The sequence below is a fragment of the Nycticebus coucang genome, chromosome 3, assembly GCF_027406575.1.
Source record: "Nycticebus coucang isolate mNycCou1 chromosome 3, mNycCou1.pri, whole genome shotgun sequence".
NCBI lineage: Eukaryota > Metazoa > Chordata > Mammalia > Primates > Lorisidae > Nycticebus > Nycticebus coucang.
The window spans coordinates 146,993,126-147,065,214 of NC_069782.1; the positions used below are offsets into that span (position 1 = coordinate 146,993,126).

The following is a 72,089-nucleotide window of genomic DNA, read 5'->3' on the forward strand; positions in this document are numbered from 1 at the left end:
GTATACCTTACACAAACAGGTAATATTCCTGTTCACACTCAGGCTGTATAAATACTATGCTTTGGGCCATCTGCAAAGCTGACCAGAGCCAGAGCCCCACTTTACCACCTCTGACAGAGAAACTTAAGACAAGGTCTAGCTCCGGATGGGTCATAGCGGAGAACCAAGAAAATTATTCAAACTGGATCAATGTAAAGACCCTGGGCCTCAAGTCTTACAGCGTTCTGACATTGTTATGTCTTCACTGTTTTATTTTGGGCAGTAGGAAACATGGGGCAAGTGATGTAATGTTTCGGGAAGAGGTTTCAGTCAACTGTCACTACCTTCAACTATCTACTACCTTCAGTCAACTGTCACTACCTTCAACTATCTATCTACTCAAGAGTGATCTAACCTTTGCAAAGCCTTCACTGATTTGGGAACTTCAAATACATTTTCATTGTTAGGTCACACTGGTAATTCTCTGTTGCATTACCTTTCCTGTTTAAAAAAATAAAACAATCTAAGAAGGCAGATAATGTTTAATGGAAAAGGGCAGCGATGGGCTAATAGTTGCCTAGCAACCACTGGACACTGTTTGGCTGCTTCAGTCTAGAGAAGCCAAAATGGCGGCTGTAATCCTTCTACAGCCCCCTGGACAGTGTTATGTGTGAGTGACAGTTCCCTCTGGGCCCCAGTCATTTTCTTCTTTGTCTTGGGAAGCAGATCATTTCTTTTTCAGCTTCCAAATGGGGAAACACTCTGACTAATTCTTGAATAGCTAATGCCTACACTTTCATCTTCTCAGGAAATCTATAGCTGAACTTCCCAGGTTCATCCTCTGGGCACTGCCACTTACGTTTTCACACATTCCCCATATCCCTCTTTGAGTTCTCCTTCCTGTCAATTAATTACCAACTCAGTTAAGTATTTTTTGAGGTCAAGTAAGGCACTTGATAGGATTAAGTTTTGGAAAACCTCCTCATGTCTTATCCTCCTGTTTCCAGAGTCTTGACTGCCCAGTCCCCTAGGGCCAAGGATGTTTGATAATCCTTTGACAATTTTTTTTCTCATAACTAGAAAATGGAGGGAAGAAATACGGTTGCAAAAAGTATATGTAGAATTTTCAGGATTAGAGGGATGACCTGTAAGACTGAATGAACCTGTTTTTTACAAATAACTTTACCATTAGCTTATCTTAAAAACCACAATTCTACTATAAAGAAGTCCCCCGTACCTGAATTACTTTTAACCCTTTACTACCCCCAAATCACAAGTAGGTTGGAAATGGATCTTGCATGGCCTTTACTCAAAGACCAAAATAGCAACTGTGTGGCAGATTGTCCAGGATCTTGCTGATCTGGGACACAAACATGTATGTGTTTTCATGGCTAGACATCAATGGGAGTCTTTAGACAGGTCCTCTAGATGGGAACATTATAGGTCTGTGAACCACTGAAAAATTGTGTTTATGTCTACATGTCCATCTTGCTAGAGAAGAGGGTCTACAAGGCCAGCTTCCAACAGCTTAAAAATCCAATTTCAGTTGGCAGAAAGGGAGGTGAGGAAATGAGAAGCACTGTGAAGGATCTTTGCTTTCAGAAAAATATATTCTGCTTTAGTGCAGAAATATTTCCAAAGAAAAGATTAAAGAAGAATTCATTAACTTTTTCATTCATTCAGATCAAGTCAGTCAACAAATATTCATCAAGCATTTTTCATTCATTCAGATGAAGTCAGTCAACAAATATTTATCAAACACCTATCATGTCTGAGTCACTGAGAATGGTCCTCGGGATACAGTCATGAAAACTGAATGGTCCATCTAATCATGGGATTCCAGCCTAGACACTGATTTAACGCTGGTTGAACAGTTGTGGGGCTAGGACTTCCATGCACATTAATAAAATATTCACCAGTAACCATAGAAACTTTAAATTATATTCTCTTAAACCTCAAAGTACATATGAACTAAAAGCTGTCTGACTCCAAAACCAGTCCTTTAGCATCCACAGGAGCTTAGATTTGGGAAATTCTTTGGGTAGAATCCAGGAATATACTGAGTTGGTATTGGTGGTGCAAAGGAAAGAGGCTTCTGCCTGGAATGCAGTACAGTATAGGGGACTTACTTCCTAAATACCCAGAGAGAGGACAGAAAATGCTCTGGCCATATCCTAAGCACGGTTGGAATTCAGCAATACCAATAATGGTAACTGAGTAATTACCACATGCTAGGCCGCTAAAACCTTCCACATGCATTATTAACATTCACAAATTCACAAAGTAAGCATTATTAGTAACAGCACTTTCCAAGTAAAATATGGAGCCTCAGAGATTTTCATGGCTGGTGAGCATCGACAGCCTAGATTCAAAGTCAAGTTTTATTCCAAAGCCCATGCTTTCCTATTGTTCTGTCTTTTGAGTCACCTTTCTGTAGATATTTAACCACCTTGGCTCATTTGGGAACTCTCTGAAGACTAAAGCCTTCACTAGCAGACCCTTACACACCTACACAGTATCAAGAGGATGAAGGGACTGAGATTTTACCCTACTTGTAAGATAGCCAGTCAGTCTGCCACTGTTTCATAGATGCTGCTAGAATACACTTGGCCCCTGAGTTAGAGACAAAAGACAGTTATTCAAAATAATATTAGTAGCCATCAGCATTTTTGCAGTGATTTCTACAGTATGACACTAGGAAGGCCAAATGACACCTGCATACTTGGTGATTTTCATTAAGAAGAGTAGTAAGGCACCATCTCAATCTCCCAATGCTGTTTATATGCAAATATCCTTGCAAAGAGAGTTTGGATCAAAAGAGTACTCAGTGCCCTACTCCCAAGATGTACAGAAATACAAGAATTGTCTCCTAACAATTTTTAGTTTGCCGTGTGTCAGGAACTATGCTAAACACTTTCAGATTCACTAGTTAACCCTCACACTCCTATCAGATAGGCACCATTATTATCTCTACTTCTCAGGAGAACCCAAGGTACAGAGAGATTCAACAACCTGCCTATGGTTACACACCTGGTAAATGGCAGATGTCTGAATCTGGGCTGCTCCGTTGGCCTGTATACAGCAACTTACTGCATGCTAGGCCTCATGCTAAACCTTCCACGTGCATTACATTTTAACATTTGCTGGTGTCAACAACCTACCCTCTGGGCCCTCCCTTTCTCCATCGCTTATCACCACCCTAGAGTTGGGCGGCTCTCAGTAAGTGTGTGCTGGACGCTTTCTCGGTCTGGCCTGAGCCCAAGCACTTGATTTCCATCTCTTGGGTACTGCTGATCTGGCCCTTGCTTTGGAGACCACTGTAATGTCAGAGTTTACTATCTGTCTTCTCTAGAACACGAGCTCAATGAAAGTCAGGATTTCTGTTTTGCTCTGTGCAGCATCCTCAGTGTGTGTAAGAGTGAGGCCACATCACAGCCCTCAACACATAGAAAGAATAAAGAAAGGAAATGGTGGGGGCGGGGGGGGGATCCATTTTGTCCTGATTCTCTTATCTGACCTAAACTTTAGAAAACTCTCTAGTGCCATCCGGTGGTTAAAGACCTTGAGCAGTCCTCATTGCCACGGGCTAGAGGTAAAGGTTCCAGGACACAAATCATGAAAAGGAAGCCTGCTCCTGATGAAGCTACATAATTCATGTTTTTGACCATGAAGTTGTTGGAGCCACTTCTAGTAATACACGAATTTCATAAAAATGCTTTCCAAGATGCATAGAAACATCAGAGGACTTTAATTAAGTCCTCCACCGTCGGGAGTGGAACTTTCATGTACATAGACCGTGGATTTTTCTTTTTGAGCACTGCTGGCAAAGAAGCAAGTAAGAAGTGAGGATTTCAATTTTCTTTGACACAGAACCTTCCTTTTCCATTCTTTCTTTTTTTAAAATAGAAGTGCTATGCTGTGTAAAGGCAACCTGTCTGGGAACATGAGCATTTGTATTAACGGCATTACTCAGAATTTATACTACACAGTATAGGTTCCCACCCTGTGGTTTGTGATAAGACATGTGCAAGTTTCATCAGCCTGTTTTTTCCTATATTCCACCCAGATTCCCAGTGTAGGAAGGCTGTGCTACTCCAAGACGAGTCTTTGTTAACATGCATTAATCACAGAGCAGCTTTTAAAATGTAGAATCCCAGGGTCTGCTTCCAAAGAGGAACCCTGGAATTTACATTTTCACAAGTGCTGTGGGCAGGTGGGTCTGGATCACACTCTGAGAATCACTGGGATGGGGGAAGAGGCCAAAATCACTGGCCTGGGTTCTATTGCCAGCCCTTTTACACTAGATGGACAGCTGCAGAGTTCTCCCTTAAGCATTTGGGCACCTCTGTTTTCTCTTCTATAAAACAACCATAATGCATGTGTAGATTCCTCAGAGGGATGGTACAGACCACTGCGTGCAAACAGCAACAAAAGTTTTAGCTTTCTGATCTGCCAGATATTTATACCCACATAGAACTAAAATGTCTCTTTAAGACAAGGGGCATATATAAAAATAAATTCCCAGGGTTTAAAAAAGTCCACAGAACAGTAACAGTAGTTCCAAGGCTATTTTCTCAATCAGTAGTGAATATTTATTAAGGTCATCAAGACAAAACTTCAAACGTTTTAACTGAAGGGACCAGGTATGGATGTATATAGCCACCCACCCATCCATCCATTCATTCATCCATCCTTTCATCTCATATAAAAGCTGGTCTGCACCCCAGACACTGACATGAGGCTATACAGGCCAGCTCTACTGCTGCAAGTGTTCACAGAGTCCTCTCCCTGTGCATCGGGCCAAGGCTTTATCGACCCTGTTCAACCATCTCACTTCACCTCTGGCTTTGCTTTCTCCCTTGCAGGCATTTCCTAAAGCAGATCTTTATAAATCATCTTCACAAGAGACCTAAGGCATCACTGACTGTGATTCTGGCTTGGATGTTTCATTTGGCCAAGATCTTTAGCACCAACTGGTGCCACCTCTAACACCACCTCTCTACATTACTTTGCTTGACAACTCAGTGGAATCTGTTGCTGTTGGCACGCCACCTTTTAAAACTTTTCCCCGGGCGGCGCCTGTGGCTCAGTGAGTAGGGCGCCCGCCCCATATGCTGAGGGTGGTGGGTTCAAACCCAGCCCCTGCCAAACTGCAACAAAAAAATAGCCAGGCGTTGTGGCAGGCGCCTGTAGTCCCAGCTGCTTGGGAGGCTGAGGCAAGAGAATAGTGTAAGCCCAAGAGTTAGAGGTTGCTGTGAGCCGTGTGACGTCATGGCACTCTACCCGAGGGCGGTACAGGTAGACTCTGTCTCTACAAAAAAAAAAAAAAAACTTTTTCCTCAATCTGTTTTCTGCAACAATCCTCCTGACCTCCAGATCTCTGCATAAACTGTCCATTTGACATTTCCACAGGTACTCTGATACAGCAAGTCTAGATATGAACTACATTACTCAAAAGAGTGCCAGCCACATCACAGCCCTCAACACATTTATGCCAGTGTGACTAAATGTCTAATCTGATGACTAAACTATACTGACATTACTCTTAATCAAAAGCCTGCTCTCTCCTACATTCCTTTTCCCATCTTACCACCCTAGGTACCCAACCCTCCCCACACAAGTGCAAACTCCCTAGCCTGTCTTCCCAAGCTGTGAGAGCAGGTTCCAGTCAACTCTGCTCAGTGTCATCTCTCTACCACCCACTTCCTTGTTTTCAGTCCCCACCACACAGTCCTTAAAGTCCTTGCTGTGCCTGCCTGTGCCTCACTGCTCCTTCTGTCCGGAACGCATTTGCTTCGATTCATCTACCTGGTAAAGTCCCAACAGTTCCTTGTGACTTGTCCCGAGCGCCGCCTCTGCTTCACTGACTGAGCACACATTACTTCAGCAAGCACCACATTTTGGTATCACGCACACCACATGGTTACATGCCTGGCTATTTTTGACTCAGTTCCGTCAACAAATCCCAGTAAAAAAAATAACTACATCAAATCCCAAATAGGAGTCTGTGCCATTTCACATCGGCAGAACTTAGTCATCACTTCAAGGTCCTATGTGAACTTTAGGCAGAGTGGCAGATACTACAAGCTATTTACATTTTGGTAAATATACTAAAATGTAAAATTTATTTTATTTTCTTCCTAGGAAAAAGCCAGTCTATATTTCCCAGCTTGCCTTGTAGCTAGGTGAGGTGAACTAATGAAATTCTAGCCAGTGCAGTGAGAACTAATGTGTTCTACTTCTGGGTCAGGCACTTAACTTCCCATCTTCCCTTCCAGCAGACTGAGATGGTGACACCAGGATTTCTAGGGAAAGAAGGTAGAGAGTCGCTGTAACCTTGGGTCTCTAAGTAGCAGAGCCTCTGGTGATAGTGACATCCTCACTTGTTCCATGAGCCAGAGCTTGAGCCATTACATTTTGGGGGGCATATTTGTTTCAGAAGCTAACATGACCCCTAACATGTGCAGGAGCTGTGACATGGCCATTCTAACAGAGAGCATGTTGATACAATCTAAGAAAATTTTAAGCTTAAAATTACTGAGTAATGTGCAGAACAGATTATTTATTGCATTCATCCCTGAGTCATATCCTTAAAAAGATGAAGACATAAGGTGACAGGGTACCATTCCCACCCACTCTGATGTAAGTACGTGTGGATCCGTCACTAAGTTAGTGAGTAACGACAGCTAATTGCCCAGCCAGAAAATGCAACATCATGTAATTTATTATGTGTAAATTCTTTCATTTTATTTGGCAAAAAAAAGTCACTGATTTTTCTAGTAGCTGACCTAAATATCTAGTTGTAAAAATATGGCATATATGTATTTCCCATTGTGCTGATCCATCTTTGAATCTGCAAGATAATTTAGAGTAATGTAGTAGGCATTCAGTAAATGTTCCTCAGATATCATGTAGAAATTCAAAGAAAGCTTTGGCCAGGCATAGTGGTACAAGCCTTGTACAAGTGATACAAATTAGGCCTATAAACCTAACACTTTGGGAGGCTGAGGCAGGAGTATCACTTGAGGATAGAAGTTTGAGACCAGCTCTGGCAACAGAGTGAGACCTTGTCTCTACAAAAAAATAGAAAAATCAGCTGGGCGTGGTGGTGTATACCTGTTGCACTAGCTACTTGGGAGGCTGAGGAAGGAGGCTCCCTTGAGCTTAGGAGTTTGAGGCTACAGTGAGCTATGATGATGCCACTGCATTCTAGTCCAGGCTACAGAAAGAGACCACATCTCACAAAGAAAAACAAAGCTTCACTGTACACTATACCCTGTGACATTCGTAATTACTTCTAGCAGCACCCACCTTATAAATGAAAACATTTTATTCTGGGTAGTCATAATTGTAACTATCCATCAAACAATAAAACCTTTATAGCTGAAGCATTCAACCCAAAGATGAAGTGATATATTAAGTTCTTGATCAAATGCCAGAACTCACAGATGAATATGAAACAAACATCAGTAATTACAGCTTGTACTATAGCTGTTACTTTCTAAAGCTTTAGGTTCAGTAAGCAAGTAATAACTGGACAGACACACCCTTCAGGAATTAGAAGTGGAAAAAGATTACCTCATTCCATACCTGTCACACAGCAGGCCCCCTGCAGCAACTGAGCGGGAGGCAGCCCATGGGCCCAAGAAGAGGTGTGGGCTGGAGCTGCCAGCAAGCAGGGACAGCGAGCAGGGGACACATGGCAGAGGAAAACTTAGGCGCCGAGGCTTCACTCAGGCACTACCCTCCCTTCCTTTGTATTGTGTGTTTCCTTAAGAAACCTGGTCTGGATATAAAAGGTGCATACTTAAGCTCAGTTTCTTAAAAATCCCATCTGGCTTGGAAAACTTTTATGCTTTTTCTTTCTTGAATCTAAAAACAAGTTACTAATACTAACAAAAAGATAATTATCCCTCAGCTACTTTTTGATTTTACAAGCACATCTGAAAACACAGCGTACTGCCTGGCATTTAACAAATTGTACCCCCAGCAGCCTATAATTGTGTTTCAGGGATTAAGATCACAAAAGCCAATGTGGCAGGAAGCTACTCTGACAGCAACACTATTTGAAGAAATCCCAGCAAAGAGAAGGCGTACCTCCAGAGTATGCACAAGTGCATAGGAGACCCTGCTGAGAGGAGACGCACTTCATTTTAATACTAGAGCAAAACAGTTCAACTCCTAAGTTTCCTCCAGGCAATCTTCCTCAGTCACATGCTGCCACGTCCCTTACTAAAGGCAAGAATCCCCTCCCAGGAAGCCTCTGTGCTGATAACAGCTGCAACACTCAGAAATGTGTATGGGTTTTCTTTTTTTTTTTTCTTTTAAGATGAGTAGTGGAAAGAGAATAAAATAATAAAGACTGCAGAATGACATTCTATTCATTTTATCAAAATCTAGAGTAACCCAACCTCAAAAATGAAAAGTTGACCTTATTGTCTCAGTATGCCACGAAGGTCAGGAACAAACGGACACTGATAAAAATATCTTTTTTTTTTTTTTTTTGTAAAGACAGAGTCTCACTGTACCGCCCTTGGGTAGAGTGCCGTGGCGTCACACGGCTCACAGCAACCTCTAACTCTTGGGCTTACGCGATTCTCTTGCCTCAGCCTCCCGAGCAGCTGGGACTACAGGCGCCCGCCACAACGCCCGGCTATTTTTTGGTTGCAGTTTGGCCGGGGCTGGGTTTGAACCCGCCACCCTCGGCATATGGGGCCGGCGCCCTACTCACTGAGCCACAGGCGCCGCCCTTTTTTTTTTTTTTTTCTTTTTGAGACAAGAGTCTCACTCTGTTGCCCATGCTAGAGTGCCATGGTATCAACCTAGCTCACTGCAACCTCAAACTCCCGGGTTTAACTGCCTCAAACTCCGAAGTATCTGGGACTACAGGTGCCCTCTAAAATGCCTGGCTAATTTTTCTATTTTTAAGAAAGACAGGGTCTCACTCTTGCTCAGGCTGGTCTTGAACTCCTGAGCTCAAGGGATCCTCCGGCCTTGGCCTCCCAGAGGGCTAGCATTATAGGCAGGAGCCACCAAGCTCATTAGTTCTTAACAGTTCATGGTAGCTTACTCTAGCACCTATTGTACTGTCTACCATAAAGACTCCTATTCATTTAAATTGAAAATCTAGAAAGATGTTCTGATTACTTTATAATAAAAGCTAATTATCCAAATGCAGCGCCATGGGTGTACAATGCCTTAGACTTTTCAAAGCACTTTGAGACTATTACCATGTTAGAAGGCACTAACTACATTTGGCTTTGGAAAAAGATTTTAATGTACATATTTTGTCCAAATATTACTATTTGTTTCATGAAAGTCAGAGCTAAGACTTTAGCAGAGTGTAAATTTTAAGCCAATGAATAAACAGTTGGCTTGAAAAAATGTTAAACTGACATGCAAGGCATTTGTTGCTCTGCCAAATACTAAAAATAAAAGTGATTCTGTCAACATGGAGAAAACTGAATGCAGTAGGTTTGGAATTTGACTACCATGTTTCCCTAAGTTAACTTCCTAAAATGGGATCTGACATTAACACCAGCTTGCTTCTCCTAATATCCTCCTAAAAAAAAAAAAAAACACATAACTGCATTTTATTTAAACATCAAGCTCATCAGTAAATTTTATAATTGGCAATATACTTTACCTAATAACTAAAACTTTGGACATTTTGCAAATTCTATCTTCATATTTTCAAAATTAAAATGAATCTTATTAAAGTCACTGCAAGCTATTAAAACATTTAAAAGATAATATTTTAGATAAAAGTTATAAAGAAAAAATCAGATTTTTAATGTGTGGTTCTAAGCTGTTACCTGAAGTTCAGATAACATTTTATTCTTGTCCTTGGCATGCTCCTCCTCCCTTATCTGTCTGCCTAAAAACTTAAGCGTGTTTAAAATATGGAGTGTAAGATTTACGATCAGTTGTAGAAACCTGTTTAAGTACTGATTTATAGTCTTGGCCGAGGTATTTAACTCTGTCATCAAAACTAATTATAGCAAACCTAAGACTATTATATATTCAAACTTTCCTTTTGGTGAAAGAAATAGAATGTTTTGCTGAAAATCAGAAACATCCTGAGGGCTCCCAAACAAGAATGCATTGCCAACTCCTCCAAACCAGTGCAGTAAAGCTCAAAATTACTGTTCTTTAGTAAGCTGTTTTAGCCTGAAGTACTTAAACAGTAAATCGTAGTTACATTAATGCCATACTGATGGCCTGAAACATATTAATCTCAGTTAACAATAACTGAAGTGTACATCACTAATCTCATTCAGGCGTTCTGTAGTAGTAATGCACATGTTGAAACTTTAGAAACTCAAGTTATTACTGATCCAGAAAGAAGCTTTATTTTGCCATGACCAAAATGGCAAGGACAAATGACTATACCTTAAGGTAACACGGGTACTCTAGGAATAATGTTCCCATTTTATTGCTTTAATGAGTAAAATGTCTAATACGTACTAAAGCTGATCAAATAAAACTAGTCTCAAATGACATGCCAGCAGTGCCAACCCAAGACGACCTGTCCCTTCTTCTCCCGCAAATCCTTTGCTCCTACCCCTTCTTCTCCTACACTATGTTTTAGACCTTTCCTCAATCCATGCCCCTAAAAAGTGAAGAACTTAGGAGATATGGTTTCCCTTACCAAATGAGCTCCTTGCTACATGGAATTCCAGCCCACTCCCTTCCACTCAGTTAAAATGCTCCCTCTATGTGAGAACCCTTGGTAAGGTGCTAAGGAAGCAATCACTGGCACAGCAGTGGGATGAAGAAGGGCTTCTGTGGCTGGACAGGCTCCCCATCCAGACCATACAGGAGGCGACTCTGGCAACGTAGGCTACTCAGTCTGAGCAGTGAAACGTGCCTCAGGAGTCACTCAGCACACTCTGGCATGGATATGGGGGCGGAGGGGGGGCGGGGGGGAATCTAGCAGAGGCCAAAGGGAAATGCCCATCTTCGGGCCACATGTGTGAGAATTTCTATACCACTCACTTGCTCAAAAGTAGTATTTTTTTTTTTATTTCAGATTAATATAAGCATATAGATAATTAGGTTACAATGTCAGTGTTTGTTAAGTAAGGTTCCTGTAGTAGCTGTGCCCCTCACCTGGGTGGTGTGCCCAATAGGTGAGAGCATACCAAAAACACCACTTTCAACATTTCTGGCAAAATCACTGGACAGTGTGTAGTAGATGCTTCCCAATAAGGGATTTTTAGATGGAAGTTTTCTGTATATTTATATTTACCTACTGGCAGTTCAAAATGGATACTGTAAGTAAGCTGTACACAATTATATGTATAAAATGGAACTGGGAATATTCAGTCATAAAATATACGATTTTCCAAGCTTATCTTTAAGGTCTGGATACCTTTTCATAATACACTGGTATGATACACAATCTCTTAAAAGTTGGCTTTCTCTAGGCTGGCTTTCTCAATTAAATGGAAACAAGATGTGATTTTTGGACTCTTAAATAGTGACTGTATTCACTTATTCCAGGACACAAAAGAAAACATTACACGTGTCACTATTTGATAAGACTTTGTTACTATTTTAAGTCTAAAAATAACAAAAATATAATTATGCTCATGGCTCATTTTATATGTTCCTAAATTTGTATTATCAACTCAGAGAAAGTTTGTATCAGACAGCTATAAAACTTCTAACAAAAGATGAGGAAAGGAGGCAATGAAAACAAGGTCGGCGGTTCTTTACCTCTTTACGCACTGAGTAGAGAGGTGCTGAAACATCCAGCTGTGGTCTTCTCCACCAGCTTGTCAATCACTCCTCAAAGCCCCTTCCCAGGAAGACCAAGAAACACACACATCTAACGAAAACCACTTCCCCCACAGTGCCAATCCTCTTTCTCCTCATTAATTCATTCGATCTTTTGGAGTAGTGGGAAAAAAGAATGAAAACAAATAAACCAGTTCTTAGAAGGTTCAAAGTTATATTGAGTTATAATTGTCTGTTTAATACAACTGTACCATTTTCTCTTCTAAGAACCATCTCATAAATTAAAGAATGAGACAGCCAAGAAAGAGATTTAAGAAGTTATTTCTAGATAAAACTCAATTTAAATCATATTTCAAACACTATACTGTCCCGTTTTATTGTAATAATTTCACCCACACAAAAATGAATTAGTTGCTTTTACTGTGTAATTTTGGAATACCAACTCTATGCCTCCAACAGAAAATCAATAATTATTTTTATAACATTAATTAGTTTTTTCTATAGACAGTATCAACTGAGACTTTTTTGCACTTATGACTAATCCATTACAAACATTTGCCGATCTTAAAAACACAATTCCCATAAAAGTGCAGTTACACCAAGTACAGACAGGAAAGTATAAGGAGCTCACTGGCTTTGCTATACCAAATGGATAAAAAGGGAAACTGAATTTATACTGTAAGTATATACAAATAAATAAAATAAAATCCTACCCTTTCTTTCTGTATTTTTCTTAGATCTCTTTATACAAATAACAGAATGCTTCATTTTATTCAATAGGATGAATTCCTTAGAGAAAAACCAGAAAGAGCTGATAAATCAACACCCAAATTTTTGGCTGATTTTTTTTTCTACTTCTATCAATTTCCTGACACGATTTAACATAAGCAGGAAAATCTTTTCAGTAAACTGAGGACTTGAGTTTACAGATGTCTTGAAGAACTTTGACAAGTTACATATATCCCATGTTGCTTTTGGTTTCCCATCTCTTCTTTGCTTCAAACCTAAAATGAACAAAAAAAATCCTCATTTTTTAAAAAATACTTTGCTAAAGTAACATATTTACTAGGAGACCAAAGTAAAACAAACATGAAAATTTTCATATTCCAATGATTACAAAATAAACACTGAATAGGATGAAGAAATGCTCTCATATTTGTAATCTGATAAACATTCAACGAAGATACAGAGCAAAGTGAGTAACAATTACATACAAACTGTACACACGAAATGCATTAGCAGGATGTCTGCAATTACTATGAAGTCAATAGAATTAACAATAAAACCCTTAAGTAAACTTACCCCCATGCAAGTTTCTTCTTTTTTCGAGCAGCCTGTGAATTTTCAGCCTCCTTTTTGGCTTTTACGAAGTTGTGGCAAGCCACTGCTTTGGCAATTTTTACACCTAGCTAAGAATTACAAAGAAGAAAAAAGTGAAACTAAAATATCCAGCTAATACAACAACTACTACAACACAAATGATTCAGAACCTGTAGATAAGAAAGCCATGTCTAGAAATTAGAAATTCTATGCTTAGGCCCCTGAAACAAAGTATAACAAATACATAGATAAGGCCCATATTTCCCTTAATTCCCAAAAGACCCTAAATTTACACTAGTTATACCAGTCTCCTGGATGGAACTCTTTCCCAAACTCAGGCTCCCCAAGGGTCCACAAAGGTAGTAATGAGGATCTTCAAGCTATTTCAGCCTTGCAGTAGGCTGAACAGGAATTTGCGCCCGATAAGGCTGCAGAGACTGACAGAGACATCAAGTTTCTTTGCTCTGGGCTAGAATTACAGCAACTCAGTATGATCACACCAGTTATCTCACGCTGATCAGAAGCTCTGATTGTCAATCATAGATGTGATTAATAAAACATGGAAAAGCTAATTACTACTTCATAATGTACTGGTATGATGGGCAACAGCTTTTAATTCACTGAGAGAGAAGAATATGGGGTGCTTAGAGGCAAAAGGCTGGGCACCGGGACCTGAGTACACAGGTGCCCCCTGTGCAGAGCCTTCTGTGTGTGACCCCCTCACACCCATCTGCCAGTTCTACAAAGTCCATTCGAGATGAAATCCTCCCATCCCAGAAGTGTTCTCTAACTCAACCTAAAAGAGTCCCTGTTTCTGTATTTCCCCAGCCCTTCAGCTTCTATGCTACAACCTCACAGTTACACACTCTGCTCTACGCTGCTTTCTGGCTGCACAGCTGTCTGCGGCAAGCATCTCCAAGATGGGTATGCTGACACTGTCTTGTTTCAGTGTATCCATTAAGAACTCAGGTTAAACAACAAAGGCTAAACATCTGTTTCTGGTGTTTCTTATCTTTTCTACCAGGACTCAACGTAGTTCATATTAGTAGACAAACAGACTTACAGAAGAGAAGAAGTGACTTGGAAACCACTGTACGGAGCTAAGTTTTAGGGATCTGCTTGCCAACAGTAAGGCAGGGCAGGAGGTTAACAGCACACAGGTCAGGAAAAAAGCCAATCTAGGGATGAGAGATTTGGCATGCTTGACATGTCTTTCAGCTCATTCTGGAGAACTGTTTCCTTCAGGGTGAAATAGACAAGCAGTAATCAAGCACTGGCTGGAGTTTATATAATATTGAGAGCAAAAGTACATCTAATTTTTCAGTCCCAGAAAGAATATAAGCAAATGGAAGAAAGATGACAATCAATCAAATGAAGATGCCAAGCTGGTCAACCCCAACACCCAACAGGACAGCCACGGCCACTGAAGCAAGAATGATTACCTGTAAAACAGACTAACCTCAGTGTTTTCTCAAAACTCAAACCATTATTAAGTAGCCACACTATGGTCTTCATCCTTTTTTCAGGATAACATCCATTCATCAGATTTTACAGAGGACAATTGCTTTCGCTAGGTACTGTTCTAGGTGCTGGAGATACAGCGTTGAGCAAAATAGGAACTGTTTTCAAATTGCAGGGCCAGGAGGAAGGGGTTGTTGGTTACATCTGACTGCTTATGTACTGGCTTTGTTCTTTTGGTTCTCTTTCCAATTCTAGTTCTTTATCATAGAAAAGTTCACATAAGTGAAACAAACAAACAAAAAGAAGGCTAAGACTCACAGGGCTGTAGCATAATCATCCCAGGTGAAAGAAACTCCAGAAGGAGAGTACGATGTAATTTATCATGAAGATGGAATTCCTATCCACTGAAAAGCTATCCCACTCATCATACATTTAAAACATCAACTTAGTACCTGACAACTAGTTAGGATAGTCAACATTACAATATAAACAAATACTCAAATCTCACTGGCTGAACTTTGTTTCTTGTCTCACTGAAAGTAGGTGGGCAGAGCTGTTCCCCACCTCGTGGGGTCAGCTACTGAACACATGGCTTTCAGATTCACCAGGGCAGAGTAAGAGCTGGAGGGCCTCCCACTGGCTCTTAAATGCTTTAGTCCAAAAGTGACATGTTTCTGCTGACCGCCACTGGAAAGAACTATTCACATGGCTCCACCTAAACCCAAGGGGGCTGGGAAAGGTGGAGGTACAACGGGATATTAGATGAGCAGTAAATGGACCTAATCAATGGTCTTCTGCTGTAAAACGTCTTCCTATCTGTGTTTAAGATACCATAGGCCTCTTCACATTCATGTGGATGATTCAGTCTCTTTCCCATCCCCCATCCCCCAAAAGTAAACATATAAAACTTAGTATTCCACTGGCACCATTATGTATTATGTATCAAAATTTAGCATATAAAATAATAGTTTTGCCAAACTCACCCACCAAAAAAAGATCCACTCAGCTAGTTTATCTTACATTTAAATTGAGCTGGGAGCGGTGGCTCACACCTGTAATCCCAGCACTTTGGGAGGCTGAGGAGATTGAATTGCTTGAGCTCAGGAGTTTGAGACTCGCCTGAGCGACAGTGAGACCCCGACTCATGAAAAAAATGGAAAAACCGGGCGGCGCCTGTGGCTCAGTGAGTAGGGCGCCGGCCCCATATGCCGAGGGTGGCGGGTTCAAACCCAGCCCCGGCCAAACTGCAACAAAAAAATAGCCGGGCGTTGTGGCGGGCGCCTGTAGTCCCAGCTGCTCGGGAGGCTGAGGCAAGAGAATCGCGTAAGCCCAAGAGTTAGAGGTTGCTGTGAGCCGTGTGACGCCACGGCTCTCTACCCCAGGGCGGTACAGTGAGACTCTGTCTCTACAAAAAAAAAAAAAAAAAAAAAATGGAAAAACCCAGCCGGGCGCCGCAGCAAGCAACTGTAATCCCAGCAAGCACCTGTAACCCCAGCAACTTCCGGAGGCTGAGGCAGCAGGGGGCCCGCAGCCCTAGTCTGAGGTTGCGGTGAGCTACCATACCCACTGCACTCTGCTCAGGGGCATAGGGTGGGATCCTGTCTCAACAACAACAAAAAGTAAAGAAATAAATTGAGCCTATACTTTGAGTAAGAAACAAAAATGACCTGATCCAGGCAGCGCCTGTGGCTCAAGGAGTAGGGCGCCAGTCCTATATGCCGGAGGTGGTGGGTTCAAACCCAGCCCCGGTCAAAAAAAAAAAAATAAAAATGATCTGATCCATACTTGCCATACCATTAACTATGAGAAAAAATTATTTTCTAAAACTGTTGGAAATTAAGATAGAGCTTACATTCTCCCAATATGAGTGTCCTGGATTTAGAATAGACAAAATAAAGAGCATTTCAGGGTCCTGGACATGCACTCATTTGACTTCAATGGATTCTTCACCTTGACACTGTCATGTACTCTAAGGATATAAAAGCTTTTAGTGTTCCAGCAATGCCAAGGCCAAATCCAGCACAACTGGCATCACAATAAAGAGAGAATATGTTCCCTAATATAACAGTGTAAACTTGTTAGAAATAATTAATTAGAACATATTAAACAACTACTCACATGACAGGGCTCCAACATTTTGTGAAATAAACATAATAAATGACTAGGTGCATGGGCAACACTTGCAGATAGACCTGCCTGTTCTAAAGTTAAATATTCTCCAACCGTATTTTACCTTAGGTTATGTTAAATGAAATGTTCAACTGATAAACATCGAACAAACCTGGTCTATATATTTAAAAAAAAAAAAACAATCTTTTAGCTTGTAATGATGATAAAAGGCATGGCCTTTTGTGTCCTACACATGCTTAAAATAAATATGTTACACTTATTTCTGCGGAGAAAGAAAAAAGGACAAAAATACCTGAAAGTATAAAAGGATAGTAAGACCGTCTATGGAAGAGATGCTTGAGAAGAAATGTGGTTTCCCACTCAGGATGACTAACCCAAGGTCCAGAGTATTAAAAAATATCGTGCTGTCTTTCAGTATTACAAACAAACAAAATAGGCCGACAAGAATCCCCCTTTCGCTTCTATAAAAAGAAAAATGCATCTTCATGCCCAATGTAAACATCACAAAAGCTTGGTCAATGGTTTTTGTATTTAAAAAACGGTTTCAGGTCATCAGATAACTACAGCAACACAATGTGGGAAGAAATATTTTTAAACGAATAAAAATACATACAAAATTTCTTGTATGTGTACCCAAAGTATCAGCATTTTCCATATAGAACATCCAATATTTTGCTGCATTTTAATTAAGGTGTCTAAACATTATCACAAAGAACTGCAAATTGGTCAGAGCATGCAGTAAGGAAAATTAAGCTCTAAAGGCTTTTTATCACCATATTTCAGGAACCAAGGGTGTAAAATGTTCTAATTTGGGATATATTAAAAGCCATAAAAGGTCTTTCAAAAAGATTAATGGTACTTTGCTTGGATTTAAGATAAGGGCTTTAGCTGGTTGGAAAAGCAGGGCCCTAGCTGGACCCTTGAGGCATTCATCTTTACAGCCACTTGGAAGATTTGTAAAAGCGTCTGCATAACCTCAAGCAAGTGCACGGCGACATTTTTTTTAATTCCTTTCAATTTTACAGGTTTAGCCTGTGTAAATCATATTGGGCTGTAAAATAGATATAATGGCACATCCTTGTAACTCAGTACAGATTTTTAAAAGACAAACTTTAAAATAAAGTTAGCTTTACCTGAAAAATCCTGTCATTATGAAGTTTGCTGATAATCATTTGAAGCATCTGATTCCAACAGCTTAATCTAGCGTAACTGTAAATTTCTTATTCATTTCGTAAAATATTTTACTCCTCACAAAATTACTGGCTTGTAACAGATTTATAAAGTTTTCCTCCCTTTTGAACACTTTCAAGGCACTTATTTAAAAATACCAATTATCATACTTTAACTTTTTATAGAATAATAGGTCTCTATGAAAAATATTTATGCCATTCTCTTTTGTTCTTTAATTAAATGAAAACAGATGTTTTCTGAAGTAAAGCGGAACCATTACTGGAGTACTTAAAGTGTTAAGGTCTTTAATTTTTATATCAGTTTGGTCGACAATTCCTGATTGTCTTTACTCAAGCTCAACATTAATGTCAAGCAAGTTACCTAGGAGACGAAAGAGATCAAAGAGACAAAAACCCCTCCAATGTCTGATTAATCAAGCCTGCAAACAGCTTATTTCTTTTAGCCTGCATGCAAGTATGAAAATGAGATTCTGGGAGCTGAACATTGTGCAGATTTGTTCATTCTTATCAGAACAAAGCCAGCGGCAGCTTATTTCATGGATCATTGGCACTGTCATCAGTGCTACACAGAACGGGTGACAGCTCCTCATTTTGAGGCTTGAACAAAATTAGCAAAAAGTCGGCACAAATTAGCCTCTCATCTTTTTAGTAATATGACATTATTCATTTACTTTTTATCCAATTTTTAATTTTTTCCTTGTCAGCTATCCCTTTCTAGTGTCTCTTGCATGGCATCATAAAATGCCTTCCAAAAAACAAGCAAAGAAATAGCAAAAGTTGAAATAACATGCAAAGTTCAAGAAGCAAATAAAGAAAAAGCACGTCCAGTGACTAATAATGCCATGGGTTTTTTTTTTTTTTGTAACTTTCAACTTTGCACTAATACTGATAAAAATAAAAAAACAGCTCAGAATGCCAGTTAAGGAATTTTATGAAATTGATGGCATATTTCAAAAAAAAATACGGCTAATGTGTTTCACTCAAACCATGATTTATTGCAGTACGTGCTATATAGTAAATTGGTTTGGTACCTGTCCCTCCATGGTCACACCTGAGATGCCAAAGCTTTGATGACAGCTGGTAAGGTAGGCCATATCCAGTCATTTAACTCTGACTTCTGACTTTAAATCAAATCATTTTCTTTAGAAAACCTAATTTCATTGTCATCTTAAAATGTACACACATGTTTGCACATATATCTGTGTATACAACCGTACACACATCTATTATTTAGTTTTATATCTACGACTTCATATCACTTTATTTCAAAGCATAACCCAACAAATCCTGTTTTTAAAATATATCAAGAAGATACACATACACACACACATATACATCCATACACATATCTTCCATTGTGTGTCTATGGACATATGGTATGACATGTACTCAACTTCCATTTCATAGTGAAATAGTTTACATAACACCTGTTTTAATGATGACTATTAAGGCTTCAAATTATACATAGATTGCAGTGTTCCAGAGGAGAGAGAAAAGATGTTATACTGTTGAAATTAGTCCTAGATATAGACATTCATGTTCAAGAAACTTATTCCATTCATAAAGGGAAAACGGCATTAAAAAATTAACCATAAGCTGCTAGATGCTTTCCACAGCCCCCATCAGAAAGACAGTTTTTTTTTTTTTAAAGAACTGTAGTACTGTTTTCAGCAATTTCTTTATCTCTGTTCTTCTAAGTAAGAAAGCCTATTAACAAGCTTTGAACTTAAAATCACATTTACAATAATGTGCCATCAACAGTTTTATAAGCTAATTAGAAAAAGATTAATTAATGACTGGCTGCTAATAAAATGGCAATCATGAAGAAAGAAACCAAGGGTGCTAAGCTTCAACTACCACCAATTAAGAGCTAATTACAAACAAATTATATATGTGTTTTGCTGTGGGCTTTAATTTACTAAAATGGTTTTAATTAAAAGAGAAAACATGCTGATTAATTGAACTGCAGAAAAAATCTACAGTATAAACTGTGCTTTGTCTGTCTCTTTAATTAGACTTGTAACATCTGAAATCTTTTTTTAAGGTTAGTTAAAAGCACAGATAAACATAATTAAAAGAAAGCATAAGGAACACCATTTGAGGTGATCACCTAATCATACCCCAAAGGTTAAAAGAAAACATCCTTAATGCAATAAGATCTGCAATGAGTAAGCACATCTAAAATTCTGAGAGGAAAAAAATCATCACTGAGCACCAATCTTATTTTTCTGATGTTAAAAATGCTCCGACATCAGCACTGTACGCAATTTTTATGGGAACAAATATTTCTTCAAACCAGATTGTAAAGAAATTCATCCAGGCCTTCCCTTACTTGGACAGACATAGCTTATTTTGATGCACTGTGCTAACTGTCCATCTATGTGTAATAACTGAATTACTTATAAGAACTAAGGAGAACAAGGCTTCCAAGAATTAAAATAACCATTTAAAAGCCTCCCAGACTATTTACAGACTACCAGATGATACATGGAGGAACTTTTAAATTAGAAAGCACTGAGAGATGACCAAAGTTAATGAAAGGGAGTCAGTTCTAGATGAACCTTAACCGAAACATATCCCCCTCCCAAAGGCAGAGTTCCCACCTTTCCTAGGTGGCTGATTAAGCTGCTGACCAGCAAAAGCCTATTCAATGGGTTTTCCCTCCTCAGAGTCCGATTGCTAACTGGTGAAAAAATAGCAAAAAGAAAATGGTTCTAAATTCTACTGTCTAATTGGAAAGAGAAAATAATTTTTTTGAAAAAGGAACTGAAGACAGAGTAACAAAATTTGAAAAACATAAAACATATTTTATAAGAGAGTTTGCACATATTATACTCTGTATGAAAAACTTAAGAAATTTTAGAAATTTAAGAAAACAAAACAACATTTGCTTTTTGAGCAAAACCTACAGTTAAAATGTATTCATCACACACACCCCGGTACTATTAACAAAATAATCTCTTTTCCATAAAATAAAATGTTGAAATGGAGATATAAAATTTAGACTCTTGATATAGACATAAATAAAATCTAATGCACTGTTATTGCGTTTACTCAATCTTCTCCAAGTAGAAATCACAATAATTTAAGACAACAGACAGGACCTGCTACCCTTTAACAAGCTAGCTAACAGGTTCCAGTGATAAATTTTTATAATAGTTAATTGGAATATACTGTTCAACTATCTGAGCAAAGTGTTTTACCTTAGAAACATGGTTGTCAAGATATTTCTCCTGCCCAAAGAAAATATTTTCAAAAATGGAAAGAAAACGACTTTCTTCTCTGGATTACAGAATAAAGAGTTTAGAATCGAAAGATCTCCTTCACTGTTTATTATATGTCTTTCAATTCAGCTTCTTGTTTTTGTTTTTGATGCAAACATAATAGCACAAATGATAAGTAATTATAGACATCTGTAGTTCAAATACTTAAACATTTAATTTTCAACTCTAAATGTAAATAACATTCCAGGCATTTGGGAAGTTAAATCTGCCAAAACCATGTTATTTGGGAAGAATTTTTTCTCGGTGGGGGGGACGTCAAGCCCCTATTCCATCAAAGCAACACTTACATCTACATAAAACTAATAACTGAAATGAAAAGAGTGAACTGTGGTCAAACCCTGTCACAGAAACCAAAGCCTAGTTGGAAAAATTCTGAATGCTAGAACAAGTGCTACGGTATCCACAGCATTTCTGAGAAAGGACTACTTTTTAGATGTTAACATAAAATACAGAACCTGTCTCAAGTGTACACATATATAGCCCTCTTAGATAACAATAACTCCAAATTTTCTAGGAAATCACCCTGAAAATAGAGCTTAGGCTATAAATTAAGGGTCTGCACAAACAGCATTTGGTTCACTTAAACTATGAAAGAATACAACTCAAGTAATTCAAACCTAATTTTTTTTTAGACGACCATTCCCATCTTCTTTAAGAATGAAAAAACATTAATATTTCAACATTATTAACTGTAGGTATACTTGGAATCCAAAAATTTAGGCAGTTTACTCCATTTATAATGAATTAAAATTTAATTAAAATTAAATTCTTTGTTTAATTCATTTTGCCAACATAGTATTTATTTATGTCTACACAGAGAATACTATTAAAATGAGAGATGTAAAATTTTCTTATCTTTTAAAAAGATCATTGCTACCTGTGATACCTTGGTTAAGTTCTAAATAACTATTAAACTCAACAACACTAAAAGCTGATGTCATTGCTTCAGGTCCTCAATGGTAAGTCTTAGAAAATGAGCTCTGAAATATGAAACATTTTATCATATCATTATTATAAACTGAAGGGTTTTTTAATCTTAGCAAAGATGGAAATAGATTATAGCCACGGTATCTCAAATGTGAATATTAACACTACAAATCATCAAAAAACAGTATGACTATATCTTGGTTACACACAATTGTTGTAATGTTACAACATGAAATACTGGCATTTTTTTTTTTTTAAGGAGTCAAGTTTATCTGGTGCTGTCAAACACCATCCTATTTCAGTTCCTTATAGAAAAAGCTTAATCCTTAAGAGTATAAAAATGCTCAAACAAAATTCAGACAACCTTTCTTCCTCACTCATTTCTGCCATCACATTGTATAGGCATAACTAAAATCAATCTGAACAATACACCTAGTTAATGTAAACATGACTCATTGGAATTTGATGCTAGAAACTCACTGATTTGCTGCCAGAGTGGGTTTTTATGTACAGCAGGCTGACATGAAGAAGCCTAAAGAGAAAATCTCTTTACCAAATGTGAGATTCAACCTATCTGGTGCTATTAATCAAACTAAGCTTTGGTCCTTACTTTTAAAATACTTGTTTCTACCGATTTCTATAAATTGGGATGATCTAGACCGCAGCAAAGACAACACACAGGTAAGACAATACCAAAGGATGCCATTTTCAAGCATCACTTCCGAGTCTGAGCCACAAATATGCCCAGATACTTGTACATGTGTAATGTACATACCAATGTTTTCAAATTAGAACAGTTTTGTCAATATAACACAAACTCAAATAAGTTTTTACTTTATCCTCTAAGACTGTTAACAAAGAAGTATTTAACCAACAGGAGGGATGGTCTCAAAACAACATCATCACTACAACACAAAACCAATAAATGATAAAAAGCACAATCTTGACTGAGTCATCCCCCCCCAGATTACATTCATCCTTAATATCATCATTAATTGAAGGGACTATGATTCTGGAAATCCATGTGCTTGCTGTGCCACAACAGCACTCTGACAGCCTTATCTTGGCATAATATTTTTTTGATGAACTGTTTTCAAGCCCTATTTTCAGACATGGTTGTACTTTTGGCTTCATTTTTCTCAAAACTGATACTACCCTATTGGTTTCACAGGCTTATAAATGTTAAACACCAAAAATTAGTTTCACTTATTATGGATGGAAAAGGCTTTAAGAACTCTGGAATCTATGCCTCTGAGCAAAGGCTTTATCAGCAGGTCCCAGTCATTGCTGCTTGAAAAAAGAAACGGTAGTGATTAAAAACCAATATACCTGATTTCCAAAAGGACACCTTCCACGCATGTATATACTCAATTTCATACAGGGCTACTGCCTCCAAACTCACACTTACTTCTCAAAATCTCATCCACATCTATCTGTAGTGATTGGCATCAAGGGGATAAATATGAAATATTAAATCACAAACTAATCTATTCATTCAAGAATCCCATCTTGATTAGTTATTTTTCCCTGGTGATTAATGAACATGACATGAGTATCTTTGCAAAGTCTGTGCCTGAACAGCAAACATTTTCCAGATGTTTTCCCACTTATGCAGGGAAAAGAACAGGACTCAAGGTACTGTTCTTTCTTTTAATTAGAATTCTATAATTCTACACCAAATAAATTTACTTAACCATAATAAAGCATTATATTTACACAGAAGTAAAAATGACACTGAGAAAAATGTTTACTATCTTTACAAGTGCTGAAAATATCATGTTTTTCTAAAGCAATCACATTTGCCATAAACTGTGATAGGAAATAGCCCTTAAAATGGAAAATACCTAGTCAGTACTATACAATTTCCATTCTAAAATAGGAGTATGACAAACACCAAAATAGAAACTTAATCTCCTGAAAGAAAACACACATTTTTGAAGCCTCTAAGGCACTATTTCTGTATGTTGTGACAAGCAGCTTCAAATTACACTCAGAAAGGCAGGCTCACCAGTGAATCCTAGTGAGGCAGACAAGGGCGGAGTTACTAGCAGGAGCTGGTAGGCAGAATGTCCTATGGCAACCCCATTCCTGCCCAGTGCGTCATTTAGCAATACTGTACTCAATTCTTGATTGTCCAGACATACTGAGAAATTTAACATTTAAATTTAACATTCTATTATCCAATATCTCACTTAAGCCAAATTTTAGATTTAGTTTGCCTGGTAAAGATGAAAAGTACAACTTAATCACATTTTAAAGATCTAAAGTCATTTGGCAATCACCATAATAATAACTGCCCCAAGCAAGAAAAGAATCAGCAATGGAAGTTGAAACTGAGTAAAAGTATAATTGTAAAGAGAATATTTACAGGTTCAAATCATCTCCCAACTGCTCATGAGATACTTACTTATTACAAGGGGAAAAATAGTAACTTCACAGTAGAGAAATCCAGAGATACCACCCTAACCAAATAATCAAAGTAGCACTATCTATAAAGGAGACAACAGAACCATGTGCCTCCGGATAGCTTATATTGAGAAGGACACAGCATCACTCCTATGATTTTCCTGCTAAAAATGCATGACCTGAAATTCATCATAAGGAAACATTACACAAACCAGAATTAAGGGACATGTTACAAAATAACTGGCCTCTGCTCTTCAGAAATGTTAAGGGCTTAAGAACAAAGACTGAGGAACTAGTCCAAATTAAAGACGACTAAAGAAACATGACAACAAAAAGCATTGTTATAGACCAGGAAAGAGAAAATGTTTTTTGCCATAAAGAAAATTACTGAAATGATTGGCAAATTTAAATAAAGTGCATACACTAGAGAAAAATGAAAGCAAATGCTGTAAAATGTTAATATTTCAGGTATGTGAGTAAAGGATAAATAGGAAATCTTTTTACAATTTTCACAACTTTTGTCTAAAATAATTTCAAAAATAGGTTTTCTAAAAAAAATTAAATGTGTTTATCTCAAAATTTCAGCATTACTAACTATATTAAAAGAAGCATAGACGCTGCAGTAAAATAAATGCTTCTCTGTGAATTCCCCTGGTGGGTACTAATACATAGAAAAAGATAAGAAGAAAAACAGTCGTAGAGCCCATATTTTAACATTGCAGACTCGGCTTTGCTGTACCCTTTCTTACTTCAGCAAGGTGGATATTTGAGGAAACTAACCAACCTGAGGGACCCTGCTGTTTAGTCACCTTGTTGCCTGGAAGAGACAACAAAGTATGTAACTCTGGAGTCTTCCAAAAGGAAGGCTGGTCAAGCAATGGTAATGAAACACAATTTTGCTGAGTCCCATGATCCTGAAGAGACTGGTAAAGAGAGAAATCCTTAGCATTTCTATTATAAAAAGAAAAGGGCGGCCTGGGCGGCGCCTATGGCTCAGTCGGTAAGGCGCCGGCCCCATATACCGAGGGTGGCGGGTTCAAACCCGGCCCCGGCCAAACTGCAACCAAAAAATAGCCGGGCATTGTGGCGGGTGCCTGTAGTCCCAGCTGCTCGGGAGGCTGAGGCAAGAGAATCACCTAAGCCCAGGAGTTGGAGGTTGCTGTGAGCTGTGTGAGGCCACGGCACTCTACCTGAGGGCGGTACAGTGAGACTCTGTCTCTACAAAAAAAATAAAAAATAAAATAAAAACAATTAAAAAAAAAAAAAAAGAAAGAAAAGGGCGGCCATACTTATACCATATAGCTCTGCTGGCTTTTCTTATGTGCCCACCTTAAGCTTTAATCTAGCAGACCCGAGACCAGGCAGCATCTGATAGCAACCAGTAACATATTCCCAGAATTTGTAAATGGATTAAGCAGCACTTATTCACCATGCGGCACAACATGGAGTACTTCATCAACATAACACAGTTAAGCACCACTTCTCTAAAAGGCTTTGTTCATGATCCAAATGAGGAAGATATTCAGGCCACTTTCCATACCGCCATGGTTGGTTACTGTGCCTCATATGCTTTTTAGTCCTTCTTAGATCTTGAGCCACTCTTCACTATCCTCATCATCTCACTATACTCCCCCACCCTTACAGCCATGATAAGTATCCACCCACTGAAGTCTCTGGCAACCCCACAAGCACCAGCCCTCCCCATTATTCCCTGACATTTTCATGGCCAACTCCAAAATCTGGAGATTAGATATACTACTGGTATAATTTTGCTATGCTTTCAAGTTGAAAGTAACTACTCTTTGAAGCTGGCCAAGAAACAAAGCCACTATTTCTAACAGAACTTCTATAGAAACGTAAGTTGCAATGCCAAAATAGTCTACTTACCAACAAATAATAGATGCCATGTTTGTTGAATAGAATTTCAAAGATGATTTTTGGCATATAGCTCATACAGATAGGAATAAGGACCCCTATCTTATTCATACTGAAACCACCACTGTAATAACCAACAATTAATACTGAAATCTCCAGAGCTTGCGTCACCATTCAACATGCTTTAAAATTTACTTTATAAAAATGAAGTATTTCTATTCTTTCTATTCTAAAAGTCATAAAATGCTATAATAAACAATGAAAGCCATACTCAATGAACCAAAATAGGACTACTTTAGAGATGAAATAGTGTAACTGTCAAACTGCAAGCACAAGAAATACTGTAAGAAGGGAAAGGGAAAATGATATAAAGTAAACATTAAAAACACTTTATGATCTAGCAATTCCCCTTCTGGTTATACGCTTAAAAGAACTGAAAGCAGAAATTCAAACAGATGGACACCCAGGTTCCCAGCAGCACTATCACAGCAGTCAAAAGATGGAGGCAACCTCCAGTGTCCACTGAAGGATGAATGCACAGACAGAACGCAACAAATACAGCCAAGGACACGATGCTAAGTGAATATGCCAGACGTAAAAGGACTAAATAGCATGTAATTCCACTTATATGGGGTACCTACGATAGTCAAATTCATAGAGACAGAGTGGTGGATGTCAAGGGCTCCGTAAAGAGGAGAATGAGAAGTTACTGTAAAGAGTTTCAGTTCCGCAAGATAAAAGGAGTTCTGAAAATGGATGGTGGTGATGGCTACATAACAATGTAAATGTGCTTAATACCACTTAACTGTACACTTAAAAGTAGTTAAAATGGTAAATTTTATGTTATACATATTTTATCACAATAAAAAACACTTCATACAAAATGTCAGTTTATTGTTTGAAAGGCCACATAACTGACCTTTACAAGCTACTTCTCGCTTATGCCCTTAACTGAAGCCCACACAGTTATAATTTCCTTTAGATTAGCCATTAACACACTCTCTCACACACATACACACACGCACACATTCACACATTATACACAAAAGTGAGATTTGGGTTTTCTTTTTCATTTCTTTTTTTTTTTTTTTAAGAGACAGAGTCTCACTCTGTTGTCAGGCTGGAGTAACAGAGCACAATCATAGCTCATTACAGTCTCAAACTCCTGGGCTCAAGAGATCCTCCTTTCTCAGTTCCCACGTACCTGGGACTACAGGTAAGCACCACCATGCCTGGCTACTTTTTTTTAAAGAAATGGGGGTCTTGCTATGTTGCCCAGTGTGGTCTCAAACTTCTAGCCTCAAGCAATCCTCCCACTTCAGCCTCCCTCAGTGCCAGTCCTCAAAAGTATTTAATGTGACAAATGATTTTCTTTTTTTTTTTTTTTTTTTTTGTAGAGACAGAGTCTCACTGTACCACCCTCGGGTAGAGTGCCGTGGCGTCACAGCTCACAGCAACCTCTAACTCTTGGGCCTACGCGATTCTCTTGCCTCAGCCTCCCAAGGAGCTGGGACTACAGGCACCCGCCACAACGCCCGGCTATTTTTTTGTTGCAATTCGGCCGGGGCTGGGTTTGAACCCGCCACCCTCGGCATATGGGGCCGGCGCCCTACTCACTGAGCCACAGGCGCCGCCCGACAAATGATTTTCAAGGGCTTAAAGAAAAAATAGTTTCTGAATTCCTTTTTGGAACTTGTTTTTCTATATAAAAATGTAAAATCCACAAGATAAGTGGTGAAAAAGAAAAACACAAAAATCACAACAATCAGCAATTAGTAGTAGACTTTTTTACATCTAATGATGCAAGAATACAAAAAAAATTGACTGCAATCATAAGCTTATCTCTCGTCTCAGTTTAAGAAAAAAGTTCAAGTGCAAGTCAGTTACAATAGTCAGTATGGCCAGCAGTTTACACAGATAACCCATTACACTACATATGCTCTCTACATAACTGAACACCATAAAGAAGTGAGAGGCTAAGGAAGTAAGGATCCAGGCACTGAAAATAAAGCTATAGAAAAGACAAAAGCTATCACAAAACAAAAAGAACGACAAGAAAATGCAAGCCAACACGAGCTCTTAATCTCTATGTGATATTTACTCTTAACTAGCAGAATACTACCCCCTGCACCAGGGATTTAAGTCAGAATCTTCTTGTGGTCTTCTTGGAAAAACAATATTCAACATATCTACTAGTTTTATATTATAGAAAAAAAGCATGAAAATTCTTTAGGGCCAAGGGAGATATGCCAAATATAATAAAGCAAGCATTTTAGTAGGGGTTAAAAAAGGTTGAAGGATGTGATTTTAAAATATATAGCTGCTTTAGGGAGAATTAAGCTGAGTGAAACATGCAAATGGAAAAAGAAAGCTAGCCTTTTAATCATACCTGAAAAAACCTCTCTGATCTAGGTAAAATCTAAAGTTGAATATCAATCATGGATTATTTCTAACATAAATTTTAAACCAGAATAATTTAAAAACATTAAAGACAAAAATAAATCCTAGCATTTCAAAGCAAATGATGGAGTTAAGAGGGAAGAAAATGGATAAAGATGAAAATCTGAGATCAAATATTTTAATACCGAACTTATTAATGATCATAAGAAGAAGGCACATTTATTTTATAATGCAGAAAATGTATAATCAGTAAGACTCACCTCTCGGGTAGCTAGCTGGTTGCTGAGTTCTTCGGCCTTCTCAATATTCCACTCTTCCACAGCTCGGTCTATCCTCTTTTCAAGGCCTGACTAGAAAAAAAAAAGAAATCTGAACATTAAGGGCAGGAAGGTAAGGCAAACATGAGCTAACCAAAATTATGTTACAGGACTACAGCAAATGCCTTATATAAATAGACCATTTATTCCCAGAATAACCCCACAAGATAGTTAATAGTTGCCCCTTGGTACCAGAAATCTCAGAGACGTTAAATGGCTTCCTCTAGGTCATGGAACTTCCTGAACTAATAAAAAGGAGATGCAAATCCAGACTTTTGTAACTCCAAAGCCTATGTTTTCCCTTAGTTATAACAATAATGTTAATTTAATAATAATAGCTAAAATTTATGAAGTGCCTATTAGGTGGCTGATCCTGGGCTTAGTACTGTAAGGGCTTAGTACTTATAACAACCCCATGGAATAATAATGTTACCTTGTTCTAAAGATGAAGAAATAGAGCCTTAGACCCCCCTAACTAGGCCAAACGCAAAGTCTGTTAGTAAGGCCATCACATGAACCCAGGCTTGCTCAGAGCCCACATTCTCAACCATGATTCTGTCCTACCTCTTTTCTACACTGCCTATTTCTATAGCTCAAAACTTTTATTTAATAGCCCCTCATAGTCTTTGACTATAAACATTAGGCTGACTATTTAACATGGAAGGAAAATTACACATACCCCAGGAAATCATAATTAAAATTTTCATGGGATTACCAAACAGACTAGGGTATAACTTATATATTTATGAAAAGATACTCAGACTTAAATAATTTGAATTGTGAAAATAGTTGTATAGATAATAAAAGTTTTCAAATATAGTCTGATACTTGATTCTTATGAGAAAATTTTAGTCTATTAACGGCTTATCTAGTATATTGTTTAGCTTCCTCATTTTCAGTTAATATTGTATCTACTGAAGACTTCTTCCTCCTTATCTAACAATGGAAGTCCTAAGAATATATTTTCTTTCAGTACACTGCTTAATTATGCTAGTTAACTAAGAGAAATTGTGTTCTTCTTTGTTGAGACTTTAAAAATAACTCCAGCATAATTTGCCTAAAAAGATCATGGAAACAAAGACCAATGAGGTCATCACTAATGAGCACTGTTAAGGGAAGACTGTTCCTTCTCACAATCCCTTCTTCTCATCATGCCCACCTGTATACATAGGAGGCCAACAGGCACTTCTTCCTCCCCACTGCAGCTGCACATTCACTCAATAGCCCTCCCTGAAGTCTTTGACCCTATACCATGTGGCTCTAATGCCCTCTTCCCATTCTTGCCCCATAACGATCTGTTAGTTTCCAGAAATTTCCCTTTCTGGTATTTCTGCATAACTCTTCTCCTGATGGTCCAAACAATACCCTGGAATCACTTTTCCAATATCTTTCCTCTTCAAAGACTTCTAATTCTACCCACCTCCAAAGTTTATACTCTAGGCCAGTGCCTGTGTTCCAGTTCTGGTCAAGACAGTGCCAATCCATGGCAAAAACAACCAGTTTGTTCCAGAATGCAAATCAGCTTCATGACTAAGCAGTTTTGTCTAGGTGACTTTGGGGCAGGGAGGGTAACAAGACTTTCTCAATGAGGAATGTAGCACACTGAGTTATTCTCATATAGGTTCCTTATCACTCCATAGACCAGTACTTTGAGGAATGCTACAGGTCATGTTATAGATATCATATGAAAGTTCTACCTCCAAAACTTCACCATCTAGAATTCTGCTCCCTGAATATAATTCTTCCACTTATCTAAGTCCTCCTACCCAATAAGCCTGCTTTGTCTTCATCTGGAACCTGAAACCTAGGTATCCTCATATTCGTTCTCACAGTTCTTCAGTCCCTTCCTGGATTCTTTCATCCTCCCTCTCTAATTTGCAGCCCATGATTAACCTTATCAAACTAGAATCTAAGCCAGTGGTTCTCAAAGTTTAAATTCTGGACCAGTGGTACAATAATACCTAGAAACTTGCTAGAAATACAAATTCTCTCAATCAGAAACTCTGGGCTGGGGCCCAGCAATCTACATGGTTCTGAAAAAGACTAAAATTTATGTCAACTATACCCTCATTCTTATAACTATACCTTCTCTTATAACCCCTAATCTTAATAGTTTTCAAGGTTCTGTGATTAGACTCCTCTCCTTTTAGATTATTCTCCAGTAATCTACTCAAGCCTGGGACTTCATTTACTTCTTATAATTTATATCTTTAAATAATTCAAAACATCTGACATCTCCCTTTACCAAAATCTACATCTCCAGCTGCTTGCTAGTCCTTGTTATATTGAAGGCCTTGCAAAGGTGGTCTTCCATTTTATTATTTCTGTAACAAACTCACCTCTTCCTGCCCTGCTTCTCCCCCTGCTAGGTCATCCTTGACTGAATCCTCAGTTACCTCCAATGGCTCCAACCCTCCTCCCATCTGAGCTCTATTCTGAGTTCTATTCTTGCACAGTCACTCATTTTATCCTCCTGTGCTTCTTCAGAGCCTCACCATCCCCTATTTAGGATATTAGAACCATCTCCAAACTCGTCTTTTCTGTTCTCCTCTGTTGTTGCTGTACCTTGTGTCCCTACAGCACTACTGGTCTGACACACTACGCTGAGTTATGCCTCTGTCTCTTCCTTGGGTTCCATGCTCAATAAGAACTAGTAAGAACAGATTGTTGTGTTATTGGCTAGTCCCAGAATCCTGCCTGGTTCCTTCCACATAGAAAGCACTCACTCTTTCTATGCTATCAAGCTAATATTCACAGTACAGTATTAGTACTGAAAGGACCCCTTCCCAACTGGGAACATTTATTTCATATCCACTGCTTTGAGAAGTTCCCAAGAGAATTCTACAACCGTTAATACTGACATAATAATGCCCACATGATTTAAAAAAGGGTCACATAGACCTTTATTTATATAAAAATCTATCTCACTATTAGAATATATATTTCTTGAAATAACATTTTCTCTATTTTGGGTTCCTAGAGCTTTCTACAATACCTGTACCTAGAACTTTATTTATTTTTTTTTTTTTGCAGTTTTCGGCCGGGGCTGGGTTTGAACCCACCACCTCTGGCATACAGGGCTGGCGCCCTACTCCATTGAGCCACAGGCGCCACCCTCGAACTTTATTTTTTAATTAATATTGGAAATAAAGTTCTTTTTTAAAAAATATAAATTCAATATTCTTTCCTTTGTATGCAAAATATTAGGTATCTCTTCAAATGCTACTGAGACATATTAAATGATTCCTTGCACCATAAATTCCAGGGTAAGCCTGATACCTCAACCTAGACCTTATCCACTCTCACCTTACTGACCCATCAACCCAGACCTGCTCAGCTCAGCAACCTGGTCATTAATGGCACCATTCTTAAGCCTGCCCTGTATGTTCCACACTGCAGCTCTGCTCCCCTTTTGATTGGCCAGGCTTTCTGAAGTTATTTAAGATGTGGGTATTGTATTCCTTTACACCAGGACTTAAAATGAGCACAGATCAATGAGTAACAAGGTATCCACTCTACTTTTCCAGCCAACGCCCACAAATAAAACGATGGTCTGCTTACAGAATCATTTTGCCAGATCAACTTGCTAATTTTCCCTTGGTTACCATGGAGCCACAGTTAACGTCACAAATGGAGAAAGCAAGAACACTCCCCTTTTTAAGAAAATCATATGAACACTAAGCTTATTTAGCTTATAAAGGTATTAACTTTCACTTAAAAGTAAATCAGCTAAAATTACAAATCTATCTGTTCACCATCAACCAACTGCCATTTTCTCTCTCATTCAGAGCAACATTTAACAGTAGAGAGGGAACTGGGCTAAAAAGCCAAGCAATGTAGTCAAAGCTCTGGGTAAATGAGGTACTTGACTCATAAGCTTCAGTTTCCTTACAGATAATAAGAAGATTGGCTTGAATGATCAAAATTTTCTCCTAGAAATAAAAATCTCTGAATAAAAACTCAACTTCATTTCTAGCCCTTTCAATGAATAATATTTTGTCTAGTTTTTAAAATTCCAACAAAGTTTCACTAGGTACTACTGCTTTTCTTTTTCTCTTCTTTTTTTCAGAGAATTTATTTAACAGTACCTTAAAGCTCTGAAAAATTTCTGATTCCAGGTGTACACCCAAACTTTGGTATCTATTAAGAACGTATTAACATTACAAGTACAAAGTGATTATATTAGTAAAAAATTCTTCTATAAAATCTTTCCATCTCCTTAAGACCGTAAGTTCCTAGAAGGTTACAAAAAGAACAGTTGGCAAGATCTGACCTGGTGGTTCAAATACCAGCTACTCTACTTATGAACTAAGCAACCCTGAGTGAGTCTCTAAACCTCTGAGGGTTATAGTCATCTCGCATGTAGTAAAAGGAAAATAAAACCATGTCCTGTATGGAGTTAGAGTAAGGGTAAAAGAAAATATATTAATATGCCAAATACCTAGCCAAAGTTCAGAATATAGTAATCATCCAGTAACTACTAGGCTGCTTCTACGATTACAATCTAAATATCAACACACCATTACTACAAAGAGAAGGCTTACGTATGGCTAGATACTTCATTACAGGTCTTCAAGGGCTCAAATCCAAACACAAAACCCAAGAAGTTAACTCTGAATCCGTAAGCAGTCTCATGAAACAGAAGTTGAACATGAAGGTTTTTTTGGTAAGTTTTAAGTTTTAAGTCCAAGCGACGACTTTATTTGCCTTATCTACAACATCTTCCGTAAGATAGCAATGGCCAACAGAGAGGGTGATAGCCTGCAATGCTTCTGTGTACTTCTACGTTGCTTTTAGACCAGAATCAAAATATAGCTTATGATCCATCTCAACACAGACAAAGCAACCCAGGGAATGGCAATTTGGCCACAGGTAGAAAATTCTTCAAAGGGCAGTATCTAACAGGTTCCCACAAGGCAACAACTAACCTTTAATTAATAAAGTTTTGCTGCAGATATCAAAAACACATGACTACAAATGCCTTGGTAATTAATGGGTACTAGGTTTAACATTATGGACTAATATCCATATGCATATATATGGGTTAAAGCTCTTAAAATCAAACTGTGCCGCATTATATTTCTATAATATAATTTAGAATTTGGATATTGTATTTAATTTTAAAGCTTAATACATACTGAAGTCTGCTTGACTGGACCTCAATAATCGAAAAAAACAATTAGGTAATTTCTCCATAAAGGCAGCAGAGAAGGGAAGTGCTACCCATACATATATATATATGGCGGACATAAAGTTTGTATGCAAATTTAAATAGTTTAACGTAGAAAATTGCACGTGAACTTTATGGACACACTATATAAGTCATGATTTATCTATGACTGTTACCTTTCTATATAAATCATACCTACTCAAATCAGTTGATTTAAGTTAGCAAAAACTAAGTTCAAGTGTTATTTCAGAAAAAATATAGATTTAGAACCAAATGATTTGGGTGTAAAGTCTCATTTCACTGACCAGCTCTGTTTGTTTCCCTAAAAAATTATGCTAAACTTTAGTTTCGTCATCTGTATTATGAGATTTGTATTAGTCCTACCTACTCACCCCACAGGGATAAATAACATAGGGATCAATAGAGAATGTTTTTTAACTGATACTGGGAGAGTACTGATACCACAACACCCTTACCCTCTCCCCCATTCACTCAGGCAATAAGTCTTTTAACTGATCTATGTATTGGAGTACCAAGTAAATGTCAGATTAGAAAAGGCATTCTGCTAAAAAAAAAAAAGGTTTGAAAAAGCTATACTGTAGCAGTTTCCTCTATAAACAACTTTTAAAAATCATCAAAGACATTGTACAATCACTCCAAAATTACCTCTGGCTTTTCATGCCAAAAGTATCCATTAGGTATACATAAAACTAACTTTAGTAATGACTGCTGACTAATCAAATTGGTTCAACCAAAGAATACTTGAGACATTTATAGTGAAATTAATGAGTAAAATTTATTCTAAAGAAATTCCCGCAGATTCCAAATAATTATGTTATGATTACAGAATTATTATTATAAGTCCCAGAACTGCTGCCAGAAACACAATTATAGCTGTAGTTAATACAAAGAACATTTTAAAACAGCTTTGGATATTAGGAAGATTACATTTAAAAACTACAAGCCTCTGCATTGTCTGGGAAGCAGGTGACAGCAGTGCTGTAAATAGACATTCTTGGTTGAGCAACAGTTTCAGCTTGGCAGTATTCCAAAACAGAAAAATAAGAGAAAAAAGAAAAGGAAAAGACTACACGATAGACAAAAGATTAAGAAGTTTGTTTTGTTTTACCATTCTCTAGAAGGTTGAGTGAATACAAAATAAAAAGGCTCTGAGAGATATGGTAACAGATCAACCTCTGCTCCAGAGAAACAAAATATTGGATGGAAATCCATGCTAGTTTTGTTCACCCTGCATCAGAGATTTTCACGACCCTCGCTAGATTTTGTGAACAATAGTTAACTGTCTGCTGGACTTAAGATTTATTCTTAGCTTTTATCTTGGTGCCATCAATGTGGACATTCTTTAAGTTTATTTACTCTGTTGTGTTAACAGTAGAGACTTTAGCAGGACAGCAAAAGGCATGGCATGTAAAACAGTGATCCCAAACCAAACAAGGACCGCAAACCTGCTGTCATGCAATTGTACTGAACCATAATGAAGAATATGCAAGCATTTGGCTTCAGTGAATCCTTCCTTTCCTTTTATGCTTGCATTTATTTGAAGGGTGCTAAGTACTGGCAAAATCCTGGACAGATAATAAGCCTGGCCAACTCAGTCTGCTTGTTTACAAGACTGCCACAACTTAGCCAGATGCCATTTATATGGAGAAATGTCTACTGTTAAGAAAACCCAAACATTAAATAGATCAATGGGACCTACTGATGGTCTCCCTGAAACAGAGATTTCATTTTATAAATGGTGTTTGACTTATAACATTCTTCTAGAACACATTTTTAATGCATAACACAAAAAAGAACACTAGTTCCTAAAACTGAGTTGTTTAAAGATTTTGCACGAAGAATCCTAGTATCCCGTATTCAAGAAACTCCTAACAACTTCCAAAGTCTAGATAATGAATAAGCCATTTCTGGCCACTGTCAAGAAGGTACAATTTAATATGCAGGATAACAATAAAATTTAATAAAGTTGTAAAAGAAATTCTCAGAATTTCTATTTACTCTTTGGAATGGCTACAAAGTTAATCTCATGGCTTTAACTTAACAAAAAACAATCAGACATTCTAAAGTCATTATAGTCATGAGATAATATAACAAATACTATAAATATATGAAAATCAAAGATGATCTAATTCACAAGCAAAACTTTAGAATTATTTCATAATAGTACCAACATTTAACATTCTTTCTCTCAAAAGAACAAGCTAGTCAGTGGCTGAGACTCGCTAGCAGGTCTGCTAGAGACGGCACGTGGGCCACGGCTGTCAGGATGGTCCTCCTCCCTGCTACTTGGCAACACATTTGGTACAATCAGGAGCATGCCCCTTCAAAAGGCCACCAAAACCACAAACATCAAGAACATGGCAAACAGCTACCACCCCTTTTGTAGTAAGCCTAGGAAACTGAGAAAGGTGTCAAGAAACCTAGACTTTAGTTTCAACTCTCTACCAGTGATCTTTCTTTGTAAGAAATCTAGCATTTCTGGAGAACACTGTAAAAAAGAGGTTGCTCAGAAGTAGTAATTAGCTTCAGCTGAAAGGGATCCTGATTTTAACTGCCTTGTGTTCTAGGGACTATTTTTGGATAAGAATTCTTTGCAAAGGTGGGATCAAAAAACTAACCTGTAAAATTCTGTTCTGACAGTTCACTAATGTGTGTGCTCTCAATGACACACCACCACCCAATGATGGACTGACAATCACAGGTTTTTCTCCCAAGATATGCTGACTAATCAGAATAACGGCTAAGAGCTCCAAGTACACACAGTAGGCTACAGCAATGAGCGTGAAAGAGGTGTCTGTCTGGGGCAGCGCCTGTGGCTCAAAGGAGTAGGGCGCCGGCCCCATATGCCGGAGGTGGTGGGTTCATACCCAGCCCTGTCCAAAAACTGCATTTAAAAAAAAAAAGAAGTGTCAGTCTGTAAACACAGAATTCAACATATCTGGGCTTCATCTGGCCCCCTGTACCTCTACTTCTACCACTAAAAACTTGATTTTCTGAGTTGACTAGCATTTCCCCATCAACATTCACCTATGTGAATGTGAGCTACTCATTCATCTAAGCCTTTATTCAACATTAATATATCTACAAACTGACCAATCCAAATATGTATCTCAAGCTCAGACTACCCTGAGACACTACCTCATTATAATAATCACCTACTCTTTCCAGTAACAACCATGCCTAAACTTTGAATTACCTTCAACCTAAATCCTTCCCTTCCCAAACTTTATCTTTGTAACTAGCATCACCATTTACACCATCACTTAAGGCAAAACTCTGCATGGTTCTCTCCCCCTCCCTATCATCTCATAAGCAATAAAGAGGCAAATATCATCAATTCAACTTCTGCATTTTATCTCAAATCCATCCATTTTTCTCCATCTTCAGTAGCACTATTCTTATTCAATCTACCATCTTCACATGCCTAGAAGTCTCTTAACTGTTTTCTTCTCATATACTTTTGCTGCCTTATAATCAATTCACCACATAACAGCCAAAGCAATCCTTTAAAGATAAATTAGGATCTGTCACTCCCTTGACTTAAAACCTCTTAATGACTGTTGACTGCACTATGAATAAAACCCACGTCCTGACTCCACCTGTTGAAGTCCTACAGAGTTTGGACCCCCATGTCTGCCTCTCTAGTCTTATCATGGGCTATTCTCCTTCTTGCTGACACCATCCAGCCAGGCTGATCTTCTTACAGTTAGCCAAATATCCCACGACCACTTTCTTCCTGAGGATCTTTACCCAAACCTCAGCACTAGCATTCTTTATAGAGATGTCTTCTTTCTCATCTTTAAGGTCTTTGTGAAACGGCATTTTCTAATAAAGGATGACCACCCAAGCTAATGTGGGTTACCCATTTTAACTTTTTCACACAACCTGTTCTTAACATTTTTTAATGATTTATAACTACATATTTACTTTATCTATCATCTTTTTGGTACACAGCGGACATTTTAAGTTTTTAACTGAATAAATTAATGAGGACAAGTACCTTAGGAAAGGCTAATCACAAACATGTCCTACTAGCTAATATAAGATACAGTAAAAAAGATCTTACTTACCTTTTCAACTTTTTTCTTTTTAACAGGGGGTTCAAATCTATCATTGACTCCAAAATACTGAGTAAGTTCCTTCCAGTGGGTTTCATTTGAGGGCTGTTCACTACAAGAAGAGACAGTAAGTTTCGTTTTATATAAAATGTACCCCTTTTTTATTTGTACTGTTTTTAATTGTTACTATAATTATATTACCTTTTTAATTGGTTACTACAATTGTATTACAACTATTAGTTCTTATGTTTCAGACATCAGAGACAACTACTTGGATAAGTTCTACAACTGTCTAAAACAACCATTTTAAATTCTACCCACCTATGAGTTTCTTTTTCTTTCTTCAATTTACCTGAAAAGAATTCACAGAGTGTCATTATCTATAAATTTGGTTGTTATTTCAAAATCATGTTTTCAAAAAATTATTGAACTCAGCCACAATTTAGCATTAACACTACTGACAATCTAAATTAAAACAAAACACCTTTTCTGGAGTGTTTCCTTTTTTTCCTTCTGAATCTTGATGTTGAGCTTTTCTGTTCAGAATGTTTTTTATGCAATTCTTGAAATTTCTATATAAAAGAAAAAAATTAAGAAGCAAATCTACTTTGCAGAAAAACATGTATTTAAAAAATAACAACTGTTGTCAAGTAATAAAAACAATTATATCTTTACAAGGTATAAAGGTAACAATTAAAGTAGTCAATTCCTGAGATACACTGGGTCTCTGAGACTCTCTCAACCTGAGTTTTGATTTCATTTTTTTCTATATAAGCCATCTAATTAAGAGTGAAACTTAATACTTCATATACATAACAACAGGTCCATAGACAATAAAAGAGATAAAATGAAGACAGAAACTCCTCATGTATCATGTTAGGCAAAATAGCTAACCCTTTATAGTGCTTTTCCCCACTTCTTTTTTCTATGAAAACAAAACAAAAGTAAAGGCAAGTACCTAAGTGGTCATTGTCTCAGAGAATGGTAAAGTATTCTGAGTTCATCTTCCCTGTTAGGTCTCAAGAACATACACTTATTTACCAACTCAGAGACACACAGGGAGCATGCACACCCCCAGCCCCACACACAGGCTTTAACAAGCACGTCAGAGAAAACCTACATTCCACATATTTAAGGGAATTCCAGAAGGGCATTCTTCATACGCATTTACATTTGCCTCTGTTTCAGTTTTTGAACCATTTGTTGGAAAATCCAAGGTTTCTGTTTTTCTAATGTTTCCATCCTCTTTATTTTCACGCAAGTTAAGTCCAGAGTCCTCTAATGTGGCTTCATCTTCAGAATTCGACTCAATATCACCTTCATTTAGGCCAGGAGGTAGCAGCCCACTCCACATCTTTTCTTCTATGAGGAAAAAGATTAATTTAGACATGCAGAATAGCTACAGAAATGATTTTAAAACCATTAGAAGACACTCCAGGAACCTAATGATTATACGTAGTAACAATCGTTTGGAAATAGTCCATCTAAAGTTTTGCATTTATTGTAATTTAAAATGGGATGGGAGAAATCCTCCATATTAAAATAATCATAATCTTCCCTGTGTAAAAACAAACAGTTTAAAAGCAGTTTAAACAAGGTGCTTACAATACATACCTACAGATAAAAAGAAAAGGAACCTGATTCTCTAATACATGGATAGTTTTATCTAAAAAAATTCAATAAAGCATTCATTGCTCAAGAAATGTTAAGAACCTAATAACATATTTTATAGGCAAATTAAAAAATTAAATTTCAAGCCATATCAATTAGAGAAAATAAAGATGGACATTTCATCTGTATTTTAATTAATAAGGGAGCTTATTGTCTTAGCAGCAGAAAAATAATTAAAGAAAAATTTTTAAGCTATGTAAGAATTTTGAGGAAGGTATGGTATGTAAAAAGAATGTCCTAGTTTTAAATGTAATACCATCTGCTAAAGTAATAGTAAACAAAATATAATACCAAAGTTTTAACAAAAACATACAGCCTTTTTGAATAACAATACTATATTTGGGAAACTAATATTAAAGTTCAAGATAATATTTAGCATTAGCTATTCAGCCCATTGGTAGAGAGAACCATCAACTGCTGTTAAGTTTAATAAAAGTGATTTTAAAAATCAGGGGTTGAAAAGTACATTTTCCTTGGTCTCCATTGCACTGTCTATTTTGGAATACATACTAAGCCAAAACCAGTCCCTTCAAAATAATGTCTATAATAAAGAGTTTGACTGTACCATTCACAATTTACTACCAACCTGAAGGAATAAAGCAAAAGAACAGAAATCTGTTTTACCAAGTTTCCTTCCCATATTGTGATTAGCCTAGTAAGAAACCCATTACCACACTGTGAGATACAGGCATCGGGGACTCTGTCCTGCTCTGAGTAATAGATTTCAGTTACCTCTGAAGGACCTCATCCTTAGTCTAAAGAACCAGATCTTACTTTTTGGTTTTGCTCCAGCCTCGTCAGGTGCTGGCTCTCTGAAATAGCCTCACCAAATATTCCCTTGGCTCTTTATGAGGAAGGACTCCAGCATCTAACCACTCCAACTGGAATCCTGACTCTGCCACCTGGTATGAGGAAATCATTTAACATCTCTGACCCTCAGTTTCTTTATCTGTAATGCATGGTTAATTATACTGCTTATAGGGTTATTCTGAGGATTAAATGAGATAAGCCCCTCAACACAGTATTTAGGAGGTCCTAGGGGCTCAATAAATGTTAAGTTCTTTTTGCTATTATTATTTCAGAGGCCAGGTATTGCATTTTTATCATTTCCATTATCAGAGGCAGGGTTCATCGGATAGCTTTAAAGTTTCTAATATTTGTGGTGCGCTCACTTAGCAACTGAAGCAAATCTTTTACTTCCCCGATATCCACAGTCTGCCATGAAGTGTCTATAAAAAATTTTAGGATTTGGTTTTCTGAAGGGAACACTAAAAAAAGAGGCAAATTACCAGAAGAAGATGGAGCTTAAACATCAAGCCTTCTCATTTGCACAAGTCCTTCCACAGCAATGTACCTAATTTTCTATTCAGAATTTGCATTTCTTTTTTAAAAGAAGAGACCCAAAATTCTATAATTCCCAGGTCCCACAAAACCCAGACTCATCCCTAAACCTCACTTGTGGTTTAAAAGTTGGGGTGCAGGTACTCTTAAGATTCTTTGATAGCACAAAAGACATCATGTAAAATATGCCAATTTGAGAAAACAGATGTTATCCTATTAATAAAAAGTTTTACTACTGTTCTAAGGAGCAAAGGAAGGAGTACAATAATAAGCTCCAACCTGACTTGCAACTGGCATGTATACTTTCAGACTCATTATCCACTTAAGGACTTCAGGACAGTAACATTTCACATTCAGATTTCTGAATATAAATAGTGATGCTAACCAGGGTCTTCTTTTCCTGCCCACAACATCTTTTACATGCCTACTGTGTGCCAGATACTCTTCCAGACCCTGAAGGACAGAAATACATACAATGATCAAAAATCCTTAGCCTCATAAACACAGCAAGTTACTGTCCATCAGCAGCCAAGTATCACTCACCCTGGACATCAGATGTAACCACTCATGAAAAGGCATGTGCCTCTCCGATGGGCAGAGGCACATGTTTCCTGCCGGACCACTGTTTTAGCATCTCTGCATGTGAGAGTCTATGTTCTGAGCACCTAAACATGCTTTTCTCTAGGGAGCAGTCTCTGCTGCCCTGGAGAAGGGATGTCTATTTATTTATTATTTTATTTTTAAATAAACCTTTAAGCAGTTGTGCATTTCTGATGCCTATGTGGATTTCCTCAGGATTATCTATTTTTAGCTCCTGCTGATGTGGAATTAAGAACTGTCCTCAAGATGGCATTTGCCTGGAATAATAATTTCTTAAGTGTACCCAAATAAAAACGAAAAATTAAATAGCTTTCAAAAATTGGAATCCCACTCCAAATCCATAAAATAAGGCAAAATTCAAACAAAATATATTTCTGAACTCAGTTCTTAAAAATATTCAAAGTCAGGAGCCATTTCCCAGTGACTGTTAGAAAAACAAATACAAGGAAGACTCAGGAGACACTGACAGGAATAACTGCTGCCATTCATTGTGGAGCCTATACAATGGAGTTGCCCATGTAAGATGTGGCTCAATCACAAGTCAGCCAACACGTGGAGACTGCTTAGTGACTTTTGCCTTGGGCTAATAGAAGGAAAACACTGTCCTTCTATTCATAGCATATATATGTCATTCAGACAGTTTCCAACTGGGACCATGTTAGGCCTCCTGTTATTCTTATTTTAGCTGTCTGAAGAACAATTATTTTATTTCTTTGAAGTGTCTTTTACTCATGCCTTTCAGGGTGTATTTCTTTGTTTTAAAACACATAATCCCAAATCATCCTTTATCTGTGAAAATGTGGAATAATCCCAGAGAAATAGAAAATTAATTTTATTGTGTAAATTATAGCCAGGTCCTTACAAGAGCCAAGGTATTAAATCATAAACTTTCATTTTTCTAATCTGTAACACAAATAACTTCTTGATTTAATTATTTTAGCCCCATGGAAAACATAAATAATTCAGAATCTCTTTTTTTTTTCTCACTAAGGTTTTGAACATCACCTTCTTCATTTTATATTCTTCCTACCTGCAGGGTCAAGATTTATTCCATCCCATAATTATTCTCAAATAACATTCTGGGTGTACAACACAGAACGCAGCTCTAGTCCTGGGCTGACAAAATTTACTATGAACTGAAAATTTTTACGTACAGTCCTAATCTGAATAGCTACATTTTCTTTTGCACTTGAAAATCAACCAAAGTCATTATTTACTATATTCAGTCAGATAACAATGCATAAAGAACAGGGTACAGTTCATCAGTTCCTAATCTAAGGTTTTGACAAATTTTATGAAGATGGTAAATGAGGGTCTTTAAGCCAATTTCCATATTCAAAAAGCCTAACGTATTTTACTGTTCCTCCTAGTAAGACAGTATCATCCATCAATAAGTGAGGAGATATAAATTTAACGAAGCATTATTCTTCACCACATGTTCATCAGAGACTCAGATAGCTATAGACCTGAATTTTATAAGAAAAAATATGAGTATAGGTAGACACAATCTTTCAAAATACAGTCACTATGGAGATAACAAATTATAATAAAAATGGTTCTAGGTTTTGCAAAGATTGGAAACCATTGGTTATGGGAGCAAAACACTGTCTGGAAAGTCACAAGACAGTTTCTAGCCCTGAGCAATGTGATTAGGGGCATGCCACTGCATTTGTCTGGGTCTCCATTCTTAAGCTACAAAATGAAGGTTTGATAAGATGACCTCTGAGAGTCTTGCAGCTCCAAAATGTCTCTTTATGATGATATTAACATTGAAAGTACCCCAAATACCCAGACCCACATCACTCTCTCTTTCCTGTAACATTCCATTCTCTCCTAGTGAGATGCAATCCTGATTAAACCTCAATACCCCAATAGATAAGATTTCTCTCTTCTATCCAACATCCTAGCTAACATTAACAGTTTTCTGAAAGACACAGAGAAGTGGAAAGAAACTCTAGTGACAGCAGAAAACAGAAGAAACAGAATCAGAAAGGGGAAACAAAGCAGGTCATTGCAGGTCATTGCTACACATGGCATACAAACAAAGTGGCAAGCTTTGGTCTACCATTAATCCTCATAACAATCCTTCCACTAGGAATTACTCTGTATACCCCTTGTACGAGTGAGGCTACCTGCCTAATGCATTGTAATCCATTTTTTCACAATAGGTACATATGGCTTTAAATTATGAACTTTTAGAGGACAAAGTTGTAAGTGGTAACATATTCTTGAAGACCAGGATTTGAGAGTGGATCTGAAGAATAATTCTAGCCTCTAATTATAAATTTGTTAAAATCTGGTTAAGAAGAACTTTTTTCTGTATTTGTTTAAGCTATGTAAGATGCTATACTAAATTGCAAACATCAAAAAAATCACATGCAGAGGTTTGAGTAATAGTGTCATATTGTCTGCTGGACCATACAGCAGCTTATAACTAAAACTTGAAAGATGTAATCTAAGGAATTTAATGGCCAAAACGTAACGTTTTCTATCTTTAATATTTCAGAATTTAAATTCTATTTTCATCAAATCAAGCTGTCTAATCCTCCCCCATATTTCCTATTCAATTAGGAATTTTCCAAGAAATCTGAACTTTGTCTTATCTAAAACTAATCTTACTTGTATAACAAGGCATAAATCACCACTTACCAATTTGAAGATCTTGTTAAATAATTACACAATAATCAGCCTGTGGTTTGGAATTGGTTATTTAATTAAAATATTTAAAAACACGTAAACATTAACGAAAATGTCCCATTCACTTTTATGAAATAAATGTGTTGCCTTTTCTCAAAAGGGTACGGACAGTACAGGGAAATCACAGGCCTGAGTTCGAATTTAACTGCTTATCCAGATAAACTATTTAGCAGGATTTTGCATGTATGGATATGTTTTAATTAATTAAAGAAAGTGTTAAGTGGAGGCCTGGAAAACACTTGCCCAGACCAACATGGTGAGATTTACAATCAACCAGTAACATTTCAAGGCTCCTTTAAGTCGATTCTGTTAGAAGACTACTTACAAGGTTCAAGATTGCAAGAAGGTGACTCGAGAAAGGTACACCTTCTCCTGCTTGGCTGCACCTTTTCCTCAAGTACCACACTCGAATCTCCAAATCGGGAGACTCCCCTCCCGGACACAGAACCAGGCGCCGCGGATCCCGGCGTAGGCTGTCTAGCCTGCTGACATTCCCAGTAACTGGAGCTGTTTTCTACAGCACGTCAATTGTAAACATAATCCCCGTTTTCCCAATTCAAGGCCTCCTCAACTCCCTCTTACTTTGGTTGGGATGGGACGGAGAAACCCTTTCCCACTAACAGGCCGGGGGAAGACGCCGCAACGCCCCTTTCAAAGAAAGCGAGGGCAGCCCCGCCATCCTCCGGTGGGCCTCGGCCGGAGGTTTTTCTTACCTGCTCCCGGCGGCTCACATGAGGAGCTGCGAGGCCGCCCACACCACTTCTCTCGGCTGCCCGCACCGGGACCTCACGAACCCGCAACACCAGAGCCCGAGGCGGCCGGTAAGGAGCCCGCAATAAGCCGTACGCACCGGGCAGGAAGCAGCAGCCCGGCAGCCATCTTATGACCCCGCCAACATCGTGCTTTCTCATTGGCTCCGGCGTTTCAGCCAATAGGCGGGGGCCGTTGTGGCCCTATCGTCGTCATGGCAACCGGCCTCGCTCGGCTTTCCTTTTCTATTCACCTCAAGGAAGCGGTTAGTTTCTTTCTTCTTGCCCCCGCCCCCCCGCTCCCCGCCAATTATACAGCTTTTCCTTTTCCCCCCACGTTTTAAGGCTTTGTTCTTTCTCCATCCCATGCCGTACACCAGTGCATCTGCGTGAGGAAAGTGCCGACGTGGACACTGAACTGAGTTCGTGCCACCGGGAGGGCGAACGGTTGCCCGCGCTCTCTAGGTCCTGCCGCGAATGTTTTCATTCATTTATCTTCCCCCCACCCACACCCTTTTTTTCTTTCTCTCTCTCCCTCCCTCCGTTTCTCCTTCCTTTCTTTCTTTCCTTCATCTTCCCTTCTTTCTTCCTTCTTCGCCCTCCCCAACATGCTTATTGAGGGCCCACTTTACATCAGGCTCCGTGGCAGCCTCTGGTCAGCGGAAACTGGTCCAGCACCTGCTCTCGCGGTGATGGAGCCCAGAATGCTTCAGTGACCAGCTGTGTGGTCTTGGCCAAAAGTTGACCGAGCTCCTTTTCCGTGGAGAGCGCTATGTTACCCTCTGAAGAGGAGGTTGAGGAGCAGGAGGGAAAAAACAAAGAGCAGAGCGCTCTGAAGAAAAGAAAATAGGGTAATGTGATAAGGATGAGAGGAGGGCTGTTTTAGAAATGCTTGCATTTTCCCAAATAGTGTTCCGTCATAAAATGGAGAGTACTTGTCAATTTTCTAGTGATTTGATGGTTGTATAAGATAATACAGTAGCCCCCCACCCCAGCAGAGTTTCACGAAACTGTTTTCAGCTACCTATGTTCAACCATAGGTTGACCAAAAATAGTAAATGGAAAATTCCAGCAATAAACAAGCCATAGGCTTTCAATTGTGCACTTGGGTAGCATGATGAAATCTTGAGGGGTGCAAATTATCCCTTTATCCAATATACCCACGCTATCTATGCTACCAGCCCGTTAATCACTTAGCAGCCATCACAGTTATCAGATTAAAAATAAAAACATTTATAGGATTTGGTGCTATTCGAGGTTTCAAGCATCTATTGAGGGTCTTGGAATGTATTCCCAGGAGAGAGAGGGGACTACCATATACTTAAACCCTTAAACACATTACCTTGGTCACAGTAATTTTCAGTTTTAGCTATTCGTTTTTGTTGGTATCAGTGATGCCTTTCTTTGAAACAATAGTACATGAAAATTTTGCATTGCACTCAATAATATATCTCTATTTAGCATAAACAGATGTTTGAGCCTTTTACTTAACTATCCACTACCCCACCCTACCTACAACATCTTCCAGAAGATGTGTCAAGTTCATAGAGTGGTTTTCTGTAACCGCAGAATCATAGTTATACCTGAATCAACAAACTTGGGTTGCTAAGGTCCCTTCTCATGTTCACATTACCTGATTCTAGAATAGAAGCAAAGCTGAAAAATTTAAAGATTTGTATGACGCTCTTCCTGGTCAAATCTATTTAGCTTCTCAGGGTTTTCCTTGAATCCATTGCTTTAAAAAATTAAGCAGTTAAAATGAAGAAAGGATGTATATGAAAATGCTATTGTAACTGTTTGCATTAGGCCTCTTAATTGCTGATTAGTCTGCCCAAGCTGCTGTAGCAAAATACTGCCCACTGACTAGTTTAGACAACAGAAATTTATTTCTCAAAATTCTGGATGCTGAAAAGTCCAAATTCGGTTTCATTTTCATCTCTCTCCTCTTGCCTCACAGGCAGCCCCCTTTCCCTTTGCACAGATTGGGGGCGCTCTCTGGTGTCTCTTCTGTCTTCCTAAAAGGACACTAATCCTATTGATCAGGGTTCTACCCTTGTGAATTTATTTAACCTCAACTACCTTAGAAGCCCCATTTTGAAATACAGCAACCCTATGGTTTAAGGAATTTGGGGGAAACACCAACATTCAGTCCATAACAATTGATGATGGGGAAAGAGAGAGTGGAAGGGGAAGAACTGAGGTTTGGGGTAAGAAGGCAATGATGTTGGCATTTTTAAGAAATATCTGGATTATTTCTGTATGTATTCCATCAAAGAATGCTTATTATGCAGCACATGTAAATATGTAAAATATAACTATTCCAAAGTCTAACAAACACAAGATCTCATATACGAGATTTTCAAAAGGCCCTCATACAAAAATATGTAATGTTTTAAAATTTAGTTTCTCAATGTTAATTTGAGAATTCTAAAATATGTGACGTTATTGGATTCCTATAATAAACATAAATAACAGCTCAGACTTTCTTCTGGTTCTGATTGTAAGACTTTCAGTTTCTGAATATTATTGTTTGGCCGGTTTTCTAGGGAAATGTCAGTCCTTTGATTTATTTTAATCAATAAATTTACCTTCCCTTCAGCAAATTCCTGTCCTGGAAACCTGCCAAGCCATGCATTTTGTGAATGAAATACTTGTATTAGTGAGACTTCTATGAAACACAGAATTGTTGAATACCTTTTACTAAATCACAGCGAAATACCTGACGCAGCTCGTGAACTGTGCTTGAGGTGGGTTGCATCTGGCACTAATTTCAAGCGTGTAAGTTTCATTTAAATTCTCAACCATATCTTTAAAAACACAAAGCAGTTTTTCTTTGCCAAGAAATATTACAGTTTATGAATAGTTTTTCCTTATATTTAATAATTTTTTAGTGTAGAGATTATCAGTCACACCCATGATATAAAGGACTAATTGTGAAGTTCTTTATGGTGGCAGCTAAATCTCTGATTGATGAAGAATTTCTTCAAATATAATGAAATGCCTTAAATATTTCTTGATACAAGTGAATACAACTTTGTTACCATATAATAAGTGTACTTCTTACTGAAACCGAAAAGGAAAATAATTAATTTCCTCCTGTACAAAATGTCTCTTTTTTGACATTGAAGAAAAAAAGCAGTCTAGTGGCTTAAGCAAAAGTGAAAACAGAAATCTGAATTTCAGGATTGTGTTGATATCCTTCATGACTAAGGAATGAGAATTTCCCTATCTGGATTTATTTTTTAAGTTTGAAAACTGAAGCATCTATAAACAGTGTTATTCTTCCAAGAATATGTCGAACAACTAACACTGTAACATCAACCACAGCTGACATTTGAGGAAACACAATTTCTATTACATAGGATGTTGTCAAAGAAAACACTTTTTTATTGGTCATATCTGAAACTTTTAAATTCTTGAGGTCCAACAGACTGTACTTTGGGAGAGAGGCGGAACAGGAGAGGGAGGTTTATTAAGCATTTCTGTGTACTAGGAATGTTGGGTCTAATATCTTGTGTAATCTTATGAGGTAGCTATTATTGTCTCCACTTTATAGATAAGGAAATTTAAAACTTGAAGAGTTTAAGAAATTTTCCCAGTGCTGCACTGGTAGTAACATGCAGACCCGGGATGCATGTCTGCATCATCTTCACCAGACTCATTCTCCCCACTGTCACATACTCTTCACCACTGCCCCATTCTGCCTCGTTTAAGAGGAGGTTCCTGATGAATCTCAGCACAATGTTACCAATAAAATGTTGACATCATTACTGCCCAGTAAAATGGTATATCCACTGAGAGCTCACGAAAAGAGAGGCTTCAGGAGCACAACCTAGTGAGTGACCAGATCCCCCATCAAAGGCATCTTCTTCAGTCATTCTTGGTTCGCTGCCTGGAAGTCGATCTTAATCTTCCTTTTCCAAATACTTTCATTTCTCAAAGCACCTCACTGTCTGATTAATCTTTCTAAATGAAGGAACATATAAGCATATAGTAAATATTTGGTTCCTTCCCTTACATGTAAAAACTGAAAGGCCCATAAATGCTGGTAGACTATCAGATAAATCCGTTGATATCTTCGTGGTCCCTGCTAGTTCCCAATGCTCAGCACTGTTGCTAAGTGTTGAAATTCACAAGAAGTACCATACATGAACTGGCCTGTCAAAAAGTTCGTAGTCTGAGACATATAATACAGTTATAAATGATATATTTTATACAGTAAATACCAAAATTGTGAGTTTCATGATGTAAATACAAACTATGGAAGACCTAAGAACAGAAAAGATGGAATTTAGCATATACTATTTCTTTTGCCTGAAATACCTTTCTCAGATCAAATAGATCCTAGATCCTGAGTTAAACCTTCCCTGATTCAGGCTGTTCACACCTTTCTTCTCTGTGTCTTCAGAATAGTTGGTACCTGGCACAGCTGGGGTTGTATCAGATTGAAATATAGTTGTCATGGGTCATCTCCTCTAATGGGTTGTGAGCTCTTCCATGACAGCGCTTGTCAGGAAGTCGGTGTTTAGTAGATGCTTGTGGAGAGGGAGGATGGATGGATGGATGGATGGATGGATGGATGATGGCAGAAGTGCAATGTCAGTGCATGGGATGAAGAGGAATATGGCAACAGAGGCTTAGGAACATCATACGAACAAACGCAGAGTGACTAGAATGCTATGATTTAGAGAAGACGTAAGAAACCAGCTTGGACTAGACTAGGGAGCCTCCCCTAGGGCAAACTGACAAGTTCTAACTTGACACAGTCAGAAGAGAGGATAGGATCCCAGTCAGGAGAGTAGAAATCGAAGCAGGTGCTCTAGGGAGACTAATGCTATGGTCTTATGAATATGAAAGATGGATTCAGAGGTAGTTAAAACAACATGAAAGGCACCTAGCAAGAAGGCTATTATGGAAAAAAATGATTAGCATCTGGCCAAAGCAATGGGAGGGTAAGAGGCAATTCTGAGCATCAAGTCTAGTATTTTCTCCCTTTACTTATTCATTCCCTCCCATTCTTGCTTTCATGGCTTTACTCTTATTATTGCTCCCTACATTTTGTGTTCAGCTTTATAAATTCAACCCAGCCCCTTGTGATACTTCTTTTACTAAAACTCTCATAAGACATCTTTAAATCTGACTTTCAAACACTCCTTACAACCAGTTACACATCACCTCTTAGTTTCTTTCCACCTTCAGCACCACACCTTCAGTTTATTCTAAACAACAACAAAGCTGTTCCGGGTGAGTGGTGATCATGTAGGTGGCTTCCTGGCAGTCCTCTTAGGGTTTGATCAAACATATTTTCCTCTTGGCATAGAGAAAACCTAAAGTTCTGCCTCTCCTTTGATTCTTAAAGTTCAAGATAAGAAAATTCCACATCAGCTAATCTCTTCCATACAAATATAAGTACAGCAGGTATAGGTACATATCTGGAAACCTTTTTTCCAGTTTTAGTCCAGTAACTTCAGTCTTTTGCTCTCCATCCTCTTTTCTGTAACCCACAAAACACTGCTACCCACCACACTTATCAAGGTGACAATATGCTTGTGGAGAAAAGAAAGCTGTAGGTTTAAAGTGTAAAACCTAATTAAAGCATCTCACCTTGAACATGGCCGGAAGAACCCTTGCAGATCTTTTCCAATATTTCTGCCATTCAAAGTAAGAACCAATCATTTCTTATTCAGTATTGTTATTTTGTTTGGGTTGTATTGTGATGTAGCATCTTCTATGGCCTGGGAATCTAATGACCACTCAGAACGTTGCCTCTAATGAGATAAATATTCTGATGTCATTATTTAGAAATAAACACTTGAAACCATGTATTTACAAATTGATGACATCTTGAACGATCTGCCTCACATAATCTTCCCCTTCCTATGTTTGAAATTTATTCAAATTGTTTTCTATCTTTAAACTTTGAGTAAGTGTACACCCATTTAATTTGCGTTAAGAAAAGCACACTATATTCTGTGGTCTTGAATTACAGACAGTTTCAGCCTACCAAACCACATCAGATACTGTGTCTTGCAGACCTTGACTTCTTGCCCTCCAAGCTCTGAGCCTTTGCCCACCAGTACAGCAAGGTCTTCCTTCTTCCCAAGCTCACTTCCAGGTCCTTTCTAGAATGCTCTTCTGATGTATACCTTAAGCTTGTTATATATACCTCCTGGTGTTATTTTTAATGCTCACTCTAGGGATTACAGTATCCATCTTCAACTTTTCACAGGCTACTTGAAGTTAATATTTTAACAGTTCATTTAGTATATAGAAACCTTGGAACTTTGCAGATTCATTTAATGCTCTTGACGCATTCTTTTTTTTTCACCAGCTTAAAAATGGAAATTTAATTTAAAGATCACCACATCAATGGAAAAGAACATATTTTCAATAAAACTTCAAACAGCAAATTATTAACCAGAAGACAATTTTAAAATTCACCTTTTCTTATAATTAAAAATACAGCGATAAAATGCATAAACTGATGCTTTGAAAGATACATAAATCATAAAGCCATTGTTAGGATTTATACATGACCTCCATAAGTTATAAGAAATGCCAGAGGAATGTTAAAATGGCATTGCATGATTCCATATTTTAAAATACATAAAAAATACATTTGTGAATTATAAATTTACATTTAAAAATAAATTACACATAATCAATCTGTAAAAAGTTCATTTTTCAGAAAAAATTGCCCCATGACAATCTTCAATGCTCACATACTAAAATACATATTTTAGTACAATACATACTGAAATACAAATATCTTATTCCCATAAATATTAAAATACCAGATTCGATGGCAGTTATAACAGCAGAAAACCCTTCTTAAAATTAAAACTTATCAACAAGTTATTTGAGATCTTATTTTTGCCAACAGAACTGATGTCACTTTCAATTATTTGACTGAAAATAAAGTATTTTATTTTAAAATATAACCATTACATATGGAAGTTATATATATAATTATGACACCAAAATATTTTTTGCAAGTTTGAAGTCTATGTGTTTATTCATTTATCTCTATTACCTATCTTCTTTTTTTTATTATTTATTTTTCTTTATCTTCTTTTTTTGTATGTAATAATATTTTAAAGGAACAAGCCCTATATTCTACTATCCTTAACGGCACTATTTTCCTGCTTTTTGAAAAGGGACTCCACATTTTCATTTTTCACATCATTTATCTGCACTAGGCTTTGCAAAATTTTTAAGTGACCTTGCCTGTGCCCCATGCATCTAATCAGTTTCCAAATTACAGTTTTAAAGCATCTCCCTCTAAAATCTCTATCCTTTCCCTTCCCTTCTCTTTCTATTGCATTGATAATTACACCTTCACACAGATGAGTATACGAGTAGCCTAAGTATTTCCCTAGCTTCCAATCTTCTGCTCACATTTGTTACACTTTTTCTAAATCATATACATGATTATCTCATTTCCCTGGTCAAAAGTTGTAGTATTTTCTTTTGCCTACTGAATAAATCAGAACCCTTTGCCTCATTAGCTGAGGTCTTGACCCATTCTTGATGTTGTCATATGCACTATACATTGTAAATCTGATGCTTAAATGGGTGGGTTTTTCTTTATATATGTATTTTAAAGTAATAAAAAGGGAAAATTATTATTTTTCCATGTACTTTCTATTTCCAGTGCTGTTCATCCCATCCTATAAATCTGAGTTTATATCTGTTTCATTTACCTTCATTCTTTTTTGTTTAATTGACATTTATAGAGGTATAATTTACATACAATATAAATTCACTCCTTATATATATATATATGTACACTAGGATCTTTGACAAATCATATAGTCCTGTCAACACGACCATGGTCAATACACAGATTATTGCTTATCAATGCGCTTGAGTTCCTGCACACTTCTTTGTAGTCAGCTACATCTACCACCTCTGGCCCCTGTAAACTACTGAAATGTTCTCTGAGCTCATAGTTTTGCCATTTCCAGAAGGGAGTCATGCAAATGAAATCAAATAGTATATAGTCTTTTGAATCCAGCCTACTTCACACAGTTTCAAGCATGAGGGGATCATTCATCTTGTTGTAGTATCAGCAGTTTGTTCTGTTTTATTGCTAATATATCCCATGGTGTACCTCTAGTGTAGTTTACTTACCACTTGAAGAATATTTGGATTACTTTCAGTTTCATAATTTTAGGAACTACAAGTTATGAATAAAGATGCTAAAAACATCCACCTACAGGGTTTTGGGAGAAGGGAAACTTTTGATTTCTCTTGGGTAAATACCCAGGCAAGGGATTGCTGGGTTGTATGGTAAGTTTACGTTTAACTACGCAAGAAACTGCCAAGCTGTTTTTCAAAGGAGCCATATGTACCAATGTGTATTCCCACCAGCAATGAATGAGAATTCCTGTTCTCCACATTCTTTGTTATGGGCGTTAAAAAACATTAGCTATTCAAATGAGCATGTAGTAGTATCTCATTGTGTTATCTGATTTAATTTCTCTAATGACTTAGGAAGGCTTTGACCTGTCTTTGGACTGTTTCAAAGAGCAAAAGTTTTCAATTTGTTGTGATTAAATTTATCATTTTTTTATGGTTTGTGCTTTTTGTGTTACATCTGAGAAATCCTTGCTTTATTCAAGGTTACAAAGATTATTTTCCCAGTTTTATTCTAGATACCTTTATAATTTTAAACTTTAGCTTTATGAACCATTTTGCATTGATTATGTATATAGTACAAAGTTTAATCAAGGGGGGGTTTTTTGGCACCTAGATATCCAGTTGTTCCAGCACGACTTGTTGAAATTCCTCATCCATTGAATTGCTTTTTTGCACCTTTGTTAAAAATCAAACTGACCAGCAGGGTGGGGAGCCAAGGGGGAGGCTAAGTTCCCGGATGGTCGCAGCCTTCCCGCACTGAGTGCTTTTCCTGCCTGCCTGGTTCAGCACTTCTGACTCAGGGAGAAGTTTCCCAGAAAAAATGCCCAGCATGCCACGGGGCCATGGAGCTGACTGGAGCCACTGCGTGGAACCTCTGCCAAGGGTTGCTACCAATCGGCCATCTTCCAAGGTGCTTCCTTTTGACAACTTCTAAGGAAGTACAGTAACAGATCATTTTTTCTGTAAAATAGGATGCATCTTACACAGAACTGTGTGTCTCAAGTAGGAAGCTCGTGCACTGCACCCACAGTTGATCGGGCACTCCCAGAAGGGAGGGCGAGACTGGAACTGAGGCTAGTGCCTCGCGCACTGCTAAACTTCACCTTTGGATCCACCCATTTATGTCTCTGTAACTTCTGAAATTCCTGAGATCTACTGGAGGAAAAACCACTCAACTCCTGTGAAGTGCGGGATATCCTGGACCAGTTCCGAGTGTAGGACAACTGTCTGCAAGGTAAGAGCTGCACCGTGACCATGATTGGTGCCCACCTGGAGCTGCACCACCCGGACCTACATGACAGCTGCACTGCCTGGACCTCAGTAAGAGCTGCGCTGCGACCCCAATCGAGCCTGCCCAGACCTCCATAAGATTTTGGGAAAAAGGGAGGAGGAATGTGATCTGTGCACCCACACCACTAAGATAAGACAAATGGTGACTCTTTGAAAGATGTCAAGGCACCCACAAGGGAACTTATAATCTGATACAATACTCAAGATGTGACACAGGAAAGATGAAAACCATATATATATATATTACAACCCCACAAAGCCCCCAACCATGACCACAGTACATAAAGGCCTAGGTAGAGAACCCAAGAGGAGTCACAGTCCCTGAAACCTGATTACTGGTCCAGACCCAGTCAGGTGATTCTGAAATTTAATGCCTGCAATGCCATGCAAAGATGCTCCCACTGAAGGAATTGGTAATGAAAGAATAGGGCAAATCAAAAATAAATTCTATGCTTTAGATTTTGTGGAAAAGTGGTGTGAGGTTGAATCTGAAAGGTGAAAATGTATGCTAGAAGGCACCTGAGACAGTGAGGACTGCAGCAAAGAAATAATCGTGCTCAAAAAAAAGGGGGAGGGGGTGGAGACAAGATGGCTGACTGAAGCCAGCTTTCCACAGAGGCTCCCATCCAGAAGGAGAGTTAAAGGACAGAAATTTAGCAAGTAACCTGGTGGATTTGAGCTGCACCAAGAGAGAAGGTTGAAGAACGCATATCAACCCCGCTGAGGCAAGCTGCGACCCCAAGGATACAAACAAAAGGTACAAAATCCATCACCAAGCAGATGGGAGTCCCCTCCCCCATGAGAACGGCTCAGAGTGCCCCTCAAACAAATGAGCAGAGTTCAAAGGTCCTCCAACTACATTCCATGGGAGAGACCCTCTAAAAACTGGACCTACCTCCCCTAGTAGGGTGCCATGGCGTTCTCCTGCCAGGTATAAAACTGTATAAAACTCTGTATATTTTCTACCTGCAACTCTGTGCTCCCAGCACTCCCCTCCACTCTCACTCTGAGGTCTGGAGGCCTGTCCCCTAGGAGTCCAGATTCTTGGGTGATTTCTCAAGGGCTATGGACAGTGCCTAAACTGCAGCTGTTCAGTGCTGACTCTGGGGCATGGGAGCGAGGAGAGGATGGTTGGCTGAGAGGGAACCACACCGGAGCAGCAGTGCCCTGAGGCACAGAGCAGCAGCCATCTTTTAGCAATGATAAGGCTCACTCCTGGATATTCTGAAGCCACACCCCCTGCCTCCCTGGGCAACCAGAGGAGGCCGGGCATCTACTCAGGTGGCAACCACCATGGAACAGATCTGGTATGGAAACGCAGGCCCCGTGAATAAAGGGTTTGCCTGAAGTGGTACTGACCTGGGTGGAGCACAGGGAGTAGAAATGCACTCGCAGACCTGGGAAGTTCCCATGGTGGGGCTGACCCAGAGGACAGCTTTACTGAACCTAAGACACACCTGACCCTCAGGGGATCGTCAGCCTATAGACAAAGGAAGACAGGAGGCTAGAACTGACAGGTAACTGAATACAAAACTGCAGGAGCAAAGACAGGGCATGAGGCACAGACTCTGGGAACTCAAAACAGCTTCTCTTCTGCAGGAGAATTTAGCAGGGACAGAAACAAATTCCCACAAAGTTGTTCTGTTCTGTTCCGTCAGTAACATCAATCAGAGGCGGGGCTGGAACTGAGTGAACGCCCCCCCAGCCTCCATCAAGTGCCCGAGGTTGTCAGGCCTCACCTCCTCCTACTTGATAGAGGCAGAGCGCAGCAGCCTGGCTGAGCAGAAATAGAATTCCTTGTGATTCAGGCAGGTGCAAACTCCTGGAGTATCTGTTCACTACAGGCAACTGGGTCAGCCAACTGCAGGGCTATCAGTGACTGGGTGCGACAGAGGTGCAAAGCGGGGAAGGAGGCATCAACCTTCTCAGACTAATCTATTTGCTGGTGGCTCCTCCTGACTCCACGCAGTACTGGATCAAGCCATATCAGAGTAGTAGTCACGAGAACCTTGTGATCCAGTTGCCAAAGACCTTTTAAACTCTCCCACCTGAGACAGGTGCTGACTGAGACAATTGATTTGGACCTTTTGAACTGACCCAATCGCCCGAGGACTATTCAGGTGGTGCCCTAGGTGTGTGGTTGTAAGAAGGTTTGATTTTCCTTTTCCAATTGTGCCTGTGAGGGGCGGGGTAACTTAATGGCTGGCATTTCTCCACAGCTGAGACTTCAACCCAGAGTAACTGTTTCACGAGGGATTAAACAGAATCCAGCTGCAAACAACACAGAACCACTTAGCCCCACCACACCAAACAGGACCCCAGTTTCTCAGGCCATAGCACTGTATGGGCCCTCGACAAAGCTCCAGGGGAAAAATCAAATGGTGTAGAACAATCATGGGACAGAATCAGTGGAAAAACTCTGGTAACATGAATAACCAGAATAGATCAACACACACACACACCCCCCAAGGAAAGATATAGCAGATGTAACTGGAGATCCCATTCATAAACAGCTGGTGGAGATGTCAGAAATCGAATTCAGAATTTGGATTGCAAACAAGATTAATAGAATGGAGGAAAATTTAGAATTAGAAATTCGAGCAGCAATTCAAAATTCAGAATTGGAAATCCGAGAACAAATTCAAAAGTTGTCTCAAGAATTTAAAGACAAAAACACCAAAGATTTTGATGCACTGAAGCAATAATTTGCAGCCCTCAAAGATCTGAAAAATACAGTAGAATCCCTCAGTAACAGAGTGGAGCAAGCAGAAGAAAGTATTTCTGACATCAAAGACAAAGCCTTTGAACGCTCCCAAACTCTCAAAGAGGAAGAGAAATGGAGAGCAAAAACAGATCATTCACTCAGAGAGCTCTGGGATAATTCGAAGAAGAATAATATCCATCTCATTGGAATCCCTGAAACTCATGAAGAGTCCTCGCTAGGCACAGAGGGCCTTCTCCATGAAATTATGAAAGAAAATTTTCCAGACATGCCTAGAGATTCTGAAATTCAGATAGCAGACAGTATCAGAATCCCAGCACAACTCAATCCCAATAAGACATCGCCCAGGCATATCATAATTAACTTCACTAAAGTTAATATGAAGGAGAAAATTCTCAAAGCAGCCAGATGTAAGAAATCCATTACCTACAAAGGGAAGAATATTAGAATGACTGCAGATCTCTCTGGTGAAACTTTTCAAGCCAGAAGAGGGTGGTCATCGATTTTTAACCTCCTAAATAACTTTCAACCCCGGATCCTGTATCCAGCTAAACTGAGTTTCATTTATGATGGAGAAATTAAATACTTTAATGACATTCATATGTTGAAGAAATTTGCCATAACCAAACCAGCTCTTCAGGATATTCTCAGACCTATCCTCCATAATGACCAGCCCAATCCTCTACCACAAAAGTAAACTCACTCAGAAACTTTTGATCATACTCCAACTTCCACAGTGGCAAAAGGATTAAAAATGTCCACCGGACTTTCGAAAAACTCGATACCCAAAATTTTACCAGACTTATCAATATTCTCCATTAATGTGAATGGCTTAAACAGTCCTCTAAAGAGGCACAGGCTTAGCTGACTGGATACAAAAACTCAGGCCAGATATTTCTTGCATAGAAGAGTCATATCTTACCTTAAAAGACAAATATAGACTCAGGGTGAAAGGATGGTCATCCATATTTCAGGCAAATGGTAATCAGAAAAAAGCAGGTGTTGCAATTTTATTTGCAGATACAATAGGCTTTAAACCAACAAAAGTAAGGAAGGACAAGAATGGTCACTTCATATTTGTTAAGGGTAATACTCAATATGATGAGATTTCAATTATTAATATCTATGCAACCAACCAGAATGCACCTCAATTTATAAGAGAAACTCTAACAGAAATGAGCAACTTGATTTCCTCCAACTCCATAATAGTCAGAGATTTCAACACTCTTTTGGCAGTGTTGGATCCATCCTCCAACAAGAAGCCAAGCAAAGAAATTTTAGACTTAAACCTAACCATCCAACATTTGGATTTAGCAGATATCTACAGAACATTTCATCCCAACAAAACTGAATACACATACTTCTCATCAGCCCATGGAACATACTCCAAAATCGATCACATCTTAGGTCACAAGTCTAACCTCAGTAAATTTAAAGGAACAGAAATTATTCCTTGCATTGTCTCGGACAACCATGGAATAAAAGTTGAGCTCAGTAACAACAGGAATCTGCATACTCATACAAAAACATGGAAGTTAAATAACCTTATGCTGAATGATAGCTGGGTCAGAGAAGAGATTAAGAAGGAAATTGCCAAATTTTTGGAACAAAACAACAATGAACACGAATTATCAGAACCTCTGGATACTGACAGGCAGTTCTAAGAGGGAAATTTATAGCACTGCAAGCCTTCCTCAAGAGAACAGAAAGAGAGGAAGTTAACAACTTAATGGGACATCTCAAGCAACTGGAAAAGGAAGAACATTCCAACCCCAAACCCAGTAGAAGAAAAGAAATAACCAAAATTAGAGCAGAATTAAATGAAATTGAAAACAAAAGAATTATACAACAGATCAATAAATCAAAAAGTTGGTTTTTTGAAAAGGTCAATAAAATAGATAAACCTTTGGCTAACCTAACCAGGAAAAAAAGAATAAAATCTCTAATCTCATGAATCAGAAATGACAAAGACAAAATAACAACAGACTCCTCAGAAATTCAAAAAATCCTTAATAAATATTACAAAAAACTTTATTCTCAGAAATATGAAAATCTGAAGGAAATTGACCAATACTTGGAAGCAAGTCACCTTCCACGACTTAGCCAGAATCAAGTGGAAATGTTGAACAGGCCCATATCAAGTTTAGAAATAGCATCAGCCATACAAAACCTCCCTAAAAAGAAAAGCACGGTACCAGATGGCTTCATGTCAGAATTCTACCAAACCGTTAAAGAGGAATTAGTATCTGTATTGCTCAACCTGTTCCAAAAGGTAGAAAAAGAAGGAAGACTACCCCATACATTCTAGGAAGCAAACATCACCCTGATCCCCAAACCAGGAAAAGACACAACAAGAAAAGAAAATTATAGACCAATATCACTAATGAATATAAATGCAAAAAATATTCAACAAGATCCTAACAAACAGAATCCAGCAACACATCAAACAAATTATACATCATGACCAAGTTGGTTTTATCACAGGGTCTCAAGGCTGGTTCAATATACGTAAATCTATAAGTATAATTCAGCACATAAACAAATTAAAAAGCAAAGACCATATGATTCTCTCAATTGATGTAGAAAAAGCCTTTGATAATATCCAGTATCCCTTCATGATCAGAACACTTAAGAAAATTGGTATAGAAGGGACATTTCTTAAACTGATAAAAGCCATCTACAGCAAACCCACAGCCAATATCATATTGAATGGAGTTAAATTGAAATCATTTCCACTCAGATCAGGAACCAGACAAGGCTGCCCATTGTCTCCACTGCTCTTTTAATGTTGTAATGGAAGTTTTAGCCACCACAATTAGGGAAGAAAAGGTGATCAAGTGTATCCGTGTAGGGTCAGAAGAGATCAAACTTTCCCTCTTCGCAGATGATATGATTGTACATCTGGAAAACACCAGGGATTCTACTACAAAACTCTTAGAAGTGATCAAGGAATACACAGTGTCTCAGGTTACAAAATCAACATTCATAAATAAGTAGCCTTTATTTATACCAACAATAGTCAAGCTGAGAAAACTGTTAAGGACTCTATTCCATTCACAGTAGTGCCAAAGAAGATGAAATATTTGGGAGTTTATCTAACAAAGGACGTGAAAGATCTCTATACAGAGAACTATGAAACTCTAAGAAAAGAAATCGCTGAAAATGTTAACAAATGGAAAAACATACCATGCTCATGGCTGGGAAGAATCAACATCGTTAAAATGTCCGTACTTCCCAAAGCAATATACAATTTTAATGCAATCCCTATTAAAGCTCCACTGTCATACTATAAAGATCTTGCAAAAATAATACTTCATTTTATATGGAATCAGAAAAAAAACTCGAATAGCCAAGACATTACTCAGAAATAAAAACAAAGCAGGAGGAATCATGCTACCAGACCTCAGACTACACTACAAATCAATAGTGATCAAAATAGCATGGTACTGGCACAAAAACAGAGAAGTAGATGTCTGGAACAGAATAGAGAACCAAGAGATGAATCCAGCTACTTACCATTATTTGATCTTTAACAAGCCAATTAAAAACATTCAGTGTGGAAAAGATTCCCTATTTAACAAATGGTGCTGTGTGAACTGGCTGGAGATCTGTAGAAGACTGAAACTGGACCCACACCTTTCACCATTAACTAAGATAGACTCTCACTGGATTAAAGATTTAAACTTAAGACACAAAACTATAAAAATACTAGAAGAGAGTGCAGGGAAAACCCTTGAAGAAATCAGTCTGGGTGAGTATTTCATGAGAAGGTCCCCCCAGGCAATTGAAGCAGCTTCAAAAATACACTACTGGGACATGATCAAACTAAAAAGCTTCTACACAGCCAAGAACACAGTAAGTAAAGCAAGCAGACAGCCCTCAGAATGGGAGAAGGTATTTGCAGGTTATGTTTCTGACAAAGGGTTAATAACCAGAATTCACAGAGAACTGAAACGTATAAGCAAGAAAAGAACAAGTGATCCCATTGCAGGCTGGTCAAGGGACTTGAAGAGAAACTGTAGGATAATATTTAGAAATAAACATATCCTTCATCAAGCACACAAAGTGAACTCAGTGTGAGTTTAAAATGGCTTTCTTGGGCAGTGCCTGTGGCTCAGTCGGTAAGGCGCCGGTCCCATATACCGAGGGTGGTGGGTCCAAACCTGGCCCCGGCTAAACTGCAAACCAAAAAACAGCTGGGCATTGTGGCAGGTGCCTGTAGTCCCAGCTACTCGGGAGGCTGAGGCAAGAGAATCGCTTAAGCCCAGGAGTTGGAGGTTGCTGTGAGCTGTGTGATGCCATGGCACTCTACCGAGGGCGATAAAGTGAGACTCTGTCTCTACAAAAATAAATAAATAATAAAATAAAATGGCTTTCTTTTTTTCCAGAGGTTTAAGGGACCTGGGACACACGCAGAGTTGGCTTGCCTAGAGTTAAAAATTCGACAAGCCCATTCTCTGAAGCTGTGTACCCCATGAAGCCTGAGATCAAAGGGCATGCCTCCCTTCCTCAGAGATACGGGCCAGAGGGTTGACATATGTTAACAACATATTGTCAGAGGTCTATAGGTGCTCTACCCTGAAGAAAAGACACAATTGTTACTTCATACTGAGTAAACTTAGTGATCGCTTGAAGATATTCTTCCATTAACTCTGTTCCCCATGGCTACTTTCTTTTTGTGATCTTTATTTAGATACCTGCCCAGAGATTAGTCAGTGTCTAGAAGAAGATGTTTACTGCAAAAGTGATTGTGTTGATATGATAACAGGATATTTCCTTTCAAGTTGATTTCAGATAGGTAAAATGAGGTAATGGTGAAACTAACAGATAATATATTAAGTGTGTACATGACTAGAAAGGTATAAAATCAAAACCCTGAATGAAGAATTTTGCTACACGCCATCCCATCCCCTGTAGTCTGTTTCTTGACTTAATAATTACAGGAGCAAGTTTACACCCACGGCAAAGCTGCTGTTCGTTCACGTCTCCGGTCACGCAACAGAAACTTCTCTGAAGAAGACAGGCGCACAGCCTACAGACATATGAAAAAATGCTCATCATCTTTAATCATCAGAGAAATGCAAATCAAAACTACTTTGAGATATCATCTAACTCCAGTAAGATTAGCCCATATCACAAAATCCCAAGACCAGAGATGTTGGCGTGGATGTGGAGAAAAGGGAACACTTCTACACTGCTGGTGGGAATGCAAATTAATATATTCCTTTTGGAAAGATGTTTAGAGAACACTTAGAGATCTAAAAATAGATCTGCCATTCAATCCTATAATTCCTCTACTAGGTATATACCCAGAAAACCAAAAATCACATCATAACAAAGATATTTGTACCAGAATGTTTATTGCAGACCAATTCATAATTGCTAAGTCATGGAAGAAGCCCAAATGCCCATCGATCCATGAATGGATTAATAAATTATGGTATATGTACACCATGGAATATTATGAAGCCTTAAAGAAAGATGGAGACTTTACCTCTTTCATGTTTACATGGATGGAGCTGGAACATATTCGTCTTAGTAAAGTATCTCAAGAATGGAAGAAAAAGTATTCAGTGTACTCAGCCCTACTATGAAACTAATTTATGGCTTTCACATGAAAGCTATAACCCAGTTATAACCTAAGAGTAGGGGGTAAGGGGGGGAGGGGGGAGCTGAGCAGAGGGAGGGTGATTGGTGGGATTATACCTACGGTGCATCTTATAAGGGTATATGTGAAACTTAGTAAATGTAGAACGTAAATGTCTTAACACAATAACTAAGAAAATGCCAGGAAGGCTATGTTAACCAGTGTGATGAAAATGTGTCAAACGGTCTATAAAACCAGTGGATGGTGCCCCATGATCGCATTAATGTACACAGCTATGATTTAATAAAAAAAAAAAAAGAAGACAGATGCACGATCTACAAACACATGAAAAAAAGCTCTTCATCCTTAATCATCAGAGAAATGCAAATCAAAACTACTTTGAGATATCACCTAACCCTAGTAAGAGTAGCCCACATAACAACATCCAAAAACCAGAGATGTTGGCGTGGATGTGGAGAAAAGGCACACTTCTACACTGCTGGTGGGAATGCACACTAATACATTCCTTCTGGAAGGATGTTTGGAGAATACTTAGAGACCTGAAAATAGACCTGACATTCGATCATATAATTCCTTTACTAGGTTTATACCCAGAAGACCAAAAATCACAATATAACAAAGACATCTGTACCAGAATGTTTATTGCAGTCCAATTCATAATTGCTAAGTCATGAGAGAAGCCCAAGTGCCCATCGACCCACAAATGGACTAGCAAATTGTGGTACATGTTTACCATGGCATATTATGCAGCCTTAAAGAAAAATGGAGACTTTTACCTCTTTCATGTTTACATGGATGGAGCTAGAACTTATTCTTCTTAGCAAAGTATCTCAGGAATGGAAGAAAAATTATCCAATGTACTCAGCCCTATTATGAAGCTAATTTATAACTTTCACATGAAGGCTATAACCCAACTATAGCACAAGAATATGGGGAAAGGGCCAAGGAAGGGGAAGGGAGGGGGGAGGTTAGGGCGGAGGGATGGTAATGGGTGGGGCCACACCTATTGTACATCTTAGAATGGGTACAGGCGAAACTTACTAAATGCAGAATACAAATGTCTATATGCAATAACTAAGAAAATACCATGAAGGCTACGTTGAACAGTTTGATGAGAATATTGCAGATTGTATATGAAACTAGCACATTGTACCCCTTGATTGCACTAATGTACACAGCTATGATTTAACAAAACAAAAAAATCAAACTGACCATATATGTGTAAATCTATTGTCTGGGCCCTCAATTCTGTTCCATTGGTCTGTGTGTATATCCTTTCTCCAATACTACACTCTTTTTTTAAAGCTACTCTACACACAGTAGCTTTACAAGGACTTTTTGTTGTTGTTGCAATTGTTAAGCTGTTGTTGAGCTGGCCCAGGCTGGGTTTGAACCCGCCACCTTCGGTGTATGTGGCTGGTGCCATAACCACTGAGCTACGGGTGCCGAGCCACAAGGACTTTTCAGATTGAGTTATGTGAGCCTTCTAATGATATTCTTTGTTTCAAAATCATTTTGACTCTTACAGTTTCTTTTATTCACACAAATTTTAGAATTAATTCGTGGATTTCTACGAAAAATACTGCTGAGATTTTGATTGGGAATGCATTAAATCTATAGATCAATTTGGAAAAATTGATATTAAAACAGTAAGTCTTCTAATCCATGAACAGTTTACCTCTTGATTTATTTAGGCCTTTCTAAATTTCTCTTATAAATACTTTGTTTCCAACAGGTAAATTGTGTACTTTTTGTTAGATTTAAACATAAGTATTTAATAGTTTTTATGCCATACTGTAAATTGTTATTGCAGACCATATGGGAACTATATTTACTTTCAATTCCTGACAGTTCATTGCTATTATATAGAAATAATTTTAAAATTTTGATCACACATTTTGTTGTCTCTAAACATCAGTTAGATTAAGTTAGTTGCTATCATTGTTTGGGTTTTTTATTTCCTTACTGATTTTCTGTCAACTTGTTCAACTGATTACTAAGAGAGGAATATTGAATTTTCCAACCATTATAATGGACATGTCTGTTTCCTCTCAGTTATATGTTTTGCTTCTGGTATTTGTAGCTGTGTTTTTAGGCATGTTATCTATTCAGGGGCTTTATGACTTCTTTGTCATAATGTAATAGCCATCTTTATCCATGGTAATAATCCTTGTTCTGAAGTCTATTTTGTTTGATATCGATATAGACATTCTAGCTTTTTGTAAAAATTAGCTTTTGTGTGATATATCTTTTTTATTATTTTCTTCTTAACATATCTATGCATTTACATTTGAAGAGTATTTTTTTATAGACAATTCATACTTGGATCTTCCATTTTTATCCTATCAATCTCTTTTAATTTTTGTAGGTGGAGTATTGATATTTAACATACTTATTGGCATAGTTAGGTTTAAATGTACTACCTTTCTAGATATTTTCTTTGTTCCATTTCATCTTTGCTTCTTTGCCTTTCTCAGGTTAGGCAATACTCATATCTTATTGCTTCCTGAAGGAGATTGTTATTCCTTGGATTTCCAGATGCTGGTTTGCTCTGTGAAGTTAGGAGTCCTGTGTGCTCAGGAAAAGTTATAAGTTTCTTATTTATACAGCACTTTTTTATTTTTAGGGTGGGATCAATGACTGGTCTTTGCAGCTTTCTACATCGTAGGTAGAAGTGGAAGTTATCTTCATTCCTGAAGGATATTTTTCTAGATAAAGAATTCTAGGTTGATGATTTTTTTCTTGTGTTATTTTAAAGCTGTTATTCCACTGTCTTCTAGCCCCTGTTGTTTCTGACGTGATGTTAGATGTCCTTCAAAGTATTGTTCCCCAGGAGGGAGGAAATGTATCATTTTTCTCTGGCTGCTTACAAGATTGTCTCTTTATCTTTGGTTTTTAATTGTTTGACTACAATGTTTTTAGATGTGCTTTTTTATGTTTTATACATTTTGCTAGCAGTTCACTGAACTCAAACTATAAAATTTATGTCTTTGGCTATATATGGGGAAATTTTTGCCATTATTTCATTAAATATGTTCTCTAATTCATTCCCACATTACTTTACTCCAATTTTAGGTTTTTTTGTTTATTTACAGGATTCTGAGGCTGTGATCATTTCTAAAAATATTTTTCCTCTGTTCTTCAGAGTATACCATTTCTATTGGTCTGTCTGCAAGTCCTCTGATTTTTCTATCTTACTCATTCTGTAGTTAAGCCATCCAGTGAATTTTTATTTTATATATTTTTTATGTTCTAGAATTTCTGTTTAGTTCCTTTTTATAGATTAGGTATCTTAACTGAGGTTTCCTATCTTTTCACTATTGTATTTTTCTTCAAGCCCTTAAGGATAATTATTTAAAAATTCCTGTCTTTTGATTCCAACTTTGGAGTCATCTCAGAATTAGTCTCCTTTGATTTTCTTTTCTCTTGAAACTGGGTCATGTGTTCCTATATTTTTATGTAACAAGTAAATTTGAATTTTATCCTAGAAATTATGAAGGATATGTTGTTGACACTCTGGAGTGTATTATATGTCTCCAAAGAACATTATTATTATTTTTTAAAGCAGACAGTTAACTTGGCTAAGCCCAAAGTGCAAGCTCTATCTCTCTGGCAATAAGTGGCAGTTCAATATAACTTCAGTTATTTTAGCCCTAACTGGGCTCCTTGAAGACTGCCCTTCATTTGCATAGTTCAAGGGTCATTCAAAGATTAGACCATAGCTTATATGTAGAATTTAGGCTCACTTTGTGTCTCTCTTCTTTCCAATATTCCCCTTCACTTTCTATCAGCTGTTATTGATCTAAACTCTTTCCCATGTAAAACCAGATTTCTATTCAAGTTCTAACCTTCCCTCATAATTCTGGCTATGGCCTGCTCTCAGGATAAAAACTGAAAAACAGGCTGAACACAGTGGCTTATGCTTTAATCCTAGCACTTTGGGAGGCCAAGGCAGGAGGATCATTTGAGGCCAGGAGACTGAGACCAGCCTTGCAACACAGCAAGGCCTCTGTCTCTACAAAAATTTCATGAATTACCTGGGCAAGGTAGCTCACACCTATAGTGCTACCTACTTGGGAAGCTGTGGTGGGAGGAGCTCTGATCATGCCACCGCACTCCAGGCTGGGCAACACATGAGACTTACGAAAACCTATCTCTAAAAATATTAATGAAGAAATTTTTAAGCTGGAAAAGAATGGTAAATGCACTCCTTGCCTTCCTTGCTTCCACGTATCTGACTTCTCCAGTATGTACCTGCTTTTATTTCTTCTCCTTAAGGACTGAAACTTCTTGGGTTCAGCACCACCTTGACAGTTGCATCATTTATCTACAGTGCTAGACACTTGGGAACTTGGTAAATATCTAAATGATAAATTATGAATAAACTTGGTATAAATTTTCTTCACCTATACAAAATATATCCTTATTGGGAAAAGCAATCTATACAAGAATACCTAAATTGTAATTGCTATTTTAAAAAAATATTCCATTAGAACTAAGAGAATACACTCAAATTTCCTAAAAAACACAGAACTCCGCTTTCTTCTCTTTAAAATGAAATTTTAATTCAATTTATTTAGCATTGATTTAATATCTATTAGATGCAAAGCACTGTAGGAAACACTGAATGTTTTTAGATGAAAGGGAAAGATGATTAAGGCAGATAAGACATGGTGCCTGCCATCCAGGAATCCAAAATCTAGTTGGAGAGACATGGAGATATAAATAACACTAATACAAAGCAGAAAATGTTAAATACTGTGTTGATGTTAGAACAAAGTGTCACAATTGTAGTAAATAGGAAACAATGAAATCAGACTGGGATTCCAAAAGGGTTTCTTGGTTAAGGCAGGATATATATTGGCTTTAGGAGGTACAAATAGCTCAATAGGTGTGTATGACAGGGAAATGCATTTTAGGAAAACTTGGGAAATTATAGGACATGTTTAGGAAATAGAAGCATGGTTTAATTAGACCCTAGACCAGTGTTTTTCAACTTTTTTTAATCTCACCACACACTTGAGCCTATAATTAAACTTCCATGGCACACTTAAATTATGTTGATCAAAAAAAGACTAAAAGAATATGTTTACTGTTCTTTGAACTTCTTTTAAAAATCATTTAATAATCTTTAAAATTTTTGCAGCACACCTAAGATCCTCTCATAGCACACTAGCGTGCTGCGGCACACTTGTTGAAAATCACTGCCCTAGACTGTGAAGTCACAAAGATACGTGTGACCATGTCCAACATCTAAATTTCCCTGAACCTCACCTTCAGAAAAATAGAAAAGGTGAGTAGAGATGAAATTGTAGAGATTCTTAAAAGACAGGTTAATAGAGTAATGTAGACTAGAGTTAGGGAAGCCTCTTAGCTGATCTAGGTAGAAAGTATTGGCAATAGGACTAAACCCCAAACCAAATGATTAGCATAATCTCTGGGAAAAAAATGAAAAAGAGGGAATAAATATAAAGAATCTGGCAATTGTTTCTATGGAAGAAGTTTGGGGAGTTTGATGGAAACAGAACAAACTTTTTTCTTTAAACAATTCTCTGAAATTATAAAGTAGATTATATGTTATTATTTTAATATGATCTACAGGATTAATTTTTTCTGATATAAAGGTAATTATGTTACATTCTATTTTAATGCATATAATTCTATTCTATTTTAATACATACAATCATAAAGAATGCTGAGAGAAAAAGTGATTTTCGAAGTTTGCTAATTTTTCAATTAAATATTTTAATACATATAATCATAAACTATTTTAAACTGGCAATGGGACTTAAAGAATGCTGAGAGAAAAAGTGATTTTCAAAGTTCGCTAATTTTTCAATTAAATAGAAACTCAAGAACCTTTATCCATAAATTTGCTTAATAGAATTACTATAATTTCTTTTTTTGTTTGTTAAAATCCTATGAACATATACCTCATATTTTTCCATATGCCATATTAAACCTTTCTTTATAGCAATAGTCTACTCATTAGCATCTCCTTAGGACCTGGCTGGAATGGTTTCTCCAAAGAAGACCATTGTGTTTTATTGTGTTTTATGCAATGGTATCTATGGTTCATAAAACTGGAAACAGAAGGTGACATTCATTTTTAATTACATGACTTCAGACAATTTATACTTTTTAAGTTGTGTTGTTGAATTTCAATATGTGTAAGTCTTTTGCCTTTATTATAGGGCAGCATCTAGATCTGAGCCCAGGAACTTCCAGGCCCCTGTGCTTTGTTCTGCACATTGCCTCCTCCCCCCTAAGAAATAAGAGGATGATGAAGAAGGGGAAGAAGAGCATCTAAAACGTGAACTGAGTAGCTCTATTCTAAGTGCTTTTGTGCATATTAACTAATTTATTCCTCAACAATCATATGAGCAGTTTCTTGTTATCTCATGGTTGTCTCATGGACCAGAAAAGTAAGTTGTCTCATGGACCAGGAAAGGAACCCAGATCTTCCTAATGGCATTTAACAATTCTAAAAGTGAAATGTCCGTAACAATAGAGAACTTTGAGCCAAGTCACATTATCAAATGGTTGTTGGAACATTTTCCTGGTCCCTAAATATTTTATCCAGTTTGTCCCTGTCAAAGCAAAAATAATCCTGAGAGTGAAAACACAGTACGCTTTATTAATCACCTGCACTGCAGCCTGACAGAAGGACTGGCTGGGTTCTGGAGAGGTGGTTTGGATGAGGGTGAGGAAGACCAGGCAGCAACAGGGTGCCCAAGAAGAAGGGGTGGGGGCCGACTGGGAGGAGGAAGGAGATACCCCTGCAGATAGTTGAGATGCAGAAAGCCATCTCACCTGCTTCGCAGTTTTCTGGGCTTGGTCTTGCTGGTACCAGATTCCCATTTGTGATTCATAAACGGAGGTAAGATAATTAGGTGAACACATTGTGTTCCAGAGAAGATGCTGAATTAAAGTACATTTGGGTTTTATTACTGAAGAACATAAAGCACTCTGTGCGTGATTACATGTTAAGAGCTGTCCATATGACTCTGCCAAATATTAATGCAGGTTAATTGCAAGAGGTTCAATCTATCATCCATGTGATGGTTTCGCATTATAAAATGATGTATAAATTGTTCTTTTAAATTGATGTTACCGCCATCCCTGTCGCATGTGATTTGCCTTCCTAACTGCAGTTAGGACACATAATGTTGTGAGTGAGTGACTGTGGCAAAAAGAGAGGAGCAAACAGAATAGGAAAGGCCCAGGCCGGGCCCTGCATACTGCATCCAGGTACGGTATTGAATTAAGTTAATCTGTGGGTATGTCTTAACTACAAGCTCAAAAAACTCATTCCAAGAAGTTATTTTGACTTTTAAGCAGAGGATACTATAAAAGATAGACTATTATAAACTCTCCTGAAGCAAAATATTTGCTTTATGTAAATAGCCTTCTCAAGGTGATAAATAATTAAGGAACCTCAAAATAAAATAATGTATGAAGCTCTGAGTCTGTAACCAAAAATGTTTCCAAAGATTTACCTTTGAAAATGATCTGTCTTTAAGAAGAAATACTGAAAACACACCAAGTGCCCTAAGATCCAAAGAATTAAGGGCAAGAATTAAAATGGTGAGCCCTGTGTTCTGGAGTCACAAAACCTGTGTACAGATTCTTTTCTCCTCTGCAAGTTACTTAGCCTCCCAGAGTTTAGATGTTTTCATCTGTAAAACAGTAATAACAGCACCTGCTCTGGTTACTTCCACGGTGATTGTGAGGAACAAATGCAGAGGCAGCAGGGAAAGTGAAATGCCACCCATGTCACTGGGAGGGCACATGGGTACCAAGCAGTATGGTGCAAGGTCCCACCTTCAGACCTTGTACATCCGGCCTAGCAGTAGCATTTGTGAAAGACTATTCTGGAAGGTGGCCATCATAGAGTACATTAGAACTAATGCAGGATGAGAACTTACTTGAATATTTTGTTGAGGAGAGAGGACGGGAAGGAGCAAAGGGTCAGCACCTAAAACTCTGGGACCACTCGACTTTAGAGGAAGACAGCAAACAACACTCTGAAAAATGGGTTAAGTTGGAGACGGGGTAAATGGGGCAGGCACCCTGTCCTGGAACCCCTGGTTGGAGTGGGTTGAAGAGGGACAGGATAAGACTGGTGATTTTTGTTGTCATTTTAAGAGGGTATCCTTGTAGATAACCAGCCTGTAAAAATAGATGCCGGATACTCTATCACTGACCATTGGTGGGAACATGTGCGATTTTTATTCTTTTCTTAATCTATATTTTCTAAGTCTTCTATAGTAAGAAGATATTATTTCCATAGTAAAAATGTTACTTCTATGAAAAGTAAATAAGTATCATATGGATTGAAAATTATATGTTTTTAAAACTAGCTTTTTTTTTTTTTTTCAGTTAATAGGTGCATTACTTTATAGGTAGCCTCATTAACATAGAAACTATGTGTCTTGCGCACCAGTTTATGGCAACCCGTCCTTCAACTCTCATTTGGTGGTTACACTGCCCTACTACTTCCCCCAGGGCTTGTTTTACTAAGAACTGGATTGGCTGTGTGAAGGGGTGTGGCCCAAGTAACCCTCAGGAATACCGGCCAGAGAGCTAAGGAAGGGCCCCAAGGAAAGAAAGACCTGCCCATCAGCTATGAATTCTCTCCCCCCATGTCACAGACCTGAGGGCACGTGACCTAGGAATGTGCATCCAAAGATAATACTACCTTCAGAGAACTCTACTTATAGGTAAGTAACTCTCCTTTATAGGAGGTATCTTTGTGTGGCAGACTGTTTATGCGAGCAATTTGAATTGAACTTTAAATGAAAAAGGCATATCTCTGTAAGTGGTAATAATTTTAGTCATCTCACTGTGGCTAGGGGTTGTGGAATTCATTAGCACAGATTAACATATAAAGTGGGTGAGATATCTAATAGCAAACGGAGAGGTTTAGGGGGCCTTAATTCATCACTGAATGAACAGCGTGTACAGTATTAGGGACTATGAAATTTTT

General features: G+C 38.0%; 1 protein-coding gene across 2 annotated transcripts; it reads right to left on the reverse strand.

Moving 5' to 3' along the window:
- Window positions 1-12,538: 12,538 nt before the first annotated feature.
- On the reverse strand, window positions 12,539-45,486 carry FAM204A (family with sequence similarity 204 member A). Of its 2 annotated transcripts, none has more exons than XM_053585753.1 (8): window positions 45,303-45,486; window positions 39,401-39,639; window positions 38,765-38,852; window positions 38,602-38,632; window positions 38,293-38,392; window positions 28,975-29,064; window positions 13,024-13,130; window positions 12,539-12,725 (listed from the first exon to the last, which is right to left on the reverse strand). In XM_053585753.1, the coding sequence occupies exons 2-8, from the start codon at window positions 39,632-39,634 to the stop codon at window positions 12,674-12,676; spliced, it is 702 nt and encodes a 233-aa protein (XP_053441728.1). In that variant the 5' UTR covers window positions 39,635-39,639; window positions 45,303-45,486; the 3' UTR covers window positions 12,539-12,673. The 2 variants fall into 2 exon arrangements, with proteins under 2 accessions (XP_053441728.1, XP_053441727.1); XM_053585752.1 differs by having other exon boundaries at window positions 39,401-39,642.
- Between the last annotated feature and the right edge of the window lie 26,603 nt (window positions 45,487-72,089).

What these genes read in the sequence shown, in the direction of transcription:
- FAM204A (XM_053585753.1), bottom strand. Translation starts at nt 39,634, where the DNA reads ATGTGGAGTGGGCTGCTACCTCCTGGCCTAAATGAAGGTGATATTGAG. An exon ending in TTCCCTTAAATATGTGGAAT is followed by an intron (nt 38,853 to 39,400) that starts GTAGGTTTTCTC and finishes TCTTTTATATAG; the next exon opens with AAATTTCAAGAATTGCATAA. An exon ending in AAGGAAACACTCCAGAAAAG is followed by an intron (nt 38,633 to 38,764) that starts GTGTTTTGTTTT and finishes AATTCTTTTCAG; the next exon opens with GTAAATTGAAGAAAGAAAAA.